The sequence below is a fragment of the Homo sapiens genome, chromosome 10 (assembly GCF_000001405.40).
Source record: "Homo sapiens chromosome 10, GRCh38.p14 Primary Assembly".
Lineage (NCBI taxonomy): Eukaryota > Metazoa > Chordata > Mammalia > Primates > Hominidae > Homo > Homo sapiens.
In genome coordinates this window covers 2,946,830-3,018,696 of record NC_000010.11, presented here as the reverse complement: position 1 = coordinate 3,018,696, position 71,867 = coordinate 2,946,830, and the positions used below count along the sequence as shown (strand labels likewise).

General features: G+C 43.9%; 1 long non-coding RNA gene across 4 annotated transcripts, besides 3 other annotated features; it reads left to right on the top strand.

Annotated features, from left to right (window-relative positions):
• Positions 1–32,252: 32,252 nt before the first annotated feature.
• Positions 32,253–42,347, top strand: LOC105376352 (uncharacterized). Of its 4 annotated transcripts, XR_001747271.2 has the most exons (4): positions 32,253–32,321; positions 32,438–33,526; positions 41,925–42,127; positions 42,246–42,347. It is a non-coding gene; the product is annotated as an uncharacterized LOC105376352 (long non-coding RNA). The 4 variants fall into 4 exon arrangements; XR_930557.3 differs by lacking the exons at positions 41,925–42,127; positions 42,246–42,347 and having other exon boundaries at positions 32,438–32,825; positions 33,312–34,337; XR_930556.3 differs by lacking the exons at positions 41,925–42,127; positions 42,246–42,347 and having other exon boundaries at positions 32,438–32,874; positions 33,312–34,337.
• Positions 33,481–33,980: an enhancer, noted in NCBI's record as "H3K4me1 hESC enhancer chr10:3026909-3027408 (GRCh37/hg19 assembly coordinates)". NCBI's record gives its function as "activates a minimal SCP1, AML or CMV promoter by ChIP-STARR-seq in primed H9 embryonic stem cells {active_cell/tissue: H9 hESC(primed)}" and the evidence as "EXISTENCE:reporter gene assay evidence [ECO:0000049][PMID:30033119]".
• Positions 53,846–54,392: an enhancer, noted in NCBI's record as "OCT4-NANOG-H3K4me1 hESC enhancer chr10:3006497-3007043 (GRCh37/hg19 assembly coordinates)". NCBI's record gives its function as "activates a minimal SCP1, AML or CMV promoter by ChIP-STARR-seq in naive and primed H9 embryonic stem cells {active_cell/tissue: H9 hESC(naive and primed)}" and the evidence as "EXISTENCE:reporter gene assay evidence [ECO:0000049][PMID:30033119]".
• Positions 54,393–54,939: an enhancer, noted in NCBI's record as "OCT4-NANOG-H3K27ac-H3K4me1 hESC enhancer chr10:3005950-3006496 (GRCh37/hg19 assembly coordinates)". NCBI's record gives its function as "activates a minimal SCP1, AML or CMV promoter by ChIP-STARR-seq in naive and primed H9 embryonic stem cells {active_cell/tissue: H9 hESC(naive and primed)}" and the evidence as "EXISTENCE:reporter gene assay evidence [ECO:0000049][PMID:30033119]".

Below are 71,867 nucleotides of genomic sequence, written 5' to 3'. Positions count from 1 at the left end.
CAAGACACTGTCACGGCAACATCTCGATCAATATTGGACCCAAAAACTGAACATCGTAGTCTAACCAGATTGATACCTAAAACTTAACCATCCCATCCACCTTCATCCACTGTGATGCACACCAGCGTCAGTACTTGCCCCGCTGGGTGAGCCTTGATCTTAGCTATTGCTCCAGCAGCAACCAAAGCAGGAGGGTAAATCTCCCCGTGGTGAGAATCACCTTGGAGACTTCAGGGGAGGTCTTTGCATGAGTCCTGGGAAGGGAGGCTTCTCTCCTCTACCAAGGTGGGGGCATGACTGCAGGCCCTGGGGGTTCAGGGAAGTCTGGCACTGGAGGTCCTCAACTTCATGAACCTTAACATCCCTACCCAAGGTTGTAAGGTTCTACCCCTTCCCTCTCAGGGTGCTAGTTTCAGCATGGGAATCTTGCCATAGCTGTGAATTCAGTACCTCAAACACTCTTACAATCAGAACCCAGGCCTGGTATTTGGAAAAACCAGCCCTTGGGATAAGGCCAGTGGTCTCTAGACCACTAGACCATTTCTAGAAATTTCTTCTAGAAATTTTCAGAAAGTGTTCTTGCTTTTTTTTTTTTTTTTTTTTTTTTGACAGCGTCTCACTCTGTTACCAGGCTGGAGTGCAGTGGTGCGATCTCGGCTCACTGCAACCTCTGACTCCCTGGTTCAAGTGATTCTCCTGCCTCAGCCTCATGAGTAGCTGGGATTATAGGCATGTGCCACCACACACAGCTAATTTTTGTATTTTTAGCAAAGACGGGGTTTCACCATGTTGGCCAGGATGGTCTTTATCTCCTGACCTTGTGATCCACCTGCCTTGGCCTCCTAAAGTGCTGGGATTACAGGTGTGAGCCACTGCACCCGGCCCACCTTCTTGCTTTCATACCACCCTCAGTTCATAGGTGACTGACATGAGGGTGCCGTTGTCTCCCTTCAGTGCTTTGAGCATGATAACCTCCACCAGTGAGCTCCAGGAGCATCGTTACCCAGGTCCTCACACCTGTCAAGCTTCAGGGGTCATGCTTACGTCGGTGCACCCCTTCCTCCTGCCTCTGCTCCCAGCCCACTCCGGGTGAGAGTCGTAAGAATGGCCAGGCTGCAGGGGCCAGGGCTTATCCCCATCTGTCCGTCCTCCAGAAATGAAGTCCTGTTGCTATCTGTCAGGTGGGTGACCAAATCCTGTAACCCAGCTCTGGAGACCTGCTTTCTGGGACCAGGGCTGGTGCAAATGGTCTTCAGTGGGTTTCATCTCAAGGTTTTGTTTTGTTCTGTTTCCAAACAGAGTCTCACTCTGCTGCCCAGGCTGGAGTGCAATGATGCCGTCTCCGCTCACGGCAGCCTCCACCTTCCTGGCTCAAATGATTCTCCTGCCTCAGTCTCCTGAGTAGCTAGGATTACAGGCACATGCCACCATGCCCAGCTAATTTTTGTAATTTTAGTAGAGATGCGTATTCACCACGTTCGTCAGGCCTCGAACTCCTGGCCTCAAGTGATCTGCCTGCCTCGGCCTCCCAAAGTGCTGGGATTACAGGCGTGAGCCACTGCGCCCAGCCTACTCTCAAGGGTTTTAATGTTAATTCATATTACCATGGCAGTGGGAATGAACACACATAGAATTTCCAATGTGTGGCAATTGGGAATGGCAAGATTCCCATGCTGAAACCAGGGCCCCGAGAGGGAAGGGGTAGAACCTTACAGCCTTGGATGCAGATGTTAAGGTACATGAAGTTGAGAACCTCCAATGCCAGACTTCCCTGAACCCTGCTGAGACTTCTTTCAGATTGTCCTGTGATAGATTCTCATATGCTCATACCAAATTTTATTTTTCTTTATTTTATTGAGGGATATTTGTTTCCACTTCTTACCATCATAAAAAATGCTTCATGGAATAATCTTACATGTATCTCCTTTTGTATCTATATAAATTTTGTCTGTCATGTATATTGGAACCGAATTGCTGGGTCAATGGATACATAGAGAGATAATTTTCTTAAATACTGCCAGAGTAAACCACATCAGTCTTGAATGGGAACAAATCTCATGTGTTATTACTTTTATACTATAAGACACTAGCATTTAATATATATCTATATTAAATATATATAGATTGCACAGCCATGAAAGAAATGATTTGATCCAGACCTCTCCTGTTCTCAATTCTTCCTAAAGTCTCTTAGTGATTTTCTCAGGGAAACATCGTAAATTTGTACTTACAGAGAACGTTGGAATGTTCGTCTTGGTGTGGTATTGTGTATGTGGGTGTGGAACATGTATGGGTTATGAGAAAACTAAGCAAGATGTGTGTAAGCTGCAAATTGTCATTAGGAAAATGAAACATTATTTCTAAGGAGAAAAATAAAACTCAGGAAAAAGGAGCCATTCAGTTCTCAGAGAGCCAGGAGAATTGGAAATGAAAGCTGGGAACCAGAGGAACAAAAGAGAAATTGCCACGTCGCCCGCTCTGACTTGCAGAAGCAGAATGTTCCGTGGAGAGTACGGTAATGGGAATGAAGGATGAGAAGCCGGCAAATACAATTTCACTTTATTTTAATGTGCTCTACACCTACAAGTGAATGCTCTATTTGTAAGGCAAAGACTTACATGACCTCTGGGAAGCCATCTAAGCCTCTCCGTCCCTCAATTTCTCCACTTGCCACATTTAGAAAATTGCCTTGGCTCCTAGACGCAGGGCAGGCGCGGGTCCGGCGCGGGTCCTTCTATTTTTCTAAAAGTGGTTTGCAGGGACAGATGCTTCTTGAGCCGACGGCTCTGTCCTTGGTGCAATGAACACAGACTTTACCAGTGTAATCACATTAGCAATGAGTTAGGTCTGACCTTACTGCCACGCGTAATTATGACTGGGCCTAGAAGTCAGGCGCAGTGGTCACGGGCAGTTCACAACAATGACTTAAACCAGAGCGCTCTCGCCGTCACAGCTACGTGCCAGTTTGTCACTTTTCAATTTTTTGGTTTTCTGCAAGCTTTCACTTGAATTGTCACCCAACCGTACCCCAAATAATTTGTTACTCTTTTATTAAAAAGGTAAATGTCTAGTATCTGCCTCTTACCGACTGTGGTATCCTCTCTTTAATCCTCACGCCCTTGTGATCTGAGGCCGAGCTGTGGAACTGAACTTCGTCTTCTGTGAGGATGACTGTCTTCCTGCGTCAGGCAAGGGTGAGGGAGGATCCAGCAGCCCAACTCAAGGGCAATCCCGCAGTTAGAAAGTGCAGTTCAGGGATGGCTACTGGGGAGAATTGGGGGTACAGGGGCAAACTGAACAGGGCTGAGGTTGGGCACAGAGGAGCTGGCCCAGATGTCACAGATATGACAGCTGTGTTGTAAATTACAGCTGCAAGAACCCAGTAGCATGAAGGAATGGCGTCCGGTCTTCACTGGTTGGAAGAAACACACGTTCCACAGCTGTAGCCTGAGTTCTTCTTCCCCTGGGAAAATGGGAACGTTTCCAGGCATAAAAGGGAACGGATTGACTACGCTGACTCGTAACACAAACAAAAACCTTTTTGTTCAAGACCGAGCACTGCTGTAGTCCTGACTTCAGGAGGAAGAGAGCCAGTGCCCCACCTGGGTGTGGAGCTCACCTATGGAATATTGTCAGAGCACAGCTGTGGAAAGGAATGCAGGGCTGAAAGGTCGCAGTTAGGCAGGTTGCATGTTTCTGGGGGACATGTACAAGGAATCTGAGAATTTTGCATAGGTTACCAAGACCCTGCCATAGTTTCTAAAAATCATTTTATTGTAACATAAAACAAAGATGCAGAAAAACACACAAAATGAATGTGCGGTCTAATGAACTATTGTAGGGAAAGGAGCCTCACGTCCAGAAGTGGAATTTGGCCACACGTCTGAGAAGCCCATCCAGTTGCTGGGTCCCGCTTATCCTAGTCCAGCTCCTTCCTTCTCCCATTAGTGGCCATTAGGCTGACTTATAATAATCACTTTGTGTGTTTTAAAAATAATGATGTCGTCTAAACGTGAACCTTGAACCACACGTCTAAACGTGAACTATTGCTTAGACTTGCCTCCCCCCCTCTTTTTTATTTAAAGTTTTGAGATAGTTTCAAGTGTCTTACAATCCACAGCTTCCCCTCCCTCACTTTGTTTTCTTTATCAGTTATTTATTGAAGCACCGGGGCTGTTTGACCCAGAGTCTCTTGGCATCTGGATTTTGGCGATCTCACACTCAGGATGCAGCTTGACCACTTTGCTGCCCACTGTGTATTTTACAGATTGGCAGATGCATCTGAAAACTAGGCTGGGCTGCACTCAGGCTCCACCACGTTTGCAAGGCTGCAGGCATCCCAGTGTCTTCCATTGGAGGCTGCAAAACACCTGACTGCCTATCCTTTCATGATGTCATCAGCAGCCAATGCTCAATTCCTAGTCCTGCATCAACCAATTCATTGCGGGGCCAGGAGCTTTAAAATAGTGATACTGTAATTTTATCACTTTCTTTTTCTTTATAAATCAGAATAATTTAATAAGGAGGTGGTTTCTACTATTTGATGAGCCACCGGATACCCTTGGTATTGTAAATACTTGATCTGTTCCCTGTATGAACTAGTTCTCAGTGTAGTAAATTAGTTCTCTATCATCCTCTAAAGATGGCCAATTGGTTTTTATTTAATGTCATTATAAACTCATAGAGTTAGACATTTTGATGTGTTTCAATATTTTGAATTATTTTCTCTTCTGATGTTCAAATTGTCTCATCTCTGTCCAGTGGGAGCCTCCTCATGGTGGCTTTTGAGTCATTCTGTTTAATCCTTGTCGTCTTTGGTAAGTTCCTCACCATCATGAATGACAGGGTATCTAGGCTTAGGTGGTCCATGCCCTGTGCTTGACCTGATGTTGGCCATTTCTCCAGAGCCCTGAGTTCTCACTGCAGGGGTATTGTTTTATTTGACCTGTTCTTTATTACACTGTATCTCCTCTCATTGACATCAAGATGTGGGAATGCAGAATTAGACTTTGAAATGTTGACCCTGCCCCACACTGCATGCACAAGTCTCAGGATGACAATACTAAGACAAGCAGCAACAGAATGATTGAGCAGAGGGCAGCACTTTGCTTCTTCCTTGGTGACATTCGTCACATCACAATGGTCTCGTCTACCGTCCGTTTTCCTTGTTGGATGTAAATTCATTGAGGAATCCATGCTTACCCTGCGTATCACTGCATCTCCTATGATGTCATAGTGCCTTGCTCATAGCTGAAACTTACATCCTTTATATTGAGGTTGGCTGAAAAGAACCAAAAACTCAATAAGTCAGGGTTGAAGTTGACGTGGCCTCCTTCTCTCTACTTTCTCCACTATATTGGGCTCCATGCCCATGGTCACCTCATGGCTCCAAAATGATTGCCCAGATCCAGCTATCACATCTGCATTCCTGCTAACAAGAAGGAGAAAAGGCCAACAAGAAGAGGAAAAGTTTGAAAATGGGGCAAGAGTTGTGTACAAGGTTCCTTTTAAGGAAGGCTCTGGGAAGTTGCCACTTTAGCTTATGTCCCTCTGGCCTGAACTTAATTTAATTCCACACCAATCTCCAAGGGAGGCTGCAAATGCAGTGTTTATTTTGGGCAACCAGGTGTCCAGCTAAAAACCATGGGTGTTTTTGGTAAGGAAGAAGGGAAAACAGGTATTTGAAAATGACTGGTGGCCACTGCCACAGAACATACAATATTTATTGAATAACCTGGTAAACATCAGTAGGAACATAAGGTTGGAAGGTAGTTCAGCGAAGGAGGGCTGGAGGGTCCAGCTCAGGTCCAAGTCTCTCTCTCACTCCTGTGGTGATGATTGCAGCTGGAGGTAGATGAGGGCTCCCAGAGAGAGGATCCTGATAAAAGAATGAAATAAAGGACAAACTTAAGGTAATGCTTCATGACTAATGGGAAGGAGGCCAAAATAATTGATGAGGAAGAGGAGGAGAAAACTTAAGGCATGGAGCTTCGAGAAGAATGGCTGATGATGTGACATCCTTTCTGCAACGAACGTCACCCACCCTGCTGTGAAAACAACTGACTGCTCTTTCTCCTGCTCTGAGCTCTGCGTCTCCTCTGGAGTCCAGCCTCTATCTCTACACCTGCGGCCCTCGTCAGGTCTCCAGTTGTCATCTGGGGTTGCTGCTGATCTGATCACCACTGAGGGCCTCACTGGGCTCTGCTCCCACCTGCTTCTGTCTCAGGGCTCTGGTTCTGAAGCTTCTCCTGCACCAGAATCACCTGGGGCTTGCTCAAACACGGGCCATGGGGGCTCCACCCTAGGGCGTCCCCATCAGTGGGTGTGGGACAAGCCCAAAATGTGCATCTTTGCAAATTTGCATTCCTGGTCCTTGGATGACTCATTGGGAATTGCTGCTCTCCTAAAGTGGTGGTGGGTTTTTGTTTATTTTTAAAAACATATTGTGACTTTGTTTACAGTTCTACACTCCCATCTTGGGGCTGCAGCTCTGGTGTGTGTCTTAGTCTGTTGGTGCTGCTAAAACAAAATGCCACGGACTGAGCGGCTGATAAAGAACAGACACTGATGGCTCACAGTTCTGAAGGCTGGTGTTCAAGATCGAGGTGCCAGCAGATTTGGTGTCTAGTGAGGACCTGCTTCCTGGTTCACAGATGGCACCTTCTGGCTGTGTCCTCACATGGTAGATGGGGTGAAGGGCTCTCTCTGGGGCTTCTCTTATATGAGCACTGATCCCATTCATGAGGGCCCCACCCTCATGACTTGATTAATCATCTTCCACAGGTCCCATCTCCTAATATCATCACCTTGGGGGATAGGATTTCAACATATACATTTCGGGGAGACACAGATATTGAGACCACAGCAGTACGCAAGCTCCCAACCCAACAGGATATTTAAGAATGAGGAGTTCGAGGCCGGTCTTGCCAACATGGTGAAACTCCATCTCTACCAAAAATACAAAAAATTAGCCAGGTGTGGTGGCACCCACCTGTAATCTCAGCTACTCGGGGGGCTGAGGCAGGAGAATTACTTGAACCAGGGAGGTGGGGGTTGCAGTGAGCCGAGATCACGCCACTGCACTCCAGCCTGGGAGACAAAGTGAGACTCAAAAAAAAAAAAAAAAAAAAAGAGTAAGTAGGTACCAGGAACCTCAATGAATTGTTCCTATCAGATATTTTTTCCCCTTCAGCCTGACATTGGATCACCTCTGTTACATGAGGGGCCACATACATCAGACAGACAGATGAAAGTCGGGTGCAGCTGAATGAATGTGGTGGAGACTGTGTACTTTGAAGACAAAGTACACATGTAATCCTTAGCTCTCTGAATTGTGCAAATGTTTCTAGGTCATCAGATCGCTGTCAAGCATGCTCTGTCTGCAGTGGCCTGGCTTCCATATAGCCACGGATGCTTATGCACAAAGTTGCTTCTAATCTGAAAGCATTGCTCACGTGTTCACCATGCTTATCACTAGATGTGATAAACTGAAATAAAACAGCAGCCCTTCCACTGCACCGTGGTTGGCTGTCTTGTCTCCTGTTTTGTGTGCATGCTTGTCCTATCATGAGGTTGTGCATTCAGGTGGTCAAACAGCCCTGCAATGACAGCCTGGGCTTGAATTCAGGCACTGCCGTCTGCTGCACCAGCTCCGTGATACAGGGCATGACTCAGCCTGCTGGTAACGTGGGAACCGATGAGTGTTCCCCTCACACAGAGCTCTTGCGAGCATTACCTGAAGTAACAGCTGTAGGGCTCAGACAGCACCTGACCTATGGCAAATGCCAGCTCTCACACAATGAGCTGCATGCTGATTCAACATGCATGAAACACATGTGGCAAGGGAGGTTCATGGTTATAACCTGATTGATATGATCTATGTCACTTTTTAAAAGCCTTGCAACAATGCAAACCCTGGCCTTGAATCATTGATGGCCGATACTTTTAAAAAGAAAATAATGACCCACCAATCATTTTAAGTCGCTTGAGAAGCAGAAGCCACGGAGCAGGCAGAATGATGTGCTGTATTGGGTTTCTTCTTGTGTTGAGTGTTGTGTTTCATAAATAATACAACTTGGAGTGGCTTTTCAGGCCGTATTTCACTCTGAATGTCTCTTCCTGCAAACTTGCATGAGCTTCGGAGGCCACCAGGGGAAGGCACGATGCTGTGGAACCATGACAGGTTAGCTCTTGTGATCAGCCTGTGTCCTTAACGCGGTGCTTGCTGGCCAGTCTCAGCCACTGACCTCAAGCTGTGCTCAGCATGAAGGGCTAAGAAAGAAAATTCAAAGGACTGATGGAGAAACTGGGCAGGTTTCTGAGAGGTTTACAGTGTATCTTGAGGCTGACACAAAATGGAACGGTGAATATTGTTGGACAAACTGAACAGATTGTGTTCCCTGTTAGTGAGCCTTGAACACAAACTTTCATCTCCCAAGGAAGCACGTGACAAACACCAAAGAGTTGTAATTTGAATACAAAGCTTTTTAAGCCAATGGCCATTGGTTTATTGCTGCTTGTGTTTGGCAGGGCTGCAGAAAGAGACCAGTAGCTACAGGCGCTTTCTGCCTGGCAAACAGATACTTCCTGTTGCATGGGAATTACGCACGGGGATACGTAGTTCTCTTCCCTGCATGAGAATAAGTGGGTCTCCCCCTTGCATGGAAATTTAAACATGGAAGCCTTTACAATCACTCTGGCCAAGCTAGTCTAAGGCACATGATTTCTCTTCTATGAACTGCACGATTCACCTTCCCTTCTTTTCTACCCTGTACTGACTGACTGACCCATGTTCTCTGAACACATTTGGCTACTTTGCAGCTCTTCATGCTGTTTCCATGGTAGAGGGGTATGAAGTTTAGAGTCACTGGATTATCTGACAGCCACATATGATTGTACAATGTGCCAGGAGGTATTCAGGGCATGTTACACACACGGACTCACTCAACCTCATGAGAACCATTTGAGGAAAGTACAAATACTGAATTCTATTTTGCAGATGAGAAAACGGAGGCAGAGGGTAGGGGTTGAGTCTGGTGTCTGGTGTGACCCAGCACACAGGTGACAGAACTTAGATAAGAGATGACAGATGTTTACATCCTAGCTTTGCAGTCCTGGCTGTGCAAACTTTGCAAATTACTCATCCAGTCTGACACTTAGTTTATTCATGAATAACTCCCCTTTCTATATTGTTTGAGGATGGAACAAGGTGACTTTTATGGGCCAAGCAGGATCTGTTTGAGGATCCCTGCCCAGAACGCAAGTCCTGAAGCTCACTGAGTTCGCCTGAACTCATTGTGCTATGCTCGGACACCTGCTGCCCCCGCTGGGCTCTGAGTTCCTCAACGACCATATCAGGGTGTTGATTTGTGTGTCCCTGAGACTTGCACAGCGCCTGGCAAATACACGCTGTAGCCAGAGGCTGTCTGTCCTCTGAAGAGCCATCTTCTGTCTCTCCACCTTGTCTTCTGCCACTGCTGGTTCTGCACTCTGGCCACCAGCCACATGGGATTTACTGATGTATTTTAAATGCATCCTGCTCTTCCTACTTCTATCGCCTGGCAGAGGTGTTCATCTTGGCATAATCACCAGCCCCTCACAACCCCCTTTTCGAGGACCATTTCCAAGCCCGTCCCCACAAGCCTTCCCTTCTGATGACTCAGACGGAGCTTGAGTCTCCTTTCTCGGAACTGCCTTTGGTGCTTTCATTGCCTGATAGCCCTAGACATGTTCTCTTTGGTGCCTTAACTGTTTATACTCTCGTACTCAGCTTTTTAAGAAATTGTAAACCTTGGCAGGCAGGGCTTCCCTTTCATTCATCTTGGCTGATGTTTAATAAATACTTTTCCCCTTTCTAGGACAAAAATAGAAACTCTTTTTTCTCGAGAAGGGGAAATGTGCTGGAGGGTTTTGCATAACACGCATCAATGCGTAGTGAAAGGGGCTTCATGCTAACCACTGGAGATGTGAGGTTTAGAATGGGCTCATTTACCAGCGGGGTCACTCTGGGGCTTCTCCTCATAGAGTGCCTCTGCATGTTCATCTATAAAACAGTGACAACAAGACCTGCTCTATTCATCTCAGAGTTTGAGAGGAACTGAAGTAACACATAACAAAGGAATTCAGGTGGCATGTGCATACTACATTGCAGGCGGTGTGCAAACCACGCTTGGAAGCATATTTTGGCCTATCAGAAACAGGCAATTCTCCACATTTTAAAGACGAAGAAACAAGTTTAGAAAAATTCAGCCACCTGTCTAAGGCGACCCAGCTGGTCCTTGGGAAAGCTGGAAACAGGGCTGAGGTCTGTGTGTCTTCAAAGTGAGTGGACGCCAGTCACTGCCAAGTGATGCTTTTTCCATGCACCAGCGTGAAATATTTGAGATTTCCATAAAAGTGAAAAAAGAGTGATTTTTTCCCTAGATATGAGTATGGCTAAGTTTTGTATTCATAACTTACACAAATTTGTGTTCCGACATTACTTGACCTGTGAATAAATAGTGCCTATCCTTGTAGATATTTGGCAACATAGAGGTTGTCATTAAAAGTATTTGACAACACTTGAAGATTTGCAGTGCCCAGTGAAGCAGCCCGCTCCTCCATGAGCGGAATTAGTTACTATGCCCCAGAACATGGGGAAAGGAGGGAGGGCACTTCTCCCTTTGCCTGTTGGTTGTCATGTTGGATCCATTTAGGAGGGTTTAATGGAGGCATGCAGATCTTCAAAATATGATGGTTTTACTGTGACTTTTCCCCTGAGGAATCAGGAAGTGTCTCTGCCACTGCAACAGATACCACAAGGTGATGATGCTGTTGCGCTGGTTATTGTATAGTGTGCAATTACAGCATCCAAGGCCAGAGAATGTCCAGGTCATACGTCAGACACTTCGGTGTGTCCTGCAGAAGTAACACACCTTTCAAAGCCCATTGATCTTCTAGGTTATTTTTTACTTAATGAAATGAGTTGAATATAAATGACGAATTTCCAGTGTGAAGCAGGAATGAGAGAGAGTCAAAGACAGCAGCATGGTAGATGTTTGGAACTTGATGCAAGGAAGAAAGACAAAGTCTCACCAAGCACAAAACTGCAAAACTGCAACAGCAAGAAGAGATGAAAAGTTCATTCACTTTTCCTGAATGTTTAAACTACTTGGAGGTTGTAATTAATTCCACGTATTTGTTAACTTGCTGTAATACTTATAATCAGCATGTGTACTAGGATTTGCGAATTGAAACTATTAAGAAAAGGAGTTTTGGGGGCACCAAAGGGGAGAACTCTCACCTTAATTTTGATGACAAAGAAACACTGTGGTTGTTTCTTTCAATAGGTTTAAGCAGGCTGGGCATGGTGGCTCATGCCTGTAATCCCAGCACTTTGGGAGGCCAAGGCAGGCAGTTCATGAGGTCAGGAGTTCGAGACCAGCCTGACCAACATGGTGAAACCCTGTTTGTACTAAAAATAGAAAAGTTAGCCAGGCGTGGTGGCAGGCGCCTGTAATCCCAGCTACTCAGGAGGCTGAGGCAGGAGAATCGCTTGAACCTGGGAGGTGGAGGTTGCAGTGAGCCAAGATCGTGCTGCTGCACTGCAGCCTGGGTGACAGAGTGAGACTCCATCTCAAAAAAAAAAAAAAAAAAAAAAAAAAAAGCTGATTCAAGCAAGAGCAGCACAGAGCTGCATATGTGGCCCGCAGGCAGAAGGGACACATTCAGTTCATTTGGGCAGTAAGAGGTCATATGTCTGTCAAAGACTGCTGCTACTCTCTGAAGGTGATTATTTATAAAAATTGGGCTGAATAGAAAATAGACTAAGTGTCAGGACATGCTGGACTCCTGGACTAGGGGTGTGCATGAGTACTCTGCCCATCTGACTCACAAATTGACCAGTGGGAACAGTGGGTGAGATCCCTCCCATTGTGTCCTGCTGAGCTGTGTGTGCTGGCTGAGGGCTGTGACTGCACAGGGGGAGGGATGTTATTTTCCTAGTTCTTGGAGGAGTTCCCTATGCACATCTGTCAGGAAGGAAGCGTCACCTGAAGTACCTCAATGGCTTTGTGACATCTTTGGGCCTCAGACCCAGGTGCTTCATAGAGCCAAATAGACTGATATTTCACTATTATCTTTTTACCTCTATTATAGACCGTGGGTTCGATGCTGATCCTGACCCTGGATAGAAATGATGTAGTGTCAAGGTAACTCCCAGAAAACGACTTCCAACTGTACAGAGATTTGGTTTCCCAGAGCAGGATGAATCCTGCAGTGCCAGGGTGCAGGAATTTCACCTGTGAGAGAGGAAGAAGGTGAACAAAGGAGGAAAGCCCAGAGAGAGTTGCTGGGCAGTGGCTCGATGGTGAGTTATGCCCAGTGAACAAAAGGTGAAGAAGGGACATATTCGGTTGGTTCATAGCCAGTGAAGGATGAAGCATAAATCAACTTCACAGTCATGCACCCTGACCTCAGATGAGTAGAAGGTAGTTTCCTCTTGCAAAAGGAGAATAAAAATAATTGGTGCCTCTGTAGTTATTATGGGGATTCAATGAGTTCATATTTGTAGAAAGCATACACCAGCGATTGAGACACAAAGCACAATATAGAAGTTTGTTTAATACCTACAATAAATGATTTGTATGTAGAACTTCCTAAATAAACTGCTAGAAACCTATTATAACCAATAAGTGAGTTTAGCAAGTTTGCCAGATCAACAGACAAAAATTAATTGTGTTTTTAAACAATACAATGAACAATCCAAAAGTGAAATTAAATAATTCCACTCAAAATAGCATCAAAGTGAACAAAATATCTATAAGTATATTTGCTGAAAGAAGTGCAAAATGTATACTCTGAAAACTATGAAACATTGTGGAAATAAATTAAAGTTATAAATAAATAAATGGATGCATGTTTTATTTTTATGGTTTAGAAGACTTCACATTACTAAGATGTCCATATTCTCCAAACTGATCTACAGATTCAACACAATGCACATCAGAATCAGACAAGCTGATTCTGAAATTTACATGGAATTGTAAGGGATCCAGAATAGTCAAAACAATTCTGAAAAAGAAGAACAAAGGAAAAGGACTTAGACTTCCCAATATAAAAACTTACTACAAAGCAACAAAGTAATCAATTAATTAATACAAAGTGATCAAGACAGTGTGGTATTGGTACAAAGATAGACAGATCAATGGAATATAATTGAGAGTCCATAAATAAACTCTTACATATAAGATCAATGGACTTTAACAAAGATGATAAGACCATTCAATGGGGGAAAGAATAATCTTTTCAGCAACTGGTGGTGGGACAACTGGATAGTCACATGCAAAAAGAATGGAGTTGGTCCCCTACTTCACACTGTATGCACAAATTAACTAAAAAAAAATTGACCTAAATATAACAGCAAAAACTTTCATGCTTAGTAGAAAATATTGGGATAAATCTTGATGACCTTTGTATTTGGCTGAGGATTCTTAGCTATGACATCAAAACTATAAGCAACAAAAGGAAACATTGATAGAGTGAATTTCATCAAAACTAAAAACTTTTGTGCTTCAAAGGACATTAGCAAAAAGGTGAAAAGACAATCCACAGAATGGAAGAAAATATTTGCAAATCATGTATCTAAGGGACTCAAATCCAGAATATATAAAGAATGCTTACAATCAAATAATAAAAAAACAAATAACCCAATTAAAATAGGCAAAGGTTCTGAATAGACATTGCTCCATAGAAATACATAAATGGCTGATAAACACAGGAATAGATTCCCAGCATTATAAGTCATCAAGGAAATGAAAATTAAAACCACAATGAAATACCACTTCAGATTTATTAGAATGGCTGCAATCAAAGAGTCAGAAAACAAGTGTTGGAGAGGGTGTGGGGTGGTTGGAGTCCTCACACACTACTCATAGAACTGCAGAACAGTGCAGCCCCTTTGGAAATGATTACACATAGAGTTACCACATGACCTCCATTTCCACTCCTCAGTATATATCCAAGAGAAATAAAAAAATATCTCCACACACAAACTGCACTCAATGGGCTTAGAGCAGCATTATTCCTAGTAGCTAAAAAGTAGAAACAACTCAAATATTCATCAAAAAATAAATGGATAAACAAAACGAGGTCTGTCCATACAATGGAATATGGAATACATATGAACCATAGAAAGAAACTGAGCACTGACCTATGCCACGGCATGGATGGATCGTGAAAACACAGTGCCAAGCAAAAGAAGCCAGACACAAAGGCCACATGCTGGATGATTCCATTCACATGCAAGTCTAGAGTGTGGATGAATAGATGAGACATCAAGCAGATGAGTGATTGCCAGGGACTGGGGAGGGCTGAGGAGAGGGGATTGGGGATCATAGCTGGAGGGTACAGGGTTTCTTTTCTTTTCTTTTTTTTATTTTGAGACGGAGTCTCACTCTGTTCCCCAGGCTGGAGTGCAGTGGCGTGATCTCGGCTCACTGCAAGCTCTGCCTCCTGGGTTCATGCCATTCTCCTGCCTCAGCCTCCAGAGTAGCTGGGACTACAGGCGCCAGCCACCACGCCTGGCTAATTTTTTGTATTTTTAGTAGAGACGGGGTTTCACCGTATTAGCCAGGATGGTCTCGATCTCTTGACCTTGTGATCTGACCATCTCGGCCTCCCAAAGTGCTGGGATTACAGGAGTCAGCCACCGCACCAGGCCCAGCGTTTCTTTTTGAGGGGATGTGGTGTCCTAAAATTAACGATGGTGATGATTTACAAGTCTGTGAATATACTAAAAACTGCTAAATTGCATACCTAATATGGCTTCATTATGTGATATGTGAATAATATCTCAATCAAGCTGTTAAATAGAAACATATGGCTATGGAACACCAGGGAGCACACCGTCAGCTTGTTTGGACAAGAATCTTTCCAAGAAGTGATCCCTGCCTATTCTTACAGCAGCCTCTTGACTTTGGTTATCAACCTAATTTTAATGACTTTACCATGCATGGATCTAAATGTCAATTCTGCCCTCTTTGATTTCAAAGCAGCTTTGCACCCTTGCCCTCAGGAGCATGAGTTTTAATGGCCATGGCTCCAAGACTTCACATTTGGCTTTCCTTTGATGGATAAGAAATGCAGGAAGACAACACCCTTGACTGAGTTTGGCAAGAGTTGCCTGCTACCAGGAAGCCCCCTATCCTTCAAAGGGTGGGCTGGGGACTCTCGCTAGAGACCCATGAGGTGGACACCACGTACCTGAATTCACTGTCAGCAGCGTGGCGGTGCTTTTTGAAGGTAACTGAGTTCATCCTTCATATTTCCTGAAGAGTGTAATGGATTAGTTCCCTAATTTAATGGTTGGAATTCATTTCCTCAGCAGTCAGTTATACTTGACAAAGAATGAAATGACCAATTGAAAAGGACATGGGAGGAGAAGGTTTTAACTGTGGGCAGAGCCGGGCTCTGAGGCTACTGGATTCTACCTCAGGCAGCCTGAGCAGAGCTGAAAATGCTCATGTGTCTGGTGTGAGGACATGGGGAGTGTCTGTAAGGTGGGTGTAGCCTCACTGAAAACTCTGAAGGCCCTAGGTGAACCAGCAAGACATTTAGGTACATTAAGTACCCACTGTCTGAATGTCTTTGGATTTCTTGGCTTCTATTCACAGATTAAGAGTGTTATTTGCTTTTTTGAGGAATAGCCAGGCCATTTGAGACTGCACCATTTTACTTCCCCACAAGCAATGTGCAAGGGTCCAATCCCCATGTCCTCACCAACACCTCGAGCGGGTATTTACTGTCGCTGTCTTTGAAGTAAGACTGTGAGAGGCTGAATCTACAACTGATGGTGGATAGACCACGTTGTGAATGACAGAACTCTGACCCGCCTCTGCAGTGACTGGCCAGAATGGTCAGGACGTAGTCCTTTGTAGCCACCTGCTCTAGTTTGCCCTTGCTTCAGAGTTAGGACCAACCGGAGAAAGTCCAAAATGCTCCCTGAACTGCCACACAGGATGGCCTGCTTCTTGTTAGCTTAGCCAGCTTCAGCTTCCCCCAGGCAGCAACCTCCAAGCAGGGCTCACTTTGTTTCACCATAAGCCTTGCCCACTCACCTGCCTGTCTTTGAGTCTCTGCAAGTGAAACAACTGTGACTAATTTTCTTACTGTAGCAACCCTGAAAATACTGGCTCTGCTGTTCTCACCTGGGTGGCCTACATCTACCTCCATATTAGGAGGATGAGTAATATCGCCAACTCTACAGCCATGAAGGGTGAGGGGAATATGCACCCACTGTTTCTCTATCTCTCTCTAAACAACTCTGCAGATGTGGAGGGTGAGAGTAAGCTGTCCAATCTCTCTCACCAACTGTACAGCCATGGCAGGTGAGAGGAAGATGCGCCCATTCTTTCTCTTTCTCTCTGTCTCTCACCAGCCCTACAGTCATGGAGGGTGAGAGTAAGATGTCCTCTCTATCTCCTCTCTCTCTCACCAACTCTATAGACATGGAAGGTGAGAGTAACATGCCCACTCTCCTTCTCTGTCTCTCACCAACTCTACAGCCATGGTGGGTAGAGGAAGATGTACCCATTCTTTCTCTTTCTGTCTGTCTCTCACCAGCTCTACAGTCATGGAGGGTGAGAGTAAGATGTCCTCTCTATCTCCTTCTCTCTCTCCCACCAACTCTACAGACATGGAGGGTGAGAGTAACATGCCCATTCTCCTTCTCTCTCTCTCTTATCAACTCTACAGACATGGAGGGTGAGAGTAATATGCCCACTCTCCTTCTCTGTTTCTTTCATCAACTCTACAGCCATGGAGGGTAAGAGGAAGATGTGCCCATTCTTTCTCTTTCTCTCTCTCTCCAGCTCTACAGACATGGAGAGTGAGTGTAAGATGCCTTCTCTCTCTCTCTCTTTCTCTCTCTCTCTTTTTACCACCTCTACAGCGATGGCAGGTGAGAGTAAGGTGCACTTGCTCTCTCACTCTGTCTCTCCAATCTCTATTTTTTATTGAATTATTTGAAAATTAGTTATAGACATGCCAAAACCTTACCGCTTAATTCTGCATGAATCTCAAAAGATCAAGGACTTATCTTACATACCACAATACTGTAAACCAAAAATATATTTCTAAGTCTCCCCAACCATCTGAATGGACTTCCTCCTCAGCCAGGGCATGCTTATAATTTAACCTGAAAGACTGGTTCAGGTCATGAGGGGAAGTGGGGGTCAGACTTCTCGATTTAGGGTGCCTCATTTTACCTCTCCAGCACTAACATCAACACAGACTTTAAGTTCTATAAGAAACATTTTACAACCTATTTTCTCTGAAGCCTGCTGTTGAAGGCTTCCTCTGTAAATAAGAACTTTGGTCTCCACAATCCTTTATCTTAACCCAGACATCCCTTTCTATTGTTCCGAGGTCTTTAGATAAACTCAACCAATTGTCAACCAGAACATGTTTAAATCTACCTATGAGCTGGAAGTTCCCGCTTTGAGCTGCCTGCCTTGCTGGACCAAACCAATGTATTTCTTAAATGTATTTCATTGAAGTTTCATGTTTCCCTAAAATGTATAATACCAAGCTTCACCCTGACCACCTTGGGCACACGTATGTTCTCAGGATCTCCTGAGGGCTGTGTCGTGAGCCATGGTCACTCATACTTGGCTCAGAATAAATTTCTTCAAATATTTTAGAGTTTGACTCTTTTTGTCAACAATACAATAATCACCTGAAAAGAGCTTAACAATAATACAGTCATATTATGTCACACACGGTTCATGTTTAAATTTCCCAAGATGTTCCAGGAGTATTTCCGTAGCTATTTTTTAAAATCTAGAATCTGTGAAAGGAAAATATCTTGGGCGTCCAAAATCACTAATGAAACTCGAGCTCAAACTGCTTAGGGCAAACCTGCCTCCCACTCTGTTCAAAATTATGCCTCTGCTCACTGAGATAGAACCTCTTCTTTGGAGAGGCTCATCAGAAACTCAAAAGAATGTGACCATCTGTCTCTCACCTACCTGTAACCTGGAAGTCCCTCCCCACTTCCTGTCTTTCTGCCTTTGCTTCAAGCTTCCTGTCTTTCCTGATGGAACCAGTGTACTTCTTACATATATTGATTGATGTCTCATGTCTCCCTAAAATGTTTAAAACCAACCTGTGCCTGGCCACTTTGGGCACATGTCTTCAGGACTTCCTGAGGCTGTGTCACAGGCACGGCCTCCACCTTGGCAAAATAAACTTTCTAAATGAACTGAGACTTTGTCTCAGATTTTCTGGGTTCACAGATCAAATCAGTGATCACTCATTGCATTTTGCATTTTGCCTTTCTGTCTGTTTGCCTCTTTAATGTAGAGAAGCTCCTCCCTGTTTTATTTGAATTTCATGGCATTAATAGAATTGAAGAGTCCAGGTCCGCCTTATTTGTAGAATGACTCATGTTTTGAATTAGTCTGACTGTCCTTGTCTCCATTAAATTAACACTGAATGCTTTTGTGTGATCCCTCAGCACATGATAAAGTGATGTGTGTTTCCCCTGGTCCCACATCAGGAGGTGTGGAATCCCACTGTGTTTTATTATTGGTGATCACGTGGTTGACACAGGGACCCCCCCCTCCACCCCAGATGTCTCTGCTATAAAAGTTCTGTCTTTTGTAATTAACACGTACAAGTGTTATACATGGTGTTTATAACATTTGGAGTGATATTTTTTGGCCCTGTAAAAATTCTATTCCCCAAACATTTTCAATCTACTGGGTTTAACACATCTATTTGTTTTATTGATGTGGTTAGGCGTTTTACCCTAATCCATGCTGCATGTGTGTGTGTGTGCATGCATGTGAATCCATTTTAATTTTTGTTGAGTGAATTATCTGTTCTACATGGTGACAACTTGAGCTAAGACCAGAGTTGATCTACAGTTAATGGAATTGTCTATAAAGTGATAATGATAGCTACCCACTGCTTGTGTTTACGGCATATATTCCTCACAGCAACCATACAAAATAGAAGCTATTGTCTCCATTGTACAGGTGGGGAGAGCAGAACGCAGAGACGGGAAATGGCTTCCCGAGGCCCCGGGGCCATGGATGCACGGCACTGTCCCACCCAGCGGGCGGGTTCCAGGCCTGATTCTCCACACCTGTCCCACTGCTACAGCCTCTGGGTTATCAACTAGACACTACCAGTGAACATCTTTCCAAAAACGAAAAGGTGGTGGAAAACGTAAATTTTGTTTTGAGCAAAAGAAAGTGAAGCAGCTGAGGGGTTTTACAAAGATTGGAGAGTAGCATTCTGAGGAGGCATCCGAAAAAGACTAAAAATCCCTTCCCTCCTGACTCTACCCACTCCAAATGTTTTCTCTCCAGTTGTTTCTTACTTTGCCCTCTCAGTTCTCTTCATGAGGTTTACTTCTTGGGGATTAATAGATCAGCAACCAGTATGCTGATCGTAAGTCCAATAGCCATTTTGGAGTTTTCCCAGGCACTTGAGGAAGGGCTGAGGTAGGGAAATGTTGCTGCACTCAACAGAGTTTCAAACCAGGTGACTCCAGGCTTTTGGGAAAAAAATGTCTGATAAAATAGCAGAAATGAAATGAGCAGCAGATTAAACTCTGGGCTCCTCACAGTCCTCTTAAGGGGCAACATACCAGGGTCATCATTTTTTTTTTTATTTTTTTTGTCTTTGAGACAGAGTCTTGCTCTGTCGCCCGGGCTGGGGTGCAGTGGGATGATCTCAGCTCACTGCAACCTCTGTTTCCCGAGTTCAAGCGATTCTCCTGCCTCAGCCTCCCAAGTAGCTGGGATTACAGGCACCCACCACTGCACCTGGCTAATTTTTGTATTTTTAGTAGAGACAGGATTTTGTCATGTTAGCCGGGCTGGTCTCGAACCCCTGACCTCAGGTGATCCGCCCGCCTCAGCCTCCCAAAGTGCTGGAATTACAGGTGTGAGCCACTGCCCCCTGGCCTGTAACCACTTTAGAATGATAGACAAATTGACCACTGAGGAAACTTCCAGAAAATAATCTAGTGCAAAATAAAAGAGCTTGGGACAGAATGTGTTTGTGTTTTTATCATTGGTGGCCTGAGATATCAGAAAATGTAGTGTGTTGGACTAGGGGGAGTCTAATAAAAGGCCTTCATTTTGGTTCAGTACTGTGGTCTTCCTAGTATTAACTTTATCTTTTAATTTTTTGTATAACACTTAATTCAGCCCTCTTAAATATCTGAACTGGGCTGGTACAGTGGCTCATGCCTGTAATCCCAGCACTTTGGGAGGCCGAGGCAGGTGGATCAACTGAGGTCAGGAGTTTGAGACCAGCCTGACCAACATGATGAAACTAAAAATACAAAAAATTAGCTGGGTGTGGTGACACATGCCTGTAATCCCAGCTACTTGGCAGGCTGAGACAGGAGAATCACTTGAACTCAGGAGGCGGAGAGGTTGGAGTGAGCTGAGAACACACCACTGCACTCCAGTCTGGGCAACAGAGGGAGACTCTGTCTCAAAATAAATAAATAAATAAACCCGGCTGACTCTCTTTTTGGACTCAGCCTGCCTGCACCCAGGTGAAATAAACAGCCATGTTGCTCACGCAAAGCCTGTTTGGTGGTCTCTTCACACGGACACGTGAGACATTCGGTGCCGAAGACCTGGGTCAGTGGGACTCCTTCAGGAGACCAGTCCCCTGTCCTCACCCTCACTCCATGAAGAGATCCACCTATGACCTCAGGTCCTCAGACCAACCAGCCCAAGGAACAGCTCACCGATTTTAAATCGGGTAAGCGGCCTCTTTTTACTCTCTTTTCCAACCTCTCTCACTATCCCTCAACCTCTTTCTCCTTTCAATCTTGGCGCCACCCTTCAATCTCTCCCTTCTCTTAATTTCAATTCCTTTCATTTTCTGGTAGAGACAACGGAGACACATTTTATCCATTGACCCAAAACTCCGGTGCTGGTCACGGACTCAGGAAAGCAGCCTTCCCTTTGTGTTTAATCATTGTGGGGACGCCTCTCTGATTATTCACCCACGTTCCATTGGTGTCTGATCTCCGTGGGGAAGCCTGCCTTGGTCATTCACCCACGTTCCCTTGGTGGCAAGTCAACTGCAGGGATACCTGCCTTGGCTGCTCACCCACATTGCGGCCCAGGGCTGCTCCCCACCCCGCTTCTCCATGGCTCTACCCTTCCCTTTAAACTTGCCTCCTTCACTATGGGCAACCTTCCACCCTCCATTCCTCCTTCTTCTCCCTTAGCCTGTGTTCTCAAGAACTTAAAACCTCTTCAACTCTCGCCTGACGTAAAATCTAAGCATCTTATTTTCTTCTGCAACACCGCTTAGTCCCAATACAAACTCAACAGTAGTTTCAAGTGGCCAGAGAACGGCACTTTCGATTTGTCTATCCTACAAGATCTAAATAATTTTTATTGAAAAATGGGCAAATGGTCTGAGGTGCCTGATGTCCAGGCATTCTTTTACACATTGTTTCCTCCCTAGTCTCTGCTCCCAATGCGACTCATCCCAAATCTTTCTTCTTTCTCTCCTGTCTGTTCCTTCAGTCTCCACCCCAAGCTCTGAGTCCTTTAAATCCTTCTTTTCTACGGACTCATCTGACCTCCCCTTCTCCCCAGGCTGCTCCTCGCCAGGCCAAGCCAGGTCCCAATTCTTCCTCAGCCTCTGCCCCCCCACCCCATAATCTTTTTATCACCTCCCCTCCTCACCCGGTCTGGCTTACAGTTTCGTTCCGCGACTAGCTCTCCCCCACCTGCAAAGCAATTTCCTCTTAGAGAGGTGGCTGGAGCTAAAGGCATAGTCAAGCTTAGTGCTCATTTTTTCTTTATCCGACCTCTCCCATATCAGCTAGCATTTAGGCCCTTTTTCATCAAATATAAAAACCCAGCCCAGTCCATGGCCCGTTTGGCAACAACCCTTAGACATTTTACCTCCTTAGACCCATAGGGGTCAGAAGGCCGTCTTATTCTCAATATGCATTTTATTTTATTACCCAATCTGCTCCTGAGATTAAATAAAGCTCCAAAAATTAAATTCCGGCCCTCAAACCCCACAACAGGACTTAATTGTACACCTCACCTTCAAGGTGTACAATAATAGAGTAGAGGCAGCCAAGTAGCAATGTATTTCTGAGCTGCAATTGCTTGCCTCCACTGTGAGACAAACCCCAGCCACATCTCCAGCACACAAGAACTCCAAATGCCTGAACCGCAGCTGCCAGGGGTTCCTCCAGAACCTCCTTCCCCAGGAGCTTGCTACAAGTGGTGGAAATCTGGCCACTGGGCCAAGGAATGCCCGCAGCCTGGGATTCCTTCTAAGCCATGTCCCATCTGTGTGGGACCCCACTGAAAATCAGACTGTTCAGCTCACCTGGCAGCCACTCTCAGAGCCCCTGGAACTCTGGCCCAAGGCTCTCTGACTGACTCCTTCCCAGATCTTCTCATCTTAGCGGCTGAAGACTGACACTGCCCCATCACCTCGGAAGCCTCCTGGACCATCACGGATGCCGAGCTTCGGGTAACTCTTACAGTGGAGGTTAAGTCCGTCCCCTTCTTAATCAATATGGAGGCTACTCACTCCACATTACCTTATTTTCAAGGGCCTGTTTCCCTTGCCTCCATAACTGTCGTGGGTATTGACAGCCAGGCTTCTAAACCTCTTAAAACTCCCCAACTCTGGTGCCAACTTGGACAACATTCTTTTATGCACTCCTTTTCAGTTATCCCCACCTGCCTAGCTCCCTTATTATGTTGAGACATTTTCACTAAATTATCTGCTTCCCTGATTATTCCTGGGCTACAACCACACCTCAATTGCCATCTTTCTCCCCAGTTCAAAGCCTCCTTCACATCGTCTCCTTATATCTCCCCACCTTAATCCACAAGTATAGGATACCTCTACTCCCTCCTTGGCAACAGATAATGCACCCCTTACCATCCCATTAAAACTTAATCACCCTTACCCCGCTCAATGTCAATATCCCATCCTACAGCACTCTTCAAAAGGATTAAAGCCTGTTATCACTTGCCTGTTACAGCATGACCTTTTAAAGCCTATAAACTCTCCTTACAATTCCCCCATTTTACCTGTCCAAAAACCAGACAAGCCTTACAGGTTAGTTCAGGATCTGTGCCCTATAAATAAATAAACCCCTGAATTTACAGGATAAATCACCAATAAGTGAGACATATGCACCATCCTAAATGCTTACATCTCTCAATATCTCTGTATTGAGATAAATGCTTCTATCTCTGTATCAAATCAAAAAATAAGACCACATTTAACATATGAGCGTGCAAAGTGTGAGCTTGCAGAAGAATATTCCATGCCATATTTCTACTTTACAGGAGCACAGAGACAGGGTAAAACCACTCAAGAGATTTAAAAAATAAAATTCACAATGTAAAAAGGAGCATATGTTGGGCAAATGATAAAATACCAAGTCCGTCGGAATAGACTCTAAACAGCCTCAGATGATTGACAACACACTTCAAGAACAGAAAACTTGTTTTAGCTCAGTCATAGATATGTTCTGTGCTCCTAGAATCATAGCAATATGATGTGTCTCACCATTTGCAAGCTAAAGAATCTTGAAGAGCCCCCTGCTCCATGCAAAAGGGAGATTTACGAAGGGTCCCTTCAATTTTCTAAAGCGAGCCTGTATGAGATATAAAATAATCCTCTATGATGCCACAAGGCACGCTTTTGAATCAGAGGCCTCATATATCTCAGAAAGCACCAGCGAGCCTGCTGGATACAGGAACCGCTTGCTCTGTCAGGTGGAAGAAGTGGTGATCCAAAATAAACCTTAGAGTTTTCCTAAATGTAATTTCTAGAATGAGATTACGCTCCTTAGATTGCTTCTGATTTCTTCTGGGAAATCACTGAACCAGTGGAAAGGGATATCTAACCACATTCTTTTAGACCACAGGAAAGTAAAGAAGGAATTTTCTTCTGGACAGAGATTTGTTTTGGCTAACGTGCATATGAGCGTGCTGATTGAAAACACATTGAGAATCCACTCTTTTGTGTTTGGTATTATTATTCTGTATATATTGTGTTTGTCTTGTGATAAATATGTTCCATGTGTGTTAATTTTAACAAAAAACCTACCCTTTTTATTCATGACATTTGTTCTCTGTATTTATGGTTAGAGAATTTGTTAGTGAAATTTTAAAGAAATGATGCCCTATTTAGAAAAAAACAGGTGTTGATGACATGTTGAGGCATTTTCTTAATGACTTGAAATTGTGTAGTTCTTGAAATAAAGCATTGCACATCATCTGTTCCTTAGGCGTGTGTACTTAGTTTTTAGAGTATGCAAATGAATTACATATGTAAAAGTATTTAAAATATTTTAGGTAGCTGCTCTACATAAGATACATTGAACTCATGTTCGTTTAAATGTATTTTATTTTAAAACATCATGATAAGAAGTTTTGCTCTGTATTAACTTAATTTTATTTATACTTGATTTCTTGATTACGTAAAACACAACACAGCCCCTCAGAAATGCACCAAGAAAGGGAGTCAGGAAGGATGAAAACGCTTTGCCGCTTAGCAAGGCCTCTCTGCATTAAAAGATTAGAGAAACTCAGGGTCAGCTCGGTCAGTGAGAGGTCTGTGGTTGTGATTTGTTTTTTGGCTCACTTGGCTGGGCAGTTCTTGGTGGTCCTGAGGGGTGCGTGGCTCACCCAGGCTGCGCGTGTGGCTCCAGCTCCGTCCCCTATTCCAGGCTGGAGGCTTCCTTCTCGCATGAGCTTCCTTCCGGTGGCGGAAGGAAACGCCGGGGAGGGCATACCAACTGCCTATCCTTAAATATTGCAATCCAAAGGAGAGACTCTCATTCTTGGCGTTTTCGCCTCAATTATCCCGGTTGATTTCCACTGGTCCTGCTTGGGTCATTGCCCCGCCCTGAGGAAGTCACCAGGCACGACGATCAGCCAGAGCTGTGTTCTCTGGATGGGTGGTTAGGGGGTGCTGGGATGGGCAGCTCAGGGCAAGAGGGTTTCATTTCCAAAAGACGGAAAGAAGGGAGGCTGCAGACCCACGGCACTGAGACCCCCCAAAGCTGCCTTTCTGGAAGCGGGCTGGAATTGAGCACGGAGCATGAGATAGATGTTTGAGTGAGAATCAACTAGTCTTTTGCAGACTAATAGATATCTTTGAACTAAGGATAACACTTGCTAGGGCTTGCTCTTTCAAAAGCCACATGGAGCAACCCTTTTGTACGGTAGGTGCTAACAGGCATCCGGAAGGTCTCATATGCTGGCCTCAAGTGTGATTAGCAGAGATTTATGAGCATGTTAAATAAAAGTAGACTCAATATTAAATCATTTGGGACCATGAATCGGAGGTGTTTTACATTTTTTAAGGAAGGAAAATGTCACCTAGATTAAATATTAACAGTAGCATACCACAACAGTTGGGGTTGGAGGCATTTCTCTGGTTCTTATACTTTGGGGACCTTTAATCCTTGTCTCTGCTTTTGAGCACCTCTGACCCTTTCCAGCACACATCTTCTGCTGTTACCTTTGCCATTTCATTGCATTTTCTCAGTAGGTTTGGAGAAACATAACTAAGATTTAAGAGATTAAATAAAATACCTCCTGTGTGGCTACCTGGCCTCTTGCTTCACTTTAGAGAACTGCCTAGGATTCCCTGTAGCCATTTATGTTTAGAATGCTGCCCCCAATGGCCAAAAACTGGGAAAGAGCCCTTTTTTTTTTGTCGAAATTTGAAATTTGGAATATTGAACAATCCTATCCTTAGCTGAGGCGAGAGGGGTTCTCATCTTAAGCATCGAGTCTTAAAAAGCCCAAGTATGGCACTCATGCTGTTCCCGGAGCAAACTGAGGGTCAGGGTATTTCTCGCAGCCCAATAACGAGATGCAGTTGAACTGGGGAGGAAGAGAGTTTTTATTTTCTGCAACTGGTTACAAGGAGAAGGCCTGGAAATTATCGCCAGACCAACTCAAAATTACAAAGTTTTCCAGAGCTTATTTACCTTCTGAGCTCTATGTCTATGAGTAAGTGTGCATTCATCCAAAGACATAAGTGATTAACTTCTTCTAGTCTATAACTAAGGTCTTAGTCCCGAATACCTTCCTCTGGAACCTCAGTAAATTTACGTCATCTAAATGGGTCTAGGTGCTGGGGTAATTACCCTTATCTTGTCTCCTGATAAATCACGGAGGTTTGGGGAATTTCTTCAGACCCCCAATAAGCTCATCTGTGGAGGCCTGGGGAGTTTCTTCAGACCCACAATAAAACTTGTTTAACCCTAAATGGCCCTGTTAAAAATTCCTTTGTTATTTTGTCGTGCTTTAAGGCCCAGGAAAGGCCTAGGCAAAACTCTTGGTGGGCTTTTTTACGTTCCAGACTTTGTATGAGGGCACTGGCTTTTAATCTTTAACTTCACTACCCAGTCAGTACTAAAACAGTTGTTACGGAGGCCTGGCCTGCCACAATGCCACACATACACGCAAAACATACATGTGCACACACATGCACGTGCACACACACATTCAGTCCAGAACACAGCTCACTCAGAATTGCTGCTTTGCTCTCGTCTAAACATTACAACTGCAACCATAAATATTTGCCCTCCTAGCCAACAATGCTCAGGTCTAAGGAAAATACAGTCGACCCTCATTATCTGTGAATTCTGTATTCGCAAATTTGCATATTCACTAAAGTTAATTTGCAATCTTCAAATCAATACTTACAGTACTTCTGCAGGTGTTCTCGGATAGCCACAGGTCAGCAAACATTTGTGTCACCTGAAACGCATGATGTTCTGTGTTCTTGTTTCAGCTCTCATAATATGAACAAGTCTTCTTTACATCATCTATTTAGTGCCATGTGGGTTTTTTTTTTTTTTTACAGAGTCTTGCTCTCTCACCCAGGCTGGAGTGCAGTGGCGCAATCTCAGCTCACTGCAACCTCTGCCTCCCTGGTTCAAGTAATTCTGCCACAGCCTCCAGAGTAGGTGGGATTACAGGCATGCACCATCTCATCTGGCTGATTTTTATATTTTTAACAGAGATGGGGTTTCACCATATTGGCCAGGCTGGTCTCAAACTCCTGACCTCAAGTGATCCACCTGCCTCGGCCTCCCAAAGTGCTGGGATTACAGGCGTGATCCACCGCGCCCGGCCTGTGTTTCGTTTGTTTGTTTTGCATTTTTATGCTTTTTTTTGGTGATTTTGCTGTTTTCACTGTGGCCACTGGACATAATGGTGAAGTGCTGTCCAGTACTCCTAAGCACAGAGGCCGGGATGTGTCTCATGGAGAAAGGACAAGGGTTTGAGAAGCTTTGTTCAGGTGTGAGTTATATTACAGTGCGGTTGGCTGTAAGTTCAATGTGAATATATGCTCAATAAGGTGTCTTTAAACAGAAAAACACACAAAGTGCAGTACTGATTGCTTGATGAAAATGTTGTGACCTGAGTCTCACAGCCCTGGATTTCCCCTAGGAGCGGGGGTTCCGTGTTTGCCAATTCTGTGCTTGCAGTGACTTTATAAAACATGACTACCATGGATAGCGAGAATGGACTGTGTGTCACACCTCCTCTTAAGACTTTTAAATGAAAGGCAACTGTGCCCAAATGCCAGGAAGCTTAGTGGGTTCTGGTTCTGTATATATTGGTGCTAGACCATGTTTCAGTGTGGAGAGTGGAGCTGGAGAAATGCTTAGGTAAGAGAAACGGCAAAGTAATTAACTTGTCAAGTCCTTCGTCACATGTAGCTGAATACAAAGGACTCTTGTAATGAAAAATGTCATTTCCCAGCAGGGTACATTGTCCATTTTCTTGCTTCTCTTCCTGTTGCCTTTGCACATGGTGACTGTCCTTACAGTGCAATTGCAAACAATCCATACTATTGCTAAGTTTACAGATATGTAGGTCTAAACATGACATAGGTGAGACATGGGAGTCTCTACACTGCCAATGAGGTGAACCTGAACACTAGAATAGTTTTACTTTTATAAAATTATTTACTAAGATTTTTTTAATGAAAGAAAATTTAAAAATTAGCACTGCTTAACTTTATTTTTAAATTCTGTATTCATTGATTGGAGTTGGTATTTTCTTTTTAATTATAATAATTTTAAATGTTTAAAAGAAAAGTAACTTTTTAAAAAGCATATTTAAAAATAATTTCAACTCTTTTCATATATTTATGCTTGAATTTTCATTTTGATAAGAATACAATCAACTTGGCATACTCTGCATATGAAGTCATTTTATCTTTAATCTTTTACATGACTACTGGCAAATAGAACATGAATTATATTAAAAGTTGGTTATAATGAGATAATTGGCTATTTTGCTGAAATGAAGGGAAGAATAACTTTTTCAAAAAGCATGCAAACATTTATAAATTATTTATATATTTTATTATGCATCCAAACCTTGATGGACCTTTAACAGAACACCTAGATATGTGCACAAATAGACTGCCTTTAGTAATTTGTCAACCTCCAGTTATAGAAAAGTCACAGCTTTGAGATATATCTCAAAAAGTATCCATCTAGGGCACTCCATTCTTTGTGGCATATTAGCTATATTAGCTAAAGTTTGTTTTTGGGTATCTGACACACAGTGCATGAGCCTCTCTTTCTCCTCTCACTCAGGGTCCCCTGAATGCAGGGACAGGAGGATTGATCCAGAAACACCTGCTCACCTCCTCAGCACCAGCCTACTTTCCTCTCTTCCATTTCTGGAGTTTTTAAACTTGCTTTCTGATGATATGTTGTAAAATCTAAAAAGCTCCCATCAACTAGGAAAAGACTGGTTGTTCAATAACTTGATAAGAAACAGCTGCAGCACAAGTTTTAAACCCAGCCCACTGGCCAATGAGAATGGTGGCTGTGAGCACATACCTGCAAGCCAGCCAATTAGTGTCAGCCCTCGCTCTGGAAATCAGCCAATCAGGGCTAAGCACTTCTGCAACTGTGCTCCTGAGAGCCAATCACAGTGCTGTGCCGGCAGACGGTGTCAGCAGATGATGTAACTCTCCTGCCTCTAAGAGTCCCCAGCCTTGAGCTCCAGGTGCCCCAATCCCTATCTGAGATCAATACCTTACTCTCTTCAGGGATGCTATGGCTGCTAGGAGAGCCATCTCCTTTAGTGTAGGAAGCAGTGAATCCAGCTCTGTCTGTGTATTCTGGGTAGTGTGTTGGTCATCATCCTTGACTGTGCCCTGCCTCAGTCTCCACACCTCCACTTGTGCCCCACAAACACTGAGTGGGCTCCTGCTGCCTCTGTAGAAAACGGGGGTATATGATCTGGCAGTTGCTCAGTACAATCTTCCAACTGAAAGCTTGAAGAAACCCAAGGCTTTTCAAAGGCAGTCCTTACATATCACCCATGGGATGGTGAGTGAGGGGGACCAGCACCTCCCTTGGGGACTTAGATTCTATCGGGCAGAGACAGTGAGGAAGTGTGAGGAGGACCCAGGGTCACCTTCCAAGGGACCTGGAGGGTGGCAGAATCCAGCAGGCACCAGGGACTGGGATCAGAGAAGAATGTCCTGGCTGGAGGACAAGGTCAGGAGCCTTTGTGATGGCCCCAGTGATGTCTTCTCTTGACATCCACACTCTCATTTAGTCCCTGCCCCCATCACCAGTGAGGGTTGGTCTGTGCAGCCAATAGAGTATGGGAGGAAAGACAGTGTGTTTCCGGAGAGGTGCTGCCAGGGCTGTGGTCCGTTCTGGCTCTTCCTGGCTGTCTGCTGCTCTCTCTCTCCCTCTCTTTTTGTGTCTGTCTCTCTCTCAGGATGTGTTTGCCTCTCTCTCAGGATGTCTCTGTCTCTCTCTGTCTTTCTGTTTCTGTCTCTCAGGATGTCTCTATCTCTCTCTCAGTCTTTCTGTCTCTGTCTCTCTCTCAGTCTTTCTGTCTCTGTCAATCTCTCAGTCTCTCCCTTCTAGTTGTGCCTCTCCATCTTTTTCTATCCATATCCCTCCACCTCCATAACTTGCTCTGGGGAGAACCTGCTGCCCTGTCCAGCGGCCCCATGGAGTGCCCTGCAGAGAGGCTGACGCCCAGTCCCCAGCCTCCTCCCCATCATTGGAACTCTCCTTCTGCTTCTTCTTCCCTCGAGCAATGTGCTCTTTGGCTTGGTTTTAAAGACAGAATATTTGTAGAAGATAATTTTGGAGGATGAAAAACTGTCAACCAAACATTTTACAACTGTTGTCCTGATGGCGGCTGCACGCGGGGCTCTGCAGTTTGACAGGCTGGAACCTACTGCAGCACTGGGAAGGCCTTGCGGAGGGAGCACTGTGCCAGGAGCATGGCTGGGACGCTGCTCTGTCATTCCATGTGGACTGGGAGTGGCAGGGAAGAGGAGGACAGAGTGAAAGACTTGCACACGTAGAGAAAGCCTCCACTGACTGAAGGTTTGATTAGATGGGCAGCAGTCAGATTTTTGACTAAATTCTCTCCAGGGGAATGGCTGTCAGGCTGGAAGATTGGTGTCAAATAAGCAAGGAAAGCCCATTGAGAATGAAACGCTAATGAAGTAAAGATAGCCATCGAACGCTACTAGGGCCAGGGTGTCACAGAGCCTCTTTCGATGGCTTTTCCCAAGTGGAGGGAAAAGGAACATTTCCAGGGATGCTGCCTCCAGCCCTGCTGACTCCCCTGTCACCAGACCGAGTCATAGCATCGCCCAGCCTCCAAGGCCAGATGCAGATTGAAGCTGCACTCTGCAGAGCTCGGGAGGGACATGGGGGCCCAGGACACATGGACTAGATGGCCTGCGGTCAAATGAAAAAGAGGGAGGCATGGGGGGCACAGGGAGGGAAGTTCTGCTGGGCCTGCTGACCCTCGACCTGGCCTGTGGCATCTGTGAGCCAGGAGCAGGGAGGGTCCTAGCACAGGCCTGTGTGCCCGCATCAGGGACAGTTGGTCCTGCAGTTCAGTGCAGGCAAGGAGCTCATACCTTAGCACACACAACCAGAAAGAAGGGTGGGGGAGAGAGAGAGAGAAAGAGAGAATAGAGAGAGAAAGAGAGACATAGAGAGAGAGAGGAACAGAGAGAGAGAGGAAGAGAGAAAGAGAGAGAGAGGAGGAAAGGAAGAGAGAGGAAGAGAGAGAGAGACAGACACAGAGAGAGGCACGCAGGAACAGAGAGAGAGGGGAAGAGAGAGGGAGAGAGAGAAAAAAGAGGAAGAGAGAGGGAGAGGAAGAGAGAGAGAGAGGGAGAGAGAGGAAGAGAGAGAGAGAGAGGGAGAGAGAGGAAGAGAGAAAGAGGAAATGAGAGAGAGAAAGGAAGGAAAGAAGGAATGGAGGAAGGGAATAAAGGAAGGAGGGAAGGGAGGAGGAGGAAAGAGGGAAGGAAGGAATGAGGGAGAATGAGAGGAAGAGACAGAAAGGAAGGAGGGAGGCGAGAGGAAGGAAGAAGGGAGGGAAGGGAGGGAGAGAAGGAAGGAGGGAGGAAGGAAGGAGGGAGGAAGGAAGGAGGGAAGGAAGAAAGAAGAGAGAGAGAAAAAGAAGAGAGGAAGAAAGGAAGGAAAAGAGGGAGAGAAGGAGGGAGGGCGGGAAAGAAAAGCTCCCTTCTCTCTCAGCCCCTCCCACCCCTGGTCCTGCCTTCATCCTGCTTCATTGGAGAGCAGGGGCCACACCACCTTTGGAAAGCATTTGCCCTCCGTCCAGCCACCTTCCAGCCATAACCTGGGAGCAGAAAGGAGAAGGAAAATGCCCAGAGTCTGGGGAACAAACAACAGAATTATGCAGATTGCAGATGATTTTTTTTGCAGGGGGGAGTGGATGGTCCTGGTGGGCTACAGAATTAGAGAAAGGGAAGAGTTTACTGTGTTCGGAATCTTCCAGTAAATAGAAAAACTCAACTCTCATTTAAGGAACCATCTGTCTTTCTGGTGGAAAGGGATTTACCCTTGAGAGTACAGATGAGCTTCACAGGAGGGGACACAGAATACTGCACAACTAAAGCAAATGAAGTCCCAGGCGAGCGGTAAAACAGGAAGAAAAGCAGCGTCAGGGCCGTGAAGCCGTGGGGACACCAGGCTTCCAAGAACGGTTTACATTCCCCCAAAACAAGCCAGATAGGCAACGCCCGCGTGGAGGGGGGAGGAGGAGGAGGAGCAGGTGGGGACCTGGGGTGTTCCTGGCTATGTTTTGCGGTCTAGTGACCTTCCTCCTCCTCTATTACTCTTCCGCATTTCAATTCCCTTTAAAAGAACACTAAACACTTTTAGACACAATCTGTTCTGGGTCAATATTTGTTTCACCTTGGCAAAGCTTCCTATACAAACCTGTGATCATATGCCTTTGTTTTCTCACTTCAGGTACAAGGTAAGACCCCAGCAATAGTAAATGATAGCATGAGGGTTTCATGACGATGTAATTTTATTTTTTACGACCACTGCTGGTTAGACTTTTTATTATCGTGATATGACTCATTTTTACAGAGAGGTGAGCACAAGATGGGCCAAATATGAGATGTGGAATCAGGAAAAACAGAAAAAGTGGAAGAAATGGCAAACGTGGACGTGAGAGCAGCTGGGTTTTCTAGCTCTGGGCGTCTGCAGGAATCATGTTCCAGGAAGGGCTGGGAGAGGCTGCGGGGAAAAGGAAGGGGTGCAGGGGAGTGTGCCCCACCCTTGCCCTGTGCCTGCAGGTGGGCCGGACTTGGACCCTGCCTGGATGATCTGCGAAGAAATAGGGTTCCAAAAGGGCAGATCCCAAGACAATGCCTTATAAAGGTCCTGGCTAACGTTTCCATGGCAGCTTGCTGAGTGGCCGAGCTGATCTCAGCCCTTCCAGGGGTGACTCATTGACTCCTCCCAAGCTGGAGAGGTGAGAGTTCTTTTCCGGTTTACATATCAGGAAGCTGAGGCATGGAAAGGTGAGGTGATTTGTCCCGGGTTACACCTTCAGGAGGTGGTAGAGGCAAGGTTTTATTCATTTGTTAGGATGATCCACGTTTTTAACCACCTGCCAGTCATCCCGGGGTAGAAAGCTCAGACTTCCTCTTAGCAGCAGACTTTTCTAGCCTTGTTTTCTCACTGGCAAAGAGGGGATCACAGGGCTTAACTCACTGTGATGATGGAAGGACTCACATGAGCTATTTTATGAAAGCTGTTAGGAAGCCTGGGACGTGGTGAGCACTTGATACCTGGTGGGCGCAGGACTGGACGAGGGAAAACTTGGGCTGAGAGCCCTGTGCTCAGGACACCGTGAGGACACCCGGCAGGTGCATGGATGCACTTGGCGAGGCTGGGAGAGGAGTGATGTTTCACTAAAGACCACTCCCCTTCTTTTCCCTCCACTGACATCTTCCAGGTAGCTGGAGACCACCCTGGCTGAGCTGTGATCAGTCGCATCTAGACTAGTTTGGTGTTTCAGAGCAAGTCTCTCAAATGCCCTGTGCCTCAATGCTCTCATCTGCACGTTGGAAGAAAGAATTCCTGCTTCCCAGAGCCGTTGGGAGGAGTAACAGAGGTGAAGTGTGTAAAGTACACACGAAAGGAACTCAGCTGACAGCAGCATCTTCACTGGTACCCTTATCGTTGTTTTAATTATTGCATTGTCGTCCAAGCTGATGGACTGAGGGGGGTCATTCCAGTGGACACGGGGGAGCTGAGCTGTGAGGGTCCTGGATTGCGTGGGGCCATGTCTGACCTGCAGATGCTGCAGAGTTTGGGTCGAGTTACACGTGGAATTGGGGAATCCCCACTGAAGGGCGCTCTCTGGCCTTTTAGTGGCCACGGTTTGCAATTTCTTGAGCCAGGGTCACCCTGAACATTCATTTCAAGAAACAGGCTGATTTCACGTAGCTTCTTTCTGACTAATAAATTCAAACCATCCTTCTCCTGAATCCACCTCAGCCTGGGCCTGAGCAACACGTGGCATGCTGGGTTTGCTCTGAGCACCTGCTCTGGAGACCCAGAGCCTTTGTTGACCTTCTGCTGGTCAATGGAAGCCCTGCAGTGGAGGCTCCAGGGAGTGTGCACACCGCGCCTTCACCAGCGCTGGGACCCCAGACCCAAAACTCTGAGGGAATTCCAGCTTGCATGAGGTTGGGGCACTCAGGAGACAGACCTCCTGGGCTCCAGGGGCTTTGCAGGCTGCTGGCCAGTGGAAGACCAGCTGCGACCCACTCTCTGCCAGGCTGGGGCTGCACAGATGCCCAAGGACAGGGCTTCATGCCTCACACAACTTTCTGATTAAAAGGCAATCAATTAAAATAAATCCCTTCGTTTCTAGGGAAGCCCCATCACACAGGCATCATCTGGGCTTGCGTTCTGACATCAGGGGAAGCTGTGAAATCACACAGCAATAAATAATAAAGGCTTGAGATTAAAGTGCTGATCCTTATTCCCAAATTGATTTTAAATATAATGAGGGTTATTATTTATACAATGATCCAGTAAAACTTAAAGTTCATTAAATGTCTCTCTGAGTCTTTGATTATTTTTTAACTGATTTGGCCAATATCTGTAAGTGTTTTCTATTATCCAAACCATATTTATACCTATATATCTATGTCTATATCTATATCTATCTATGTATATCCCATACAAATATAAATTCAGGCAAATTCAGTTAAAAGATAAATAAATAACAATATCTCATATATATGATATATATAATCCATATATATTATATATAATCCATATATATCATATATATAATCCATATATATCATATATATAATCCATATATATATATAAAATGTATACCCCATGTAGACATGGGGTATATATTTTAACCTAAATGCATTGCTTTAACTTCACTCATGACTTCATGCAACCAACAGCTCCTGTCATCATGTACCTAGGAACGATTGAGTAACTGGCAAAAGCCAGTTATTTCATGTCATTTCTGCTGACTGAAATTCAGAATAAATACTGCTAACATTTTCCTGTGTGGAGGTTCAAATTTAATATTTTGTGAATCCGGCTAGGCACAGTGACTCATGCCTGTAATCCCAGCACTTTGGGAGGCCGAGGAGGGTGGATCATGAGGTCAGGAGATCGAGACCATCCTGGCTAACATGGTGAAACCCCGGCTCTACTAAAAATACAAAAAAATTAGCCGGGTGTGGTGGCGGGTGCCTTTAGTCCCAGCTACTCGGGAGGCTGAGGCAGGAGAATGGCATGAACCCGGGAGGCAGAGCTTGCAGTGAGCCGAGATCGCACCACTGCACTCCAGCCTGGGTGACAGAGCAAGACTCCATCTCAAAAAAAAAAAAAATTTGTGAATCCCCCCAACTCTCTGACAAATTCAGTGGTTGTTAATTTCTTTAATAACAATCCATCCTGTCTTCAAACACTAAGCCTCTTTCTAACCTCAAAGAAACCCCAGCAGATGTTTAGTTCTTTAAACCATCAGAATGCTCAGTGCTGTGAACATTATTTACTCAACAACTACTTCCGGAGCACTTACTTTGTAAGATCACAGGAAATCCTGCAGCAAAGCCGCCATTAATGTCAAGGTTTCCATTGTGCCCTAAAGGATCCTTTCTGGCCAGGCACAGTGGCTCACATCTGTAATCGCAGCACTTTGGGAGGCCGAGGTGGGTGGATCATGAGGTCAGGAGTTCGAGACCAGCCTGGTCAACATGGTGAAACCCCATCTCTACTAAAAATACAAAAATTAGTTGGGTGTGGTGGCGTGTACCTGTAATCTCAGCTACTTGGGAGGCTGAGGCAGGAGAATCACTTGAACCCTGGAGGCTGAGGTTGCAGTAAGTGAAATTGTGCCACTGCACCCCAGCCTGGGTGACAGAGCCAGACTCCGTTTGAAAAAAAAAAAAAAAAAAAAGGATCCTTTCTATGGATAGGAGGGGAGGGAAGAGGCTGCATCAACAGGCCAAGTGGATGTTCTCCCTGCAGACACTGTTGAGCCAATGTGGGGCATTAATCAAAGCTCACCAGTGCCTCAGACCAGCCTCCAGGGTACATGGTGCCTGGGGCTGGTGGGCAGCTGCTGTCCATGTCTGCCTTGACCAGCTGTGTTAAGGGTTTCTGAAAGGTAGCTTGTTCCCAAATCTGTGCCTTCTGTGTTTTTTAGTGTAATTTCATAATTTAACAAAATGTTTGATAAACCCATGAAATACAAGATCCAAAAGGATGGATGAGATGTGTTATTGCTGTACAGTTAACTGAATGCTCTGGAAAGATTAAATACAAACTACAAATGCTGTTGAATTAGACATGTGCAAGAAAACTAAGAATCGTTGAGAAACATTAAAAAAATCGAGATAGATTCTCAGATATCTTTAAAGATAAGTTCTTGATCTGTTTTAAGAAACAGTTGCATTCTTTCATGCTCGGTGGCTGTATTTTGAGGAACGAGGCACTGGGAGTGGCTTTCTAGGGGCTGGGGGCTGAGCAGAGGCCTGGCACCTGCGAAAGCATCAAAGAACAACTCCCATTGTGTCGTTTAGGCTAACAAGCAATATTTGTTGTCATTATTTTCTCTGCTTAACCCATTTTTAAAAATGAGCTTTTTTTTTTTTAAAGCAGTTGTGGGTTTGTCGCACAATTGAGTAGGAGGTACAGAGATTTTCCAAAAAACTCCCCTGCCCCCACACATAGCCTCCCTCACTACCAACACCCCCACTAGAGCGGTCCATTTGTTACCATCCATGCACCTATGTCACCGACACACCCTTGTCACCCAGCATTCAGAGTTTACGTCAGGGCTCAGCTTTTTACCTGTTAGGAGGGAGTGGCCACCTCCAAGCCCCTTACATCCTAGGTGGGAAGCTGGAAGCTCTTCTTCACCAACTTTTAAATTTAATCGACCTCCTACTCATACAACTTTTGCTGCATGGGAGCTTTGGAAGGTTAAAAAAAAAAAAAAAAGAAAAAGAAAGAAAGAAAAAAAGAACTGATCCCTCCAAAAAGGAACACTGAAGTGCTGAGGTTCCCAGATGAAATCACAGCTCACAGCGTCATCACAGGAATTTCTGGATAGAAGCAAGCAAGTGCTTTGGGGGCAACTGAAGTTCATTCTTTGACCACTGTCTGCTCTCCGCTGTGCCCGTGAGCACAGCTGGCCAAGCCGATGGCAGAAACGGGCAAGGATGTCCTGATCCTCTAGCTTCCGGCGGGGTGTAAGCAACCCCGGCACGTTTATCCAAAACACGCCCATCCCGCTGCCCTGCAACGCCTTGTGAATGAATCGTGGACCTCCAGCGCCAATCACTGTTCAGGGGCTTCCTGCCTGCTCTGCGCTGTGCCCTCTGGTGCCTCGGCTTTTGGAGAGAGTTGAAAGACTCTTCACTTATCACGCACTGGTCCCACAGTAGAGGACCTAGCGATGGACACGGGACACTGGGCAGGATTCAATTATGTTTCTCAGTTTGATCGAATGCTGCTGAGTCATTTTCTTTCTTTTTTTTTTTTTTTTTGCTTTGTCACCCAGACAGTGGGGTGACCACGACTCACCACAAACCTTGACCACCCAGGCTCAAGCAAATCTCCCCGTCTAGCCTCCTGAGTAGCCGGGGCAACAGTTGCATGCTATCACGCCTGGCTAGTTTTTTATTTTTTGTTTTTTGTACAGATGAGGTCTCACTATGTGGCCCAGGCTGGTGTTGAAATCCTGGGCTCAAGAAATCCTCCCACCTCAGCCTCCCAAGTGCTGGGATTACAGGCATGAGCCCCCATGCCCAGCCTCTGAATCATTTTCTTTAGGTTAGCAAACTATTCGGCCAGATCTTTTAAATACATGAATGCTTTATTGTTTTGTTTTCCTTTAACTCATTCTGTTCTCCACACTCATTTAAGGAGACAAGTCTGTTCATTTCTCCACCAGATACATTTTACTGTAGGATTTGGGAGTGACAAAGCCGCGAGTCATTTAAACAGCGGGGTTGCATGGCTCAGAAGAGTTGACTACTCACATAAGTCAGTGTATTGGCGGAGGAGGAAAAATACTCCTTTAAATACGAGTAATAAAACAATATTAAAAGTAGACCAGGCTGGACGCAGTGGCTCATGTCTGTAATCCCAGCACTTTGGGAGGCTGAGATGGGTAGATCACAAGGTCAGGAGTTTGAGACTAGCCTGACCAACATGGTGAAACCCCACGTCTACTAAAAATACAAAAATAGCCAGGCACGATGGCACGTGCCTGTAATCGCAGCTACTCAGGAGGCTGAGGCAGGAGAATCGCTTGAACCCAGGAGGCGGAGGTTGCAGTAAGCTGAGATCGCGCCATTGTACTGCAGCCTGGGTGACAGAGCAAGACTCCATCTCAGAAAAAAAAAAAAAAAAAAGTAGACCAAGGTTCCCCTCAAGCAACTGCTTTCATTCAAGTATGTTTTTCTTTCTCCTCGGAATGCTCCCTTAGTCACTCACTGGCTGTGCGAATCTGGGCAAACTGATTTTTCTGTCTGTGCCTCAGGTTCCTCTCTGTGACACAGGGAACGTGATCATGCCAACAACATCCTTTGCTGTGAACATCAAACAAACAAACACATGTGATGAAGTTACAACAGCCCCTAGCCCATAGGAGGAACTCAGATGTAAGTATTATTGTTTCAGTGTTCCCTTTGAAGATAAAAGACAAGCCCCAATACTCTGCAAGTTGTCTTGCTCTGTGCTGGACTTTCCACAAACCAGAGGATGTCAGAACAGTTTCCAGAATTTTCCATGCTAAAAAAGAATCATATGAAATTGTGGCAGGCCAGGTCTCACTAATGCAGGCCTCCGTAACAACAGTTTCAGTAGGCCTTTCCTGGGCCTTAAAGCATGACAAAATAATGAAGGAATTCTTAACAGGGCCCATTTAGGATTAAACAAGTTTTATTGGGGCCTGAAGGAACTGCCCAAACCTCCATGATTTAGCAGGAGACAAGATAAGGGTAATCACCCCGGAACCTGGACCATTTGGTGAAGTAAACTTACTGAGGCTCGAGAGGAAGGTCTTCAGGACTCAGATATTAGTTATAGACTAGAAGAAGTTTATCATCTGTGTCTTTAGATGAATGCTTAGAAGGTAGATAAGCTCTGGAAAACTTTGTAATTTTGAGTTTGTCTGGCAATAATTTCCAGGTCTTCTCCCTGTAACCGGTGGCAGAAAATAAAATCTCTCTTCCTCCCCAGTTCATCTGCATCTCATTATTGGGCTGAGAGAAATAGCCGCCTGCCCCTCAGTTTGGTCTGAGAACAAAACATCTGAAGCATGCGATTATTTTCGCAACACTTGTCTTCCGTTTCTGCCATAGCCTGTTAAAGGAGTTCTGCAATGTGTGGGGCCAAACTGCAGCTCAGAGAGTCTCCAGTCAAGAAGGAAGCTGGCCAGGAACTACTGGACGCTTGGAAATGTCCAGCCTGTCCCCAATTCCTGTTCCCCTGGGCAGCTGCCCCCGCCTTGCTGAGGGCTTGAGTCTCCTTTCTCCGACAGTAACATTTACCAATGCTAACATGTTTGTTTTCTCCTCTTTGGAGAAATGTTTGTGATAAATATGCAATATTGATTGCAGAGGTACTGATTGTGATGGCTTATTTAATATGTATTGTTCTGGAATGTAGATCAACTTCTATATTGAAAGGCAGAAATGTCTGAAGTGGTTTAATATTTACCCTGCTTTGCTGCTTTCAGATTGAATGCTTACATTTTTGGTTTCTTTTTCTTTTTTGAGGCAGAGTCTCGCTCTGTTGCCCAGGCTGGAGGGCAGTGGCGCCATCTTGGTTCACTGCAACCTCCACCTCCCAGGTTCAAGTGATTCTCGTGTCTCAGCCTTCTGAGCAGCTGGGACCACAGGTGGGCGCCACCACACCCGGCTCATGTTTGTATTTTTAGTAGAGACGGGGTTTCGCCATGTTGACCAGGCTGGTCTCCAACTCCTGGGCCTCAATCAACCCACCTGCCTCGGCCTCTCAAAGTGCTGAGATTACAGGAGTCAGCCACCACACCCAGCCCTGAACTTTTACTTTTAATTATTCCAGAGACAGTAACAATCAAGATATACCAATTGTGGCTCAAAGTGAGAAGTGAGAATTCTAGCTAAAATTGTAAGAAAAAAAAAAACCAAACTGTAACAACCAACCTACCAGATAAAGAAGAGAGCCAGGATTTTTAATTTTAAAATTTCTCAGAAATGTTATAGAAATGTATCATTGTATTAAATGCAAGCTGTATTGATCAGATTTGTGAAAATTCAGTTTTCTTTCCTAGTTTTCTTACAGCCCTGGGATTTAAATGACTTTTCCAGAAAAAAAAAACCAAACCAGAATAATCCATAATTTGTAAGGAGAAAATCAAGACTGGATAATTATTTTACTTTTGAAATTTTTTTCTTGATTATAGTTTAAAAGGTAGATTGGAGTCTGCAGGTACCATAAGACTGAATTTACAAGGATTTGTTCATTGTTTTCAGAGAATGAAATCTGTATTCAGCATTTCAGACACTAGAGGGAAGCGTTTGACTGACTTAAGGCTCCTCCAGTTCAAGAGGAGAGAGAGAGGGAGAGAGAAACTCAAATGCTCCTCTGCGATAATGTCCATTTTTTTGTTGTTGTTTTCCCTGATTTTCTCTCCCTTTTTTCTTTCCCTCCCTCCTTCCTCACTTCCTTCTTTTATTTTGTCTTTCTGTTTTCTTATAAAGGCAATCTTCTTAAGAGCTCAAATGAACATTCATATTTTATGCATTTAGAGAACAAAGAGGCCATGAGGTGTGTTCTCACTGTAATGGACACCAATCACGGTGTGAAATCACGGCACCTGGTTTTGGTCCTTAAACACCATTTGAAACCTTTGTTAGGTCAGTGGATATTAATTTCTGGGGCTATGTTTCCTCTCCATTTTTCCTGGGTTCTTTATTCCACCTGGAAGACGTTTCCCTCTGAAGTTGCTGGAGAGCAGAAGCAGGCCTGAAGCTCATCCTTCTAGGGAGCCTGCTGAGACTGTGACCGAAGTGTGAGTTCGTCACGGTCCTCACAGTCTTCATGGTCCTCACAGTCCTCCCTGGCTGCAGTGCGGTAACCGCACCCTGGCCCTTGGTGGACCAGGCAAAGAGGCGCCCTAGTCGACAGGGAGGAAGGCTATGGGCTCCTGCACTTTTTTTCTTTTCTTTTCTTTCTTCTTTCTTTCTTTCTTTCTTTCTTTCTTTCTTTCTTTCTTTCTTTCTTTCTTTCTTTCTTTCTTTCTTTCTTTCTTTCTTTTTCTTTTTTTTTTAAGACAGGATCTCACTCTGTTTCCCAGTCTGGAGTGCAGTGGTGCAATCATGGATCACTGCAGCCTTGACCTCCTGGGCTCAAGCAATCCTCCTGTCTCAGCCTCCCGAGTAGCTAGGACTATAGGCAAACATTACCATCTGTAGATAATTTTTAAAATTGTTTTTTGTAGAGACAGGGTCTTCATATGTTGCCCAGCTTGGTCTCGAGCTCCTGGCCTCAAGGGACCCTCCCACCCCAGCCTCCCAAAGCATGGGTATCATAGACATGAACCATCAAGCCCAGCCTCCAGCACTTTTTAAAAACTTTAAAATAGAATTAATAACAGTGGTTACTTTATGGGGTTTTGAGGATCCTATGATCATGGCATCTGGCATACAGGAAGTACTCAACGTTTATTACTTATTCTTGTTTTAAGTTCTAGTTATTTTAAAATCTCTTATTTCTTGTTAAAAACAGGTTGGAATTATTGCACTATATTGCACTATAATAATAATGATAATAATAATATTGTAACTGGTAATCCTTAAAATCTTCCTCCTAGACCATATAAACTGCTAAATGTTGAGAACTATGATTCTTGTTTGACATGTAGGGGAGTCACCTAATCCATACATTAAGGAATAAGAAATATCTTTTCAAGTATTCCTGTATTCAACTTAAAATAATATCTCCATCCCACGGAATTGTATTTTCACCTTCTTGATTGCCAACAAAAGAATGCTATAGCATAGAATATATTTTGTAATATTCTTTGATTTAGAGTTTCAGATTTCTGACCCACGGAAAGGCAAGATATTCTAATTCTGCACTGCCCAGTAGGGTGGCCTCTAGCCACATGTGGCCACTGAGATCCTGCAGTGTGGCCTGTCCAAGCTGAACCGAACTCTTGGTGGGAAATGCTCACCAGATTTGAAGACTTTGTATGACAGAATGAACAGAAATATCTTGACATTTTTGTCTCAGGTATATGTTAAAATAATATTTCACATATTGGGCTTAAAATATATTATTATTATTATTATTATTATTATTATTATTATTATTATTATTATTTTGAGACCAAGTCTTACTCTGTTCACAGGCTGGAGTGCTGTGGTGCAATCTTGGCTCACTGAAACCTCCGACTCCCTGGTTCAAGCAATTCTCCCTCCTCAGCCTCCTGAGTAGCTAGGACTACAGGCATGTGCCACTACGCCCAGATAATTTTTGTATTTTTAGTAGAGACGGAGTTTCACCATGTTGGCCAGGATGATCTTGATTTCCTGACCTCGTGATCTACCCACCTCAGCCTTGCAAAGTGCTGGGATTACAGGCGTGAGCCACTGTGCCCGGCCTTAAAAATATATTATTAAAATTGCTTCTATCTGTTTCTACTTAATATGCTTTAGAAAATTTAAAATGGCATCTGTGGCTTGCATTGTATTTCCATTGCAGTGCTCTCCTAACTAATTTTGTACATCAGAAAATTCAAACTATTACTTATTATAGCCTAATATTTTATTTTATTTTATTTTTTGGTTACAGGATCTTGCTCTATCACCTGGGCTGGAGTGCAGTGGCATGATCGCGGCTCACTGAAGCCTCATCCTCCTGGGCTCAGGTGATCCTCCTACCTCAGCCTCCCAAGTAGCTGAGACCACAGGCATGTGACACCACACCCAGCTAAGTTTTGCATTTTTTGTAGAGATGGGTTTTCACCACGTTGCCCAGGCTGGTCTTGAACTCCAAAGCTCAAGCCATCCTTCTGCCTCAGCCTCCCAAAGTTTTGGAATTACAGGTGTGAGCCACAGCATCTGGCCAATCTTAATATTTTAAAAAGTCAAACAAACTGATGGAGAAAAACAGGTTGAGGATGCATTCACTTGAGAGTTATTTATTAATTATCAATTATTATTATTATTATTATTATTATTATTATTATTATTATTGTTATTTTTTGAGATGGAATTTTGCACTTGTTGCCCAGGCTGGAGTGCAATGGCGCCATCTTGGTTCACCACAACCTCAGCCTCCTGAGTTCAAGCAATTCTCCTGCCTCAGCCTCCCGAGTAGCTGGGATTACAGGCGCCCACCACCACACCCAGCTAATTTTGTATTTTTAGTAGAGACGGGGTCTCTCCATGTTGGTCAGGCTGGTCTTGAACTCCTGACCTCAAGTGTTCCACCCCCCTCGGCCTTCCAAAGTGCTGGGATTATAGGCATGAGACACCGCGCCTGGCGAGAGGTATTTAAAAGGGGTCCACCCAGCAGGCCCTACCCATCCCTTCTCATTTGCTCTTCCTGTAGGTTTGATGACCTCTGAATAATTTGTCTTTTCGGAAAAGTGGCAAGTAAAGCCCTTTTTTTCCTTCTTCCTTACTTTCTTGGAAAAGCCGAGTGTGAATATGAATTATCAGCAAACTCATCAAACTTGGATGAAGGAAGGTGCTGGATTCTATCTGCGAGGGTTCCTGGGGTCCGATTTCGTGGCGTGGTTCTGGTCAGTGCAGGAGCGTGTGCTCTGCTGAGGGATCACGGAGGCCTCCTCGTAGTCAGGGCTCTCTGCTCCCACATGAGCTCATTGAGGCCCATCTCCCTAAAACATTTCTGCATTTACTCCTTAAATAAACACATTGCATTGCAGGCTGGGGAATGCCACACCATATTCTTCCCTTAAAATGTCAGAAAATGTCTGTGCTTTATAAAAATTCATTCTCATGTTAGCAAGCTTTACCCCTCATTCTCAGGGTGATGAAATCAGTGGAGATGGATGATATTATCCTGAGTTTTTTCTTCTTCTTGTATTTTAATGAGCTTCGTTGCTCTGCTCTCTCAGTTTATTAGAGATCACCCACTGCCGTGAGCCCAGGAGTTCAGCCGCCTTCTGTGGCTACCCAAGGACCCCCATTTCCATGTGATTCTAATCTTGCAATTCTCTTCTTCATTACATTCTTGCCATGCTGGCTTTTGTAAGATTCTAGAAAGCATTTTACAATACACAGGGCAGGAAAGGCATCATTTATAATACATGGTAGTTACTCGTCTTTTATTTATAAATCATTTTGCTTGGAAGGCTTTTATTTCTATGCAGGCAGTGAATCCTCAATTTTGTTTAAACGAATTCACTGCTTCCTCTTTATTCCTACTTTTTTTTTTAACATAACTCCAATATCTTCATAATAAATAATAAAATAATTACTTCTGTCTCGGGTGTCTGCACAACCTCCAAATACATTCTCAGCCTGGGCTCATATGACATTGGCTGTGATGTGGTCAATTAATCTTGGGGGTCTATAGCGTGCTGGTCATTCTGTCCTGATTGTATCCAAACTGACTATGAAGATGACCAAAATAACTGAGTGATCCTGCCCACTTAAGAATGCTTCAATTGCTGGGCACATTTTGGACCTAAAAAAAACAAAGTAATTACTATTTTCAAAGAGCTGGATTTCCAAGGCCTGCTGCCTATCTGTAGATTAAAAGAAAATGGCCCCAGGTCACCGGGTGCTGTAACCGGAGGACACTGGAATTGGAATCTGAGGCCTCCTACATTGACCTTGACCACTTTACTTGGTTTTTCTGAGCCTCAACCCTCAAATATAAAACAGGGGTAATAATAGTACTTAAGGGCTCACATGGTCATGAGGATTCGATGCAGTTATGTTGGAAAATATCAATTTGAAAATGGCACAGCAGTGTGCAATATCATTTCTCTTTTATTATTTACATTGCTTTACAAGCAATTGCGATCTTAACCCTGGCCATCCTTCCATAACACTTTGTCAGGGAAACTTCAGCTTTGTTAATCAAAGAATGAAAGGAAGGGAAGTGGCTGAATCATGCCGACAGATCAGTAAGCCCAGATATTTCTCTCCCTGGGTCCTACCAGGGTATGATTCTTCAACAAATTTTCAAAGCACATTCAAATTTCCCAGGCCAGCACAGAGACAGCAGTGTGTTTGCTGGCTTGCAGATTTCCTGGTGCTTTGCTACTGGCACTGTGGCTCGTTAGTCCAGGGGGCTCCTCCTTCCACCCCAGGATTTAATTCTGGGTGGCTTTCCCGGGCAGGGGTGGGGAGCGTCCGGGGAGGGATGGGCGTCCATGTGGCCCTGGGGACACCTTTCAGGGAAGGAGAGGCCAGAACCCTGATGGCTGCTCTGGCCTGGTTGGGTGTGCAGATCTTGGGGGTGACCCAGAACCTCCCCCTTGCCCCTGCCTCAGGCTGCTTATCTTCTTAAGCTCTCTGTCTTGGCTTTAGAGATTGTGGAGTTTCAGGCAGCCAGCCTCAGACAAGTCACAGCCACACTGGAAAATCAGCCCTCCCGTTCAATTTAGAGTGAAATTTAATGGCATCGATGAACAATTTGCTATAGATTTTTAAATAGACATTATTTTTTAGGCCAGTCTTAGCTTCACGGCAGAATTGATCAGAAAGTAGAGAATTATCGTACTGCTCCCCACTTGCACACACCCTCCAGAGGGCCCACGTGTCGCAATCGATGAACCTACATGGACAAATCATTACCACCCAGAGTCCACAGTTCACACCAGGGCTGACTCTCGGTGCTGGGCATTCTGTGAATTGGACAGATTTCTCACCTCTGCCACTGCAGCACACACAGGGTAGTTTCACCTCCCTGCAAACCCTCTGTGCTGGGCTGATTCATCTCTCGATAATTTGCTATGGGTTTTTTTTTTTAATCCTAAATTTTACCTTTCAATTGGACATTGTTTTTATTGAAACCTGAAGGTAATTTGGTCTCGGTGACTTTGTTCTGTTAATTACTATCAGCAAATGAATTAAAGCTGTGCATTGGAATGTTTAAACATTTTAGTTGAACACAGTGATGCTTTGAAGACACTTGTGGTGCACTGCATAGCAGATATATTCTGATAAAACTTTTTCTGTTGTGGCAGGCAGTTTCTGTTAGTTGGTCAGTGGAATTTAAGAAGCAATTTCCAAGAGTACAGTACCTTGAGTGGGGTGATTTGATATTACATTAAATTCTACTCTCCAGAAACAAAAACAAATGTTGCCAAGCCTCAGATGGCATTTCGAGTCACTAAAGCAGCCAGCTGTGTGAACTCATCTCCGCGGCCTCCCAGCCCTGTCGGGGAGGTGGAAGGGCCTGACCTTGTAATCTTGCAGGAATTGGCTGTCCAGGGAGCTGCTTTCCTCATCGAGACTTTAGGTTTGAAGAAAAACAATACGTAAGCAGTGAGCATTTATCGTACAGGCAACTGTTTCTAGCTGATCTGATTAGGCCTTCCTTATATTACACAAGAACACCCTTCAGATGATGCTCAAGATGATTCTGTTATCCTAGAAGTTTTACCTCCACCTTTTTTTTTCTTTCTCAGCCTGTCTTCAAAGGAATTAAAAGTTCTGATTTATTTCCAGGCCGTTATAAAAAGCTCCCTGAAAAGCAAATACTATTTGTAGTGGTGACAAGCAATTAGCAAAGCATTTAGATTTATTCTGAGGCACTCGTGAAAGTGGTGTTTTATTTTTCTTTTGCAGGAGTTTTAAAAATTCACTTGAAGGTAATGGACTGAGATTGCTTCTGTCCCAAGGACCAGCGGGATCCTGGCGAGGTGTGGGGTTCCAAGTTCCAGTTGCCACAGTATCAAAGTCTTAGCCATCTCCTCATTTCCAGATCTTTTTCTAATAAAAGCACTGTTTAAATGTCTCACTTTGACTTTATTTACTCCCTTAAATTCCTCCAATGTGTAAAATCGATCTCGAATAATAGCTAAAATGTTGAATCACAGCATGGTATTGGGCATCACGGTGACTTTGTATCTTATTGAATATGGCTTCTTATTGAATATAGCTTCTTACTGAATATGGCTTCGTGAGAGTACTTGGGGGAAGATATTATGACCTTCCTTTCAAGGGGAAGAAGGAGCAGTTCAGAATAAATGCAATGATAGCGGAAACTGTCAGGGGAGACTGGGATTCCAGGCCCAGTTTGTGCTGTGCAGGTGCCCAGGTCATTCCTGAGGGTGGCCTCATATCCCATTCCGAGATTGCTTGCTTTCTACTAATGAAATTAATTTCTTCTGATTCCCTTCCAAGTATTCTCCTCCCTCCTCATCTGTACTTTTCTTTAAAACATCACTTGGAATCTTTGATTCTCCGACCATTTAGGATTGAAATAATCTCTCTGTGAGATATTTCCTGCATTTGTTGTCCTGACATTGACTTCATATCAACTTACAATCAATATTAAAATAAAACCCACAATTACAATTTCCAAGTCATCATTTCTTGAGTTAAAAAAATAATCCTGGGCCGGGCATGGCAGCTCATGCCTGTAATCCCAGCACTTTGGGAGGAGGCTGAGGTGGGAAGATCACTTGAGCCGGGAAGATCACTTGAGCCCAGGGGTTTGAGATCAGCCTGGGCAATATAGGGAGAACTCATCTCTTAAAAAAAAAAATTAGCAGGGCATGGCGGTATATGCCTGTGGTCCCAGCTACTCGAGAGGCTGAGGTAGGAGGATCAATGAAGTTGAGGCTGCAGTAAGCTGTAATTGTGCCACCGCTCTCGAGTTTGGATGAGTGAGACTCCATCTCAAAAAAAATATTCCCATGCTCTTTCAAAACTAGTTTTCTTCTAAGGGATCTATTTTTATACACACACACACACACACACACAAGCACAATCTTCTATACATACACATATACCACACACACATATATACATATGCACATACATGCAAACACATGTATAGGTATATAAGGAAATAAACAGGTATAATCAAGCCTTTACCATGTGTCATTTTATTTCCTGTATAATACCATTAACAATTTGATATCATATGTTATCACTTTTTAATATTAAAAATATTGCTCATACCGATATGTAACATAGCATATTATTAATAGCTATATAATATTAATCATTAATTATTAATTTATGATTAATTAACAATTAATGATTAATAAATAATTATTATAACTATGTTAACAACCACCTTTAATAACTATATTCTTATAATAACTATATTATTAATAACAACCATATTATTAATAACTATATTATTAATAACAACCATATTATTAATAACTCTGTTGATGCAGGACATGGTGGTGTGGTCTATCTTGGAGTACACTATGAATAGCCACAGCAGCTGCAGCAGTAACTGACTAAGCACCTCTTCTGTGCCCAGCACTGCACAGAGCCATGGGGAGCATCATCTCAGCTTCATGGCAGCCCTGAACGACCGCAGGAGACTCTTTTACAGGTAAGGAGCAACCGCAGGACACATGGGGTGGTGGAGGGGCAACCCCGTGCCTGGTGCCTCCCACACCATCGGCCCCCTTGGGAGCCTTGTTCGCACTGCAGGGCAGCTTTGATCACCCCACACTCCACACGTTGTGATGTTTCTTGCTTTTCCCACAGAAGGCCTATTTCTTTTTGCAGATGCAAAGATAAGTGTCATAGGTGACTTACTAAAATCCCTGCAAATGTGCTATGGGAAAGTAATCAGATATTCCCAAATATTTAGTGAAGATTTAATTTCTGGTATCTGGCCCTGTTTTCCTCAAGAGCCACTGTAAATTATCATAAGTTCCAATATTTTGGCATCTAATCAACAACTTCTTAATTGCCTCTGATATGAAGAAATGGTATATACATTTTTAATCAATATGTGTTCTGATATTTCATTAATACAGCAAATGTGTAGAATTTGACCTAAGTATTTTCATGGAGGAGAAGATGAATTAGAAATGCAATCATTAAACCATGGCACCACTATAGATGGAAAGCACTGGAGATACTCATATATTTTTAAGATTCAAGAAAGATTTTTACAAAGAATCTTTAATGGCACTGGAGGATGTGTAGCATATAAAATTTAGTCAAAAGGAGATTATTAAATTTATAAGCAGCACAATCTCCAATCTGTTAGAATATGAATATATATATTTTTTATTTTAAAAAGTATAGGAAATACCAAAATGGTAATAGCGATTTACAGCTATTATCTCTGGGCCTGGAGATTTAGAATGATTATTATCTTCTGTTTTATACTTTTGTGCATTTTCAAAATTTTCTACAGTGAGCCTGTGTTTCATTTATAATTAAAGAAAGATGTGTCTAAACTAACAAAGATCACAAAGGTTATTAAGTGAAGTTTTTCCATGTGCATTTTATCAGTAGGAATGTTCTGGAAGGTACTGCGCCCTCAATTAAAGCCCTTTTTATGTCGCTATTTGTACTCATTGCCTCGCAAACCTTCTTTAAGGAAATCACACAGCATACCTGGCTCCAGCCTTATCAAAAATCTCTGCTCTCTTTTTCAATTCTGGTTTAAAACCATTGGGAAGAAAGACACTTGCAGGGAACTTTTTCTGGAGGTGTTTTTTTCACGTTCATTAATTTTCCACTTGCCTCAAATTTTCCTTTGACTTTAGGAAACTTGATTTTTATTGTCCTCTTAGGAGGCGTGAGGGCGTAGGGTTTGAATACCCTAGCATTTTCCCCTGTAGACTCTTATTTAAATTTAGATTATGACCACATGAAAAATTTGTTGGGAAAAGTAATCAGTAGGGCCATATGTTAGAGTTTCAAAAATCACCCTAATTTCCATTTAACTCACATCATAAAAATCACCCTCCCATTCAATCAGACTATTATAAGGTGTTTTAGATGAGTGATGAGCGGATGCCTGCCAAATGCAAGCTAATAAGAAGGCCTTGATCTTCCCAAGAGCTATTCATCTTTGTCTTTCACACATTTCACTCTCTCTGCTCTCTCTCTCTCTCTCTCTCTCATACTGCCCAAAGCAAACCATAAAAAAGAAAGCTCTTAAGAGTCCATAAAAGTGTGAGTAAGACTTTAAATTTTATTTTTATTTACTAGAAATTTATGGAACAGGAGCCGAGGCACCATCATGATTCATCACCCGCATCCCACTTCTGCATTCCATTTCTGCCCACGGCTCTGACACACACATGTTCCGTATGGACCGACTCTTACTCCAGAAAAACTAGAGCTCTGTGGGAGAACAGCGAGCTCTCGGCTGTGTCTGCAATGACCCCCAACCAGTGTGTGTTCTGATGGCTTTCATTTCTACTGCGTACTGCCATAATAGTTAACAATTCCTTATATGATTCACCCAGGTTGGTTAGAGGAAACCTTCGTTGCTGGTTAGATAACAATGAGATGCAATTCATTTAGCTTGCCCAATCATTCATGGATAATCTTAGCATTGCATGCCGGTTCGAATGACCTGTGTGTGGTGTTGCGGTACTTTTGAAGAGATAGCTCATTGCGTGACACTCATGTGTTTGGAAAAGCCATCAGTACTACCACGGATTTGTTTCAACAGCCACGTTACTTTCCATCTTGCTGTTTAGTTTAATGATGCTCACAACACTAAATCTGTTGGGGTGACCAACCTCCTCTCGTAGACATCTGATTTTTTTTTTTCAATTTTTATGCTGGATTCAGGGGGTAATCTGCAGGGTTGTTACATAGATATATTGCATGACACTTAGGTGTGAAGTACGAACGATCCCATCACACAGGTAGTGAGCATAGCAGCCAATTGGTAGTTTTTCAGCCCCTGCCACTCTCGTCCCTCTAGTAGTCCTCACGGTTCTTTGCTCCCCTCTTTGTGTCCGTATTTATCCAACGTTTAGCTCCTACTTGTAAGTGAAAATATGTGATATTTGGTATTCTGTTCCTACGTTAATTGGCTTAGCATGATGGTGTCAACAGAGCCCAGATGTTTGGCCATAGAAATGACATCTAGGAACCACTTAACTTGTGGAATTCGGCTTTCTGGAGAACACAGGGACACACACACACACACACACACACACACACACACACACGCTTTTTTCCCCACTAAGGAGTTTAGTTTTCATTTTTGAGGCAGAAGCTTTCTCTGTCACCCAGGCTTGAGTGCAGAGGTGCAATCATGGCTCACTGCAGCTCTGACCTCCCAGGCTCAAGCAATCCTCCCACCTCAGTCTCCCGAGCAGCTGGAACTACAGCTGTGTGTCTCCATGCCCGGCTAATTTTTGTATTTTTTTGTAGAGACAGGGTTTCACCATGTTGCCTAGGCTGGTCTCGAACTCCTGAGGTCAAGTGATCTGCCCTCCTTGGCCTCCCGAAGTACTGCGATTACAGGTGTGAGCCACCATGCCTGGCCTCCATTATGGAGTTTTTATTCCTTTAATTATTATTTACAGAAAACGTGGGCAATCCTCATTTCAATAAGGTAAAATAAACAACCTGTTTCAGCAGTTTCAATTATTTAAAAGGAGAAATCTTACTGAGTTCTCAAGTAAAAATTTATTACTGAAAAAAGACTCAATTTTAAATAAAGAAAATCCATTTCTAATTCTTTTAAAGCCATTAGAAAATATTTAAAACGTACATAAATAAATTAGGGATTTGTGGAAAATACATACACCCCTCATTTCAAATCTCATTTGCACATATGCTGTTTAGAAACATTAAAAAAAAGGACATGCATGTCCCTCCAGTAAACATTTGCTATGTTCAGAGCTCCCTGTGAAATCGTGGAAGTGTTGCTTTCCTTTTAAGATTGCCAAAATAATGGTGCATTCAGGGAAAGTATGAAGCTTTCTGGGATTTACATGCTATTGCCATCCTTCTGTGGGTTCTGAATAAAATATAAATTAAGATAAAAATAGCCCTGGAACATCTTTCAACCAAATTAGCCCGTTGTGCACAAGCCTACCATGAACACACTTTCAAAACCCTTGGCATGCAGTCCGCTGCCACCTAATGTTTTACTAATATTTAGAAATACTCTCACAGTGGGAGTTTGCAAATTTTCTCCCTAGAACTTGGGTAAACTGTATTAACAAAATTCCAAATCCTATTGCTTTGATGTGGTGAAGGATAGAAGGCAGCTTTGCTATTTGCAGTCATGAATTTGAGAAGAAATAAAGAACATTGGGAGGATCCATGAAGATATCTTAAGAATAATGATTGTTTTGCAAATATATTTATTCTCAGCATAGTATTTTATAGCCACAATATATGCACTGTCTGCACAATGCCCAAATGACACTGTTATGAATAATCTGAGGCAGAAAGAAGAGTATAACACATTCTCATATTCTCATCATCGAATTTCGGCAAATACCAAGATTTTGCTACGTTGCTCCTCTTTCTTTTCCTTTCCTTTCCTTCCCTTCCCTTTCTTTTCTTTTCTCTTCTCTTCTCTTTCCTTTCCTTTTCTTTTCTCTTTTCTCTTCTCTCCCCTCCTCTCCTCTCCTCTCCTCTTCTCTTTTCTTTTTTTTTTTCTCTCTCTCTCTTTCTTTGTCTGTCTTGTCTTGTCTTACTCTGTCACCCAGCCTGGAGTGCAGTGGCATGATCTCAGCTCACTGCAAGCTCGGCCACCCCAGTTCAAGTGATTCTCCTGCCTCAGCCTCCCGAGTAGCTGGGAATACATGCATGTGCCACCATACCCAGCTAACTTTTGTATTTTTAGTAGAGATGGGGTTTCACCATGTTGGCCAGTCTGGTCTTGAACTCTTGACCTCAAGTGATCTTCCTGCCTTGGCCTCCCAAAGTGCTAGGATTACAGGTGCAAGCTACTGTGCCCAGCCTCTTTTTTTCCTTTTCTTATGAGATTATTTTAATGCAATCCTCATTAAATTTCATTTCATCCCTGCACACTTCACCATGCATCTCTAAACAGTATGGATATTCTCTTACTATGGCATTACCAAATGTAACACAATTAAGGGTATGCTTTTTGGTATTATCTAATGTCCAATCTACAATAAAATTTCCCCAGTTGTCTCAGCAACATCTTTTTGCAGTTGATTTCTTTGAGTTAGGATCTAAATAAGGTCCATGCATAGGGAAGAGTTCTAGATGACCCTCAGTTTTCTGTATGTCCCCTCACTTCTGCCTTTTTATCCCTGCCATTGACTTGACGAATGTCTCCTGTGATGGTGAATTTTATGTGTCAATTTGGCTGGACCAGGGTGTTCAGATGTTTGATCAGGTACTGTTCTGGATGTTTCTATAAGGTGTTTTGGGATGAAGTTAACATTTAAATTGGTGAACTTCAAAGAATGTAGATTGTCCTCTCTAATGTGGGTGGGCTCATCCAATCAGCTGAAGGCCTGAATAGAGCAGAAGACTGGCCTCCCCTCAGAGAAGGAATCTGTCAGCAGGCAGCCCTCAGACGTCCTCTGCAGCCCCAGTTCTTCCCTGGGTCTCCAGCCTGCTGGCTGCCCTGCAGGTTTTGGATTTATCAGCCTCCATAACTGTGTGAGCAGAGACTGCTGAGTGTTCAAATAAGGCAAGCACCAACCTGTAACCAAAATTCAGCTGTTCTGTACCTCACTGCCGATTCCTGTACGTCACTTTACCTTTTTTGTCTACAAATTTGTTACGACCATGAGGCATCCCAGGAGTCTCTCTGAACCTGCTGTGATTCTGGGGGCTGCCCGATTCATGAATTGTTCATTGCTCAATTAAACTCCTTTAAATTTAATTTGGCTGAAGTTTTTCTTTTACCAGGATGGATCAAACCAAGTGCAGACTGCATTTGGACATCAAGATGGAATCACATCTCAGCCACTTCCCAGGCAATTTGTCCTTAAGAATTTGTGGAGTTGTTGAACCAGTTTAAATTCTACACTTGGTGGATTATCTTTAATTACACATGCATTGTGCTAAATTCCCAGATGGAAGCAATGCCACCTTTTAAGGTAGCATACTGATTTTGCCCAGAGTGAACATTTCTGTTTACTTCTATAAACCAAAAAGTATCTGAGACAGATCTCAATCAATTTAGAGATTTATTTTGGCAAGTTTCAGGACCATGGCCAGTTACACAGCCTCGGGAGGTCCTGAGAACATGTGTCCAAGGTGGTTGGGTTACAGATTATACATTTTTGGGAGAAGGAAGTTACAGGCAAAGGCATACATCAATACATAGAAGGTACACGTTGATTCGGCCCCTGAAAGGCAGGACGTCTTGAAGCAGGAGGGGGCTTCCTGGTCATAGGTGGATTCTGATTTCCTGATTGGCAGTTGGTTGAAAGTGTTAAGCTCTGCCTTAAGAGTTGAAGGCAGCTTGAGTTAAGGTAAGAAGAGAGGTGTGGGAGCCAAGGTTCTTGTCATGCAGATGAAGACTCCAGGTAGCAGGCTTCAGAGACAATAGATTTGAATATCTCTCATCAGAACTTAAAAGGCACCAGATTCTTGGTTAACCTCTTTTGGATCAGGAAAATACCTGGAAAGGGAAGGGGGTTCTCTGCAGGATGTAAATTTCCTCCACAAGAGATGACCTTGTAGGGTCATTTCAAAATATGTCAAATAACTATATTTTAGGATAAAATACTTTTATTTCTTCAGGGCTGGCTACCTGTCATGTTGGTATCTTATTGCTATAAAGAGTCTGTTCTGTCAGTCTTAGGATCTCTATGTTAATGTCAGTACTGTTCATTGTACCTGAACTCCAAAAGGAAGAGGTATAACAAGGCCTGTCCCACTGCCTCTTCCCATCAGGGCCTGAATGAGTTTTTCAGGTTTACTTTGGAGTCCCTGAGATGGGAGTTCATTCAGTCAGTTGGGAGGCTTAGAATTTTAATTTTGGTCTACACTTCCCACTTGGGCAGGAGGCTGTTCATGTTAACACTCTGTATTCAGGATTTTGTCTCTAACTGAAAACTGGTTCCAACACAGGTGTTCCCAACGCCTCCCATGCCTCACTTTCCTGCTCTGTGGCTTGCTGCTTAGCTATTCTCTCGTGCAAGGCCACCATCTCTCCTTTGCCTATGCTTATCACCCTATGCCAATGTCACCACGGGCATAACCACTGACTAAGTGGAATATGCCCTTCCGCAGTGGAGGCCTGAGATTTAGAACCAGGCCATTATTATCCAGAGAGAGAATTGGAGTTGACAAAGCTATGCTGCTGCAAAGGAACTGAGAGGGGTCACTCAGCCTCTGAGGTGGGGACATGGGAGGGCTGCATGCATCCAGGCCTTTGCTGGCTGCTGACGGAAGCCCTTAATCTCTCAGCGGTGGCCTCACTGCTGTCTAATTTTGGATGAGAAAGGCATAGTATCTTGTGACGTGTGTGAACATTTGACTTGCTGTAAGTCATGGTCAAGAATCAGAGCCTAGGAGGAAGAAGCCCCAAACCCACTAAGTGATGACAGCAGCTGTGGCTGCTGTCCTGTCCCCACCCCACCAGGTGTGTGGCCAGGTGTGCGGCCAGGTGTGTGGCCAGGTGTGTGGTGATGTGTGCTCTCAGCAGCAGGCCCAGGAGATGGAGGGTGGGCAGTTACCTTGCAAAAGTTTTGAGAGAACTACTACTCGTGCCTGTCTGTAAGCCATGGACACAAAGAGATAACTTTATGCCCTGAAAAGAACTGAATGCCTGCTCAGGTAATCACCTTACAAAATTTTCACATAGTGACCCTATAGTAATGCCTAAAAGTGGGCATTTGCTCACTTCATACACTACATTGTGTCTCAGGAGTGAGGAGCCTGCCCATCCAGAGGCCTGAGGACAACCGCCTTTCCCATGAGAAAGTGGACGGAGGGAACCGGGATGGTCCCTGGACTGTTGATTTGGAATCAGAGGGTCTTCCCCATGCTGGATTCTCATCCTAACCCCAGCCATCAGGGGAGCCCTGCCCACGGCTGAGGCCCTGCCTCCCTCTGGTGAGGGGTGGTGGACATGGAAGACTTCTTGGTTCACTGGTGGAGATGGAAGATCGAGGCTGCTTCCATTGGGTTCCATCAAGGATGGATGTGCATCACTCAGGCTGCCAGACATGTGGGAGGAACTCTGTCCCCAAAAGATATGTCTATCTGGAAACTCAGAAGGTGCCCTCATTTGGGAGAAGGGCCTGTGCAGATGCAACTAAGGCATAAGGATCTCAAGACGAGATCATCCTGGATTAGGGTGGGCCCTAAATCTAATGTTAGGCTTCCTTAAAAGAGACAGAAAAGGAGAAGACAGAGAGAAACAGAGGGGAGAAGGCCACATTGGGATAGAGACAGAGTTTGGGGTGATGGGTATGCAAGCCAAGGCCAGGATTCTCCCCAGAGCTTCCAGAAGGAACTGACCCTGAGGATGCCTTGACCTCAGACTCTGGCCTCTAGGACTGTGGAGTATAAATTGCTGTTATTTTAAGCCCCTCAGTTCATTACACCAGCCCTATGGAGATAAACACAGCAGCTTGAACTAATGCCCTTCCTAGCCCTTAGCTAACGTGTCCCAGATTAGTCAGCATCTTTTTCCTTCATTAATTTATAAAGCATTAGACTCAAGAAATATTCCAGAAAACACTCTCTTTTACTCATGGGTCATAGAGTGTAAAATTACACCATTAGAGATTCATTCCTTAGGTTTGAAAGCCTTTAATTCTGTCTGGGAGGGATAGCGCACCAAGTTTCCAACACTGTAGGGAGAATTAGGTTAAGCTTTAGTCACTGGTAAGAGGGTCTTGTGTTATGTGGGAACTTGTGGTGCACAGGGACATTAGAACCAGAGGGTAGGACATGGTAGGTAGTGACCCTTGCAGGAGGCCATCCTCTGCAGGCCTCCAGAACTCCCACATGTCTTGCTGTCTGTGCCAAGACACTGAGGCCCCAAGCTCTCTGCTATCCAGCCCATTTCTCAGCACCGTTTATGCAGCTTGTCATCTTGACGGGTGAGGTCATCACTCTTGCCTCCCCACGACGGCAGCAGGCTTGCTTACTGCTTGCTACAAAAACAGTGGGTTCCCACTTCTACACTGCTGGTGGGAATGTAAACTAGTACAACCACTATGGAAGACAGTGTGGAGATTCCTTAAAGAACTAAAAGCAGAATGACAATTTGATCCAGTAATCCCACTACTGGGTATCTACCCAGAGGAAAAGAAGTCATTATACAAAAAGTTTACCTGCACATGCGTGCTTTTAGCAGCACAATTCACAACTGCAAAAATGTCAAATCAACCCAAGTGCCCACCAATCAACCAGTGGATTAAGAAACTGGTATATTTACATGATGGAACACTATATAGCCATACAAATGAATGAATTAATGGCATTTGCAGCTACCTGGATGAGATTGAAGACTGTTTTAAGTGTGCATGCATCTGTGTTTACTAAACCTCTCTAGTGACCCTGGGAGGCAGGGATTGATGTGGGAACCCGGGAATACAGGCTAAGCCACTCACCAGGTCCACAGAGCAGGAAGTGGCTCATGAGACATGAGGTCGAGAGGCTGGCCCTCCAATCTCTGCTCTTCTAAGAGTCTAAGATGGAACTCAGAGGAAATGAGGTGGTTTCTGCCTCCACTTCCTCCTCACTTATTTCCTATTACTGCTTTGAGATTTGAAGGATGATGGGGTAAAAGAGAGGCTCAGAGAGAGAGGGAGAGAGGGAGAGAGAAGAGAGGCGTGAACAGCAGGAGCAGATCCTGACAGCTCAGCTCCTTGGTGGGGGCTTCAGAGAGAACAGGGGCATTGGTTTGTGCACTGAAAAGTCCAGTTGTCATCTGGGACTTGGACGTTCATGTCCCCGAGGACGGTGATGGTATTGTGCAGAGCTGTCCTGCACCTGAGGCAGCAGCAGGGAGAATGTGTGCCCCTGTGTGCCTCATCTCTCAGCTTTCTGTGGCTCATTCATCTCTCAGTTATCTGTGGCTCAAGCAGATAAACAAATGTTGAAAATTAAAAAGTAGGAGTACTAAAGCTCATAATCTTACTTTAAATGGAAATATTTTACCTATACTTAAATCAGAATTTATTATAATTTTACCTATTGGCTTTAAACAATGCAAAGCCATCAGTAATCTTTTTAAAAGTTCTTTCCATCTTTCCGTCATTTTCAACTGAGTGTTGTAAATGAAATCAAATAAGAGAAAGAGTATGTGAGATAGATTTAAAATGTTAGCAAAAGGTAGGAATATTCTTCCTGAATTTGAAAATGAATGAAAAGGAAAGGTAAAAAATTAGAAATGTATGAATCACCACACAAGAGTGTCAATTCTTCTGGAAAAAGGGAAATCAAATAGAAATTTAGATTATAGATGCCTTAATTTAACATTTGAGGTGGAGAAACGCAAAATTAAAAAACTGTCTTCAGATTTTGAATTTTTACTAAAGAAAGTTATTCTGCATGAATACATTTGATTTTCAAAAAGCAGCCACTGACTCAACCCTAAAACATTCTGATGATTTAAGTTCTGGACAGATTTCCTCTTAAATAGGTGATTTTGAGAAGCCTGTTATGTCAAGAGTTTGTAATATAAAATCAGCATCATGTTGATATCTTTTTAAAATTCTATTAGGTGTCGGGGTGGTGAGTATGTTTTTATTATTATTATTTATTTTTCTTTAAGTTCTGGGATACGTGTGCAGAACTTGCAGGTTTGTTACATAGGTATACATGTGGTATGGTGGTTTGCTGCACCTATAACCTGTCATCTAGGTTTTAAGCTCCGCATGCATTACGTATTTGTCCTAATGCTCTCCCTCCGTTTGCCCCCCATCCCCTGACAGGTCCCAGTGTGTGATGTTCCCCTCCCTGTGTCCATGTGTTCTCATTGTTCAATTCCCACTTATGAGTGAGAACATATGGCATTTGGTTTTCTGTTCCTGTGTTAGTTTGCTGAGAATGATGGCTTCTAGCCTCATCCATGTTTTTGCAAAGGACATTAATTCATTCTTTTTTATGGCTGCATAGTATTCCATGGTGTACTATAAAGACATATGCACATGTGTGTTTACTGCAGCACTATTTACTATAGCAAAGACTTGGAACAAACCCAAATGCCCATCAATGATAGACTGGATAAAGAAAATGTGGTACATATACACTATGGATATCTTCTAAAAGTCATTGTGAGTTTTGCTTAGTAAAATTTTATCTCAGTTTGGAAGAGGTCTTGGGAATTTTTAACAATATAAGTCACAGTAGTATCCTGTAAAAGGAGTTTTGGGGCTGGGAAACTAAAATTATAATACATTTTGTTCTTGGTATAAATACAATACTTAAAATAATGCTGTGAGTTTTAACACATCCACTTTTAAATTATTTTCCATATTTTTTTTTTTTGAGATGGAGTTTTGCTCTTGTTGCCCAGGCTGGAGTGTAATGGCGTGATCTCGGCTCACTGCAACCTCCGCCTCTCAGGTTCTAGCGATTCTCCTACCTCAGCCTCTCGAGTAGCTGGGGTTGCAGGCATGCGCCACCATGCCCAGCTAATTTTGTATTTTTAGTAGAGACAGGGTTTCTCCATGTTGGCCAGGCTGGTCTTGAACTCTAGACCTCAGGTGTTCCCCTCTCCTCGGCCTCCCAAAGTACTGGGATTACAGGCGTGAGCCACTGCTCCCGGCCCTGTTTTCCATATTTTCAACTAGTCCTGGATAAAAATCAACTATTAAAGAAATTCATAAAAACATGCATATGGGGCTGGGGGACACATCTCGCCTGCCTCAGGCTCTGAACTGACTGAGCACAACCCCGTCTGATCCAGTCTTTATGGCAAATTTTGATATTTTGTTTATTGTGGACTATTTTTTGCACTCATTTTGATTTTTAAAAAATATTGCATGAAACAGGATTCTTCTTGATGGCTGAGGCCCCAGAACAACTTTTTTCACCCTGAACTCGACCCCTGTAGGGGCCATTCTGCATGTCTGTCACCAGGCCGCCCCTGTGTGGGCACATTTTTTGGCCCAACTGTGTCCCCAGCTCCTCCTTCCCAGAAGCTGAGGCTTCTGAAATCGCAATGTGAGACGTCACAAAAGGTCTCTACCTAAACCCCTGATGGACACCGACCTCTGGGAAGAACAGTTTTGTCTTGACCAGTTAAGATATCCGTTTTGAAATGTTTCAAATATTGGGGAATGTTGAGTATTTGAGGAATTAGGAGATTATCCAGCTGGAATAAGGTTCACATGGGTTCTGGCCTTTTCTTCCCCGTTTTTATAGTTCCTTTTCTTTAGCATTCGTGATGTTAAAAAACAGGCCGAAAGCCCCACTGGTCACATTGCAGGGAGTCCACCTCTTTCTACAAACACTTCTCAGTCTCAACGTTTTCTAGAAGAGCAGATGAAGCTTGTGTGCTCAGAAATAAAGCATTAGAAGCAGCGTTCACAAGAGGCTGTCTCCTTAGGCAGTGGTGAGGGGGTGCAGGTCTCATCTCTTCTTCCAAGGATATGGAAACTTCCTGACGGGCAAATGCAAGAGATCAAGTCAGTGTCAGTAACCTGCCCTGGGCCTTTCTTGGTTTTATAAGGCTAACAGACTTATTATAAACTGTGTTGAACAAGGCAAGGTAGAAGTTTGCCTAGTGGCTGAAAGATAGAAATTGTTAAACCCAGTATAGAATGGAAGACATTTCACGATCCCTTGAATTTCTTCTTCACCCTTCACACCTGACATGAGGCATTCTAGCTTGTGGATTCACTAGGGAATAATTTGGCCTTTGCCCCGTGGAAGACGCACTTGCCTCTGGGGGGCTGCCTTTCCTATTTCTCTTTGTGAAGTTGTCCCTCATTTACCTTGAGCTGAGAGCCTTGTGTTCTTTAGCTTTCTGGTAGATAATGTTAAATATTAACAGGGTCTTGCTCTGTCACCCAGGTTGGAGTGCAGGGATGCAATCATGGCTCACTGCAGCCTTGACCTCTTGGGCTCAAGTGATCCTCCTATCTCAGCCTCCCAAATAGCTGGGACCACAGATATGTGCCACTACACCAAGCTAACCTTTTCATTTTTTGTAGAGATGAGGTCTCACTTTGTTGCCCAGACTGGTCTCAAACTGCTGAGCTCAAGTGATTCTTCTATCTTGGCCTCCCAAAGTGCTGAGATTACAGGCATGAGCCACCCTGCCCAGCCTGTGAATAGCGTAAAATTAGAAAAATATGAAGATGAGCAACAACCACAACTGTTTTCAGGATCTTAGTTCAGTAACATTCTCTTAAGAAAACCAATGTTCTGTTGCTAGTAAAAACAAATAACAACAAGAAAGATACAGCTTCTCTAAGTTTGTCTGGAAAGGCACAGATATTGCATAGGCAATTTACCCCAAATTAAGAAGACACACAGAACACACAGTATGAGATTTCGGCATAACTTTATGCCATTTTCTCTTCTTTATTGTGTTTATTGAAAGATGCTCTTATTCCAAGTTTCTGGAATCTAGTTTAGGATAATTATTTTCTTTCTCACCTATAATCTGCCAACCATTTTCTGTAGAGAAAAACCTGGACTCCCATGTGTAAGAAGACAGGCCAGATAGATTTTATTTTATTTTAAAAAATATTTATTTATTTAGAGTCAGGGTCTCACTCACTCACCTAGGCTGGAGTGCAGTGGCGCCATCATGGCTTACCGCAGCATCAACCTCCTGGACTCAAGGGGTCTTCCCACCTCATTCTCCTGAGTAGCTGAGACTGCAGGTGCGTGCCACCATGCCCAACTAATTTTTGTATTTTTTGTAAAAATGGGTGTATAAATCTGTTCTCACACTGCTATGAAGAAAATACCTGACACTGGGTAATTTTTAAAGAAAAGATTTAATTGACTCAAAGTTCTGTATGGCTGGGCAGGCCTCAGGGAACTTACAATCATGGTGGAAGGCAACTCTTCACAAGGCAGCAGGAGAGAGAATGAGTGCAAGCAGGGGAAATGCCAGATGCTTATAGAACCATCAGATCTCATGAGACTCACTCATTATGAGAACAGCATAGGGGAAATTACCCTTATGATTAAATTACCTCCACCTAGACTGACCTTGACATGTAGGGATTATTACAATTCAAGGTGAGATTTGGGTGGAGACACAGAGCCAAACTATATCAATGTGCCATGTTGCCCAGGCTGGTCTTCAACTCCTGAGCTCAAGAAATCCGCCCCGCCTTGGTCTCTCAAAGTGCTGGGATTACAAGGTGTGAGCCACCATGCCCAACTGCCTGATAGATTTTAAATGCACAAATAAAGGTGATGATGGAAAGAATCTTTAGAGGAATAGGGAAAAGTCTGCAAAACAGTCACTGTCAAAAAATGAGAGGCCTTGTTTATTCACATAGACTGTGATATGGTTTTGTTGTGTCCCCACGCAAATCTCATCTTGAATTATAGTTCTCATAATCCCTATGTGTCGTGGGAGGGACCAGGTGGAGATAATTGAATCATGAGGGTGGTTTCCCCCATCCTGTTCTCATGATGTGAATTAGTTCTCATGAGATCTGATGGTTTTATAAGGGGCTTCCCCCTTTGCTGGGCACTCATTCTTTTCTTTCCTGATGCCATGTGAAGAAGGAAGTGCTTGCTTCTCCTTCTGCCATGATTGTAAGTTTCCTGAGGTCTCTCCAGCCTTGCAGAATTGTGAGTCAATCAAACCTCTTTTTAAAATAAATTACCCAGTCTTGGGTATGTCTTTATTAGTAGCATGAGAACACATGAATACAGACTGTCTTAAATAGTGCTTTCTGGTGATTGTTTTCCTTTAGCAGCAAATCTGCCTAACACAGCAGCACAAATATGCTAGTTATAACCACATCTCATTAACGTTTAAGGCATGAGGTTTAGGGATAAGCTGTATTTCCTCATTAGACAGAAGCTCCTTTTTATTTCTACTTAAGTTGTGAAAGTTTCTAAAAATGATTCAGTTCACTGTGAACCTGCTGAACTTTGTTGTTATTGTTATAATTTTAATGAAAGTCTGACCTCATTTCTCATTGTCTGGTAGAAATGTAGGAGATTGACCAAGAAGGATTCATGCTGTTAGTCTAGATGTTTAAAAATATGATTCCTTTTTTATAGCCATTTGCTTTTTTCTCCTAAAGGAGAAGTGCAGAAAAATCACAACTAATAAATGATTCTGGTCCAGAGTGTTTTTTACACTGTAGAGCTATGTGACTTTTTTCTTCTTTTCTCATTTAGCTGATGTTGGTATGGTGTCTAATAGTTTGCAAAGCATCTTCATATATATTCCATTTGATTGATCCTCACAGGAAGCCTATGGGGCAGACAAAGGATGTAGTGGCACTTTTGACCAATCCTCAGAGGTATTAAATAATGTGCCTGAGATCACACAGCTAATATGTGGTTATGACTGAATGTATATATCACCCCCAAGTCATACATTGAAACCCTCCCCTCCCCTCACCATGTGGCTGTATTTGGAGTAGAAGGGTAATTAAGGTTAATAAGGTCATAGATTGGGATCCTAATCTAATGGCATTCATGCCCTTATAAGAACACATCAAAGAGAGTTCTCTGGCTCTCTCTGCCCCATGTAAGGATACAGTGAGAAGACAGCCACCTGCAAACCAAGAAGAGAGTCCTCACCGAACACTGACTGTGCCACCACCTGACCTTGAAATTCCAGCCCCCAGGACTGAAAAATCAATGTTTGTTTTATTAATAAAACACCTTCTTTGTGGTATTTCCTATGGAAGCTTGAGCAGGCTAAGAGATTTTGGTGCTGAGGGGCAGGGGTGCTGCTGTAACAAATACCTAAAAATGTGGAAGTGGCCTTGAACCTGGGTAATAGGTAAAAAGGCTAGATGGCTGTGAAGTGCTTGTTGGTAGAAATATGGTTGTTCAAGGTGACTCTGGGGAAGGCTCAGAGAGGAAAGGGGAGAGCTGGAGAGAAAGCTTCTAGTATCTTAGAGCATGCAGGTATCATAGAATGTTATGGAGAAGCTGGTTTTGAAAAGAACACACAGGGTTTGCCTGAATATCCACTTGATAAGGAGATGAGTGTGGGTGGGAACCATGGCTGTAATCACCCACCTCAGAAGGATCCAGGAATAGAGACTGGATTACTTCCAGAGACCCTGTCAGCTTGAACCAGAGGGGACACAGTGGGGACAAAATAAAGGAAGGAATCAGACTGCTGAGATTCCACAGGATGTGACCACAGAGCTATTCTGCTGCATGTGTGTTTTATCTTTCAGAAAAATGGAAGCATCACCCTGATGGTGATTCAGAGATAATCAGGTCTGCCTCCTTGGTTTCTGTTTTAATGGGCCAGAACTCCACGGGTCAGAAAGTGGGGAGTGGGGCCACCCAGTAGAGCCCTGGGGTGAAGCTGCCACCCCCTTGGGCTGGAAGGAGGAACATTAGCCAAACAAAGTGTTTCTCAAGCCTTAAGCTTGAATAAAATTTGCCTTACTAGATTTTGGGCTTGCCTGGAACCAGCTGCCCCTTTCTTCTTTCCTGTTTCTCTCTTTCAGAATGAGAATGTGTATCCCTACTATTGTTTTGGAATGAGAATGTGTATCCCTACTATTGTACTTTGGAAGGGCATATTTGTCCAGTTTTAATGGTTCACAGCTGTAGAAGAAGTGTAGCTCAGGATGAATTGTGACTTGAACCTCACCTGTGTCAGATTCAGATGACATTGAGATGAGACTCTAGACTTTAAGCTTCAGCACTGATGCTGGAATGAGTGAAGATGTTTGGGGATGTTGGGCTGGAATGAACGTAGTTTGCATGCTAGGGGGTCAAGAGTTTTTGGAGGTCGTAAATTTTTAGGTGGAATTTTATCAACTGAATGTTTGTGTCACCCCAACATTTACATGTCAAGGTCTTAACATCCAATATGGCTGTATTTGGAGATGGGGTCTTTTTAGAAGTAATTTAGGTTATATGTGGTCATGAGGATGGGACCCTAATCAGATAGAGCTGGTGTCCTTATTGCAAGAGACATGGGAGGCCTAAGCTCTAGCTCCTTTCTCTCTGCCATGTGAGGACACAGGGAGAAGGGGTTGTTTGCAAGTCAGGACAACTGCTGGCACCTTGATCTTGAACTTCTAGTATCTGGAATGATGACAAATAAATGTCTGCTGTTGAAACTACCCAGTTCATGGTATTTTGTCATAGCAGCCTGAGCTGACTCATACACATGGTAATGTAGTTGATATGTGGCCTCCTAATAGGATACAGATTCCAGTACACAAGTCCACTTTTAGTGTGTTTCTATGAAAATATAAACAGATGATGTATTCTTGATCTCAAGATCTATAAACCTCTACCAGATTCACTCCGAGAGAGTTAAGTAGATATTTATACCAGGACCTAGCATCGACATCAGTGATCCTAAGAGGAGCTGAGGCATCACTACTGAGTCTTGACTCAAGCCAGGCTTGAGTTTGAGTGATGATTTTACTACTTGCTAGAGGCATGGCCTTGGTGAAGCTGCTTACCTTCTTCACACCTCACCTATTCCATTGCTAATCAAAATAACAGATAAGGCAGAAGGACACTGAGTATTTACAGCTTGCATGGGGACAGCTGCATGGTGAGCACATAGAAAACATTAGTTACTGGGAGGAATTCCATCACAACTATGAATTGCCACCAACAACACCGCAGCGTACCTGCCATAGTTGGCCATGGCAATGACAGAAAAGGGAAATGTGAAGTGGCTTGAATACATCTTTGGCTGTGAGTTATTAATTTGTATCTGGTTTTGTTCTGCTTGTAGAGAAAGACTGGGGAGAGCATGGAAATTAAGCACAGCAGCCTGTGACCAGGCGAAGAGGCGGGGATGGGTGCTGATGAGGACTGAGGGCCATCACCTGGCTTTCCCTGCTGGGATGTGTCAAAGACCCCCTCTTCTTGTGGGGATGCCTCAAGGACCCCCTCTCCCTGCCGGGGTGCATTGAAGACCCCCTCTCCCTTCCGGGATGCGTCGAGTACCCCCTCTCCCTGCCAGGATGAATCGAAAACCCCCTCTTCCTGCTGGGATGCGTCAAGGAGCCCCTCTCCCTATGGGGATGTGTCAAGGACCCCCTTCCCTGTGGGATGCATCGAGGACCCCCCCTCCCTGTGGGGATGTGTTGAGGACCCCCTCTCTCTGCCAGGATGCCTTGAAGACTGGCTCAGGCTGCTGTATCCTCCCACCTTTCTCTTACTTTCTGTGCAAAATACAACGCTCATGAGAACCTGAAAGGGGAAACAGCAAAATCCAAAAATCTTCTTTCTGGGACAGGATGAAGATAGCTCTTTTCACTGAGGATTTTAGATTTTAAAAAATCTCTCTGCATGCTGGCCGACTTAAAAATGTAAATCTTCTACTGACTCCATTCTCTAGTATTAAGGAATTAAACCCAACAGAGTTCTCAAATGCTTCTTAGCTAGAGATAAGAAAGAGAAAGAACTTGGCTAGTTTCATTTAGGTGAGAGTAAGTCATCATATTTCAGCTCTGTTTCCCTAATAATTAAGCCTAAAGACATAGCTAGACTAAATTGCTATTTATTTATTTCTTTATTTTTATTATACTTTTGTGGCGATTCCTCAAGGATCTAGAACTAGAAATACCATTTGATCCAGCCATCCCATTACTGGGTATATACCCAAAGGATTATAAATCATGCTGCTATAAAGAGACATGCACACATATGTTTATAGCTAGAGTAAATTTTTAAAAGAATCTTTTTCAAAGTACTTACAATGTATGGAAAAATGCATGTCTCAGTAAAGATAAATATATCAATGTTGTAAATATTACTAATAAAAAATTCTAACAGCAAGGCATCCTTGCTGTTTAAATCAGGGTTAGGGTTAGGGTTAAATATCGGTTCCAAGTTACCCCAGTGTGGGCAGGAGCAGGGGAAGCTGTCCACACGTGTGGTGTCCCCTTCTGAAGCTCTTGGCGAGCCCAGTGTGGGTTTCCAGTGAGGGTTCACACCTGCGCACACGCGTGACCTGCAGATGAGACCGACTCCTTTACTAGAAAATTTCAGGTATTATGTTCACATCTTGTTTTCTTTTTAAGCTTGGATTATTAGACTCTGTCTATATCCATGATCAGAGGATGGTTCTAAATGCTTCCTCCAAACCCAGCAGTGGCTCAGTCATAATGAAAGCTTCTGTATTTTCCAGCCTCTGCTGCTCTTTCTGACAGACCGCAGACCTTGAGTCGTGTCAAGTATAATATCAGCTGTCAGGATAGTGGCACATTTTCTCTATTAGAGGCAAACTTAGAGTCACATTTTCATCAGCCTGCTTTTGGCTCGTGATTATTAGGCAGACAGTCTAATTGATCTACGTCCCCAGCAGCCTTCTATGTGGAAGGAGTCAGAACTGCAAAGTCACATTGGTGACTGGCTGTCGCAGGTGGGGTTCTTCTGAAGCAGATGCTGAGTTTGGGACCAACACCCATGGGAGGCCGGTGGGAAGAGGAGGGCAGAGAGGAAGGGTGACGAGGCCTCACCAAGGCTTAGCTCATCCCTGGGGAGGCTTGGGGGATGCTGTGCGCCAGAGCTTCCTCCGTGTGACTGGGATGTTCATAACCTTGTGTGGGCTCCCCAGACACCCCCATCCTGTGGGAGCTCATCGCTGGAGGCTCCCGCCAACCTCACTCTGCAGCTGGGCACAGTCCTTTCTGAAGGGCGCATGGGAGGCACATCTCCACGTCAATCACACGGGCAAACATGGCGCCCCTGTCCAGCCAGACAGTGGTTCCCATCACTCACGACAGAGCCTGCCTGAAGAGCAGGACACCAACTGAACCACTGTGGGGACTGCTAACCTTCCTCCTAGCCCAGGACTCAGCCTCCGGCCAGACAGCCCAGGCGATAAGAGGGACAGGCAGGTAATCAGCTGAATCGATTCTCCTCTCAGGATGCCTGCTGTCCTTTTAGGGGTCTCCTGAAGGTAATGAGGGAGCTGGAGAAATGCTACAGTCCCAGAGCTGCTGCTGCTGCCATGGACCCACGTCAGGGTGAGGTTCTGTGGCTCACAACCCTGTCCTGCCTCAGATCAGAGCCCAGAGGCACCACGTCCCCTGCCCCTGGCATGGCTGACCTTGGTGGAGGTGAAAATGCTGAAGTGATGAGTAAATCATACAGGAAGCCGGGGAGGAGGAGGGCCAAGCATATGGGGGTTCCATCAATGGAAAGGTGAAATGAGGAGCCACTTGGTCTTCCTGCTGGCGTATTTGTGTCTAATTTTTAGAGAAAAAGGATCATATGTTTGCTGAGCATCTCCACTTGTGTTTCTTTCTCGACACCTTACACAGTCTCATTGGATCTTGACAAAAAGTGAAATGAGGGAATCTGCTCAGGTCTGCAAGGACAGGAAGTGACAGGGCCGTGGCTTGAACCCTCGCTCTGCCGAGTGCTGGTCGCTGGGTCTTCTCCTGACACTGCATCCTGTAGCAGGTGGGAGTGCCTGGAAAGGCTCCAGGTGCACGGATGGATGAGGTGGCTTCCGGGTGGCTTTGCCCCCGTCTGGGCATCCACACGTGCCGAGCCACCGGGGCTTTCTCCTCCTTTGTCTACGTGGCCACTTTGATCGCACGTGGGGCAATTTTCTTTTACTCTCATGATGAACAAAAGCTTGTTTATGTGTCATTTTCTTCTCACTCTTTTGCTTCTCGAGCGACTCGGGGAGCTTTGAGCGTGCTGACGGCAGTAGGTGCAATCAGAGTCACAATTAGACAGTGATTCACATTATGTAAAAGATTCATCACGCCAGTGGATGCAAAATGACTCACCGGCTGCCTGGCAGTGATTGCTGCACATGTCAGCCTCACTGGCTGGGCTGCAGTCACGGTCAGGCAATGCCCTTCCAGGGCGTCGTTATGGGCAATCTCACAAGGTGTGTGTGAGCGCACGCGTGTGTTGTGATGGAATTCCAATTCCTCCGTGTCCTGGTATCAGTGGGAAATTGCCCGTCTGCCTCCTTCCTTGATTTGATTTGAGAGTCCCAGCCCATTTTAACCCATGCCTATGGGATACATCTGGATGCGCACCTGGCCGTAACAGTCAACTCATTCCCAGACGGGCTGCCAGCTCGGACCTGCTTTTGCCTCTGTCCTCCCTACCCCATTAGACAGGACCGCCTGGCATCGCTCCCCGTGGGGCCGAGTCCCAGGTTGATGAGCTGTGCCTGCCTCAGAGGAGAAAGTTCTGGCCCTGGTGCTGCACAAATAGCTTTATAACTTGCTATTAAAAATATACAGGACAAACAATCATTTATAGATTCCAGCAGGAGAGCGACATTCTCATTGCAGAGATTGAGCATGTGCAACTGCGTTTGCTATAAACTCAGCAGCTGTGCTTCAGGACTTTTGAGAGTTTTCTTTCTTTGTTTCCCTCCCTCTCTCCCTCCCTCCCTCCTTCCTCCTTGCTTTCTTGCTTCTTCCTTCCTTCCTTTCTTTCTTTTCTTTCTCTTTCCTTTTCTTTCTTCCTTTCTTTCCTTTCTTTCTTTCTTTCCTTCCTTCCTTCCTTCCTTCCTTCCTTCCTTCCTTCCTTCCTTCCTTTCTTTCTTTAATTTCTTTCTTTCTTTCTTTTTCTTTCTTCCTTTCTTTCCTTTCCTTCCTTCCTTCCTTCCTTCCTTCCTTTCTTTCTTTCTTTCTTTTCTTTCTTTCTTTCTTTCTTTCTTCTCTTTCTTTCTTTCTTTCTTTCTTTCTTTCTTTCTTTCTTTCTTTCTTTCTTGCTTTCTTTCTTTCCTTCTTTCTTTTTTTTTTTCAATACAGCCCCAAATTCTTAATTTTAGAGACTGGAGTTCTATTCTTGTTACTTCAGAGAAAGCAGCAAACTCAGTTGCTTACTAGCATGAAAAAGGAATTTATTTTCATCAGAGAAAAGCTCTCTGCCTACTGGCTAGACAAGTTAGGAATCCTAGGCGAGGCCGTGTTGAGTTTCACAGCTTGAAAGGAGAATTAAAGGTGGAAAATCCACCTTCAAAGAATCCAATATGGGTGAATATTAGAGGTTTTTAGTAAAATTTGCTTTGGAATTGTATAATTTGGAAAGAAAATACAAATAATGTTGTGAATTTTTACTTTATTGAACTTTGGCATTGGTAGCCCTTCAAAGGCTTCAAAATGGATATTAGCAAAAGCAAACAGTTCATGAAGTTCATGAGTAACCAAATCATCAGATCATGGAAGCAATTGTGGGTGGAAACAGAAAGCCCCTGTCCTGTATGTGTTTCAGTTTGACTCAGTGAGCTATACTGTATTTCATGAAAATAGACCTGAGTTCTAGAACTAAATGAAAACTCAAATATATACATAGTTTTTCTCTATTTTTTTCACCAAGATTTCAATTTTAAAATGCCACCACATTTTTATATGTCTGGTTGGGAAAGATGACTTTTCTCAAAGTTCTGTGTTTTTAAATAAGATGCTGAGGCTTGGGTCCCAAAGGTTCAAGATAATTCTATAGGCAGCAGCTGTGGGCTCATTTTGAAAAGACAAAATGTAGCTTTACTTTCTGTCAGTGAGGTTTTCGGTCCCAAGTGCTGAGTTAACACAAATGAACAATTTAGCTTTCTTCTAGAATATGAATCTTACTAATTGTGGGTATGAAAATGAAGTCTGAGCTCTGAACCATTCAGTGAAGGAAGGAGGAGGCAGACATTTTCAGCAATTGAGACAGAAGCCCAAACCTGGGCTCATCTTCAGGGAATTTGAAGAGTGTCTGGTAAGTGCTAATGTGTGTAGCGAAATCAAAGGATATCTTAGGAAGTCTGCTGCCCACTAAGTGTTTTCTCTCTTTATTTAGGTGAAGCATTAACAAGTCAATAGGCTTAACTTAGATATTCAGAATATGAAACCAGTCACTTAAAAAAAAGCTTTATTTTATTCAATAAAAAGATTGACAGATAATTATTACATCTACCATGTGGTAGGCACTGAATTAGAGGCCTGTGCATATTGGTGAACCTTTAGACATGGCCACTGCTTTTATGGGGCTTGGATTCTAGTGGGAAAGATGTGTACTAAATAAACCAACCCAATAAACATGGGGTGCGGCATTGTTCAGAACAGTAAAGTTACGGAATCAACCCAAGTGTCCATCAATGAGCACTTAGATAAAAAAAAATAGATAAAAGTGTGGTATATAAACCCAGTAAAATATTATGCAGCCATAAAAAGAATGAAATCCTGCCATTTGCAGTGACATGGATGGAACTGGAGGGAATTATGTTCGGTAAGATAAGCCAGGAACAGAAAGACAAATTTGGCTTCTTCACACTGATGTGTTGAAGAGATAGGAGTTGATCACATGGAGGTAGAGAGTAGAATGATGGTTATCAGAGGGGATAAAGACAGCTTGGTTTACTGGCAATATATTTGGATGTGTGTTCCTGCCCAAATCTCATGGTGAATTGTAATCACCAGTGTTGAAGGTGGGGCCTGGTGAGAGGTGATGGGATCATTGGGGCGGATTCTCGTGAATGCTTTGGCACACTCCCCTTGGAGCTGTTCTCGCAATAGTGAGTTCTTTTGAGATCTGGTCATTTAGAAGTGGGTAGCACCTTCTCTCTCTCTCTTTCTCCTGTTTTTGCCATGTGATGGGCCTGCGCCCCCTTCACCTTCCACCATGATTGTAAGTTTCCTGACGTCTCCCCAGAAGCTGAGCAGATGCCAGCATTGTGCTTTCTGGAAAACCTGCAGAACCATGAGCCCATTAAACCTCTTTTCTTTATAAATTACTCAGTCTCAGGTATTTCTTTATAGCAACACAACAACAGGCCGAATATAATTGGTATGAAAATACAGTTAGATAGAAGGAATAATTTCCAGTGTTTGAAAGCACAGTAGGGTGATGATAGTTAAAAATAATTTATTGTATGTTTCAAGATAGATAGAAGAAAAGATTTAAAATGTTCCCAACACAAAGAAATGATAAATATTTAAGATGATGGATATTCTGATTACCCTTTTTGATTATTATGCATTGTAGGCGTGTATCAAAATATGACATGTACCCCGTAAACATGTACAATTATT